The following is a 67,316-nucleotide window of genomic DNA, read 5'->3' on the forward strand; positions in this document are numbered from 1 at the left end:
TTAAAATGTACTTGCTTCTCAGTGGGCTGTGGGCTGGGCTGCCTGCACCTCCTTTCCTCCTGCCTGCCCTGGCACACACCCAGCACCCCCCAGTGTCACAGCAGCCTGTGGGAGCTGTGTCCTGCAGCACATCCTGCACTACCAAGGGGTTGCGTGGAGCAGTCTTGGCCTCTGCTCATCCCTTGATGCCTTGCTGGTGGCATTTGCCCTCCCAACACAGCCCCTGCAAGAACCCCTGGGCTCAGGACCTGCCTGTGAGACCCCTCTGCAGCCATGTTGGGGGTTTCAGCCCCCGCTGTGGCCAGCAGCTGCCTTGGGTGCTCAGGATGGCTGCATCCTGGGATGAAGATGTGGTGATGCTGGGGTTCTCCCCACCACCTGGGAAACTTGATGTGCCACAGCCACCTGAGGGCAGTGAATCCCTCTGTGGGCTCTCTGGTCCCAGTGATACCTGCACCCTTAAAAGTAAGCAGGGCTGGGGGGTATGTTTCCTGCCCTTAGTCCCTGGGCAGCTGTGCTTGCCCCCACGGGCAACCTCATGCTGGTGGCACAAGGCAACCTCCCAGTGCAGTGCCCAGGGACAAACCATGAAGGGAAGTGCCCCCCTCTTCTATTCCCCCTGACAGTGCTCCTAGCAAAGCCACAGAGTGGGAGGGACAGGCCAGAGCAAGGACTGGGGGTACTCTGCACTGTGGACCCACCACGCCAGGTGAGCATGGCCCCCACCACAGCCCACCCTGCCAGGGGAACTGCCAGGGCCCCTCGGTGCCAGAGGAAAGCTCAGCCACAGCCTGGCTAGAAATACAGATTTATTGCAACATCAGTTTGCAACCAGCACTCAACCCCCGCAGTGGCTGTTCCAGACCTGTGTGGACTCCCTGACCCCCCTGTGATGCCTTCGTGGCCAGCAGGCTGGTCCCTGGGGGCACAAATCCTTCCACCCTCCGCCCGGCAGACTTGCTAGGGCTGTGGGCTGGGGTTCCCACTGTGCCAGGATCTGCCTGCAGCACAGAGGAGGGAAGAGAAGCTGGATTTGGGATCCTTCACTGAGGTAAGCCACCAGCTGGGATCTCCAAGCAGTCACAAAGTTCTTGGGATCCCTGGGGAGAGAATGGGATCAAACCCCCCAAGTGTGTAAGCAAGAAGTTTGAGCACAGGAGATGCCACCATGTCCTCTCCTCTTACCGTGCTCCCTTGGTGCCAGTCCAGATGATCTGGGGAGCTGGGAGAGGTGCCAGCCTGGTTCCCACCACAGCTGCTAAACGTATCCTGTCAGGTTGTAGGAATTGAGCTCACTCTTGGTCTTCTGTGTCTGGCTGACAGAGGGCCGGGGGCTCTTGCCCGTCAGCAGCCTGGGCTGGTAGGTGCTTGTGTAGGTGGTCCTTGGGTCCTGGGCAGGGCAGGATGCGCAGAGGATGAAGCCACCGATGAGGGAGAGGATGGAGGAGATGATGCCCAGGTAAAGCGCCTCCCCGAGCTCAAACTTCATGCTGTCAGGGAGGACGGGGCTGTGGAAATCCCGCAGCACCACATGGATGTTCCACACCAGCGGGATGAAGCAGAGCAGCCCCCCAAGGATGAAGACCACACCACCCACCACTGCCACCCGGTCCTTGCCTGGCGAGCCCTGGCTGAAGACGGTGCACCTCATGCCCACGATGCTGAGGAGGCAGGCGAGGGAGGAGACAGCACAGGAGCTCACCATCAGGGCTTGGGCTGCCTGGATGTCGGCAGGCAGGTTGAGCAGGGAGCTGTAGATGTCACACTGGGTGATGCCTGTGCTGTACGTGGCACACTCCATCCACAGCCCCTTGGTGAAGCTCACGGCTGTCACAATGCTGGAGCCGATGTAGGAGCTGGTCTTCCAGCTGGGCAGCAGTGTGGCTGTCAGGGTGCCAATGTAGCCCAGGAAGGCCACGGTGTACCCCAGCAGCTGAAGCTCCATAGAAACCATGGTGGGGTCTGGCTGTCACCTCCTTGGAGCTGGTGGCTTCTCACCCAGCTCAGCGGTGGCTCACTCCGGCTTGCTTACGTTCCCATGGCTCTGCCAGCAGCTCCACTCCTTGTGCCACAGCTCCACCCCACTCCCGGGGGTGCTGGGTTTGTGTGGGCCCTGGCACGTGGGTGGGAGCCAGGGGAGGTTACCTGCAAGAGTGGAAAGCAATCCCTCCCCGATTAACGATTGACTCAAGCCTTGTGGAGGAGCCAAGAGCCCTTTCACCTCTGCTATCTCCCCAGCCAGACTTCAGAGGCAGAGCAGCGCTGCCCGGGAAGGATGCCAAAGCCCTCCCTTGTGCCGGGGCTGCGGGCAGGGATGGAGAGTTGGCTGCTGGTTGGGGGTGAGGGTCTGCTGCCCTCCTGGGGGGTTTTTGTCTTCTGTGCTGTCCCAAGCCAATGGAGCCCAAAAGATATGGCTGCGTCACGTTATTTTGGACCTGCTGGAGGTGATTTCAGGTGGTGTCCCTAAGGCTACCCCAGCCAAAGAAGGGGAACTGTGCTGTGTTCCCAACTGTGCAGGGCTCACCCAAGGCATATGCAACCACCCAGCCCAAGCTGCAGAGACTCCAGCAGGACATGCATCCACCTGAGACTGAACTATGGCTATTGGCCTTTTTGTGCTGCTGGGGACAATGATAAGAGAGGGATGCATGTGACAGCAACACCTGCATCCCCGGGAGAGCCCAGAGGTCTCTGGAGGGCAAAGCACACTGGCAGAGCCACAGAGATGCTTCCCCAGAGCGCCCCAGCCAAGTGGGGTGACCCATCCCTTGGTGGGGTGAGCACACTGGGATGCAGCTTGTGCTTGCTGCATCAGTGGGGCTTTTTTTTTTTTTCACCGGTGCCATCTCCAGCCCTGGGCGCGGGCCGGAGCGTTTGGCAGAGATGGTGGAGTAGGGTGGTTTGTTTTCCCTTCTGCCTTGTTTCAAAATTCCCCCTCCCACAGCATCTTGCGAAACCAGACTGAGCCCACAACACGCCAACACGGCGGCCGGCAGCCTCTCGCTCTGGGAACGCGCTGGCTGAGAGCCCTGCCACCGCCCAGGGCCTCTGCTTGTCTCCCTGTCTCCCTGCCAGCACCTCAAGTGCTTGGTACCAGAGCTTCCCAACTGCCTGTCTCCTTTCCAGTGCACTAACCAAGACCTCCGGCTCCATCTCGGAGCTGTTGCTGCAAAAGAAACACTCGGGGTGCTCAGGGTGCTGGCAAAAAGGGTCATGCCGGAGCTCTGCGGTACTTACGGTGGCAGCTGGAGGAGACGTGGTGTGGACCAAGAGTGGCTGTGGCCAGGGGTTACCCAGAACTGGAGGTGGCTGGTTGAGGGAGGACGAGTGGCCAGAGCCCTGGCCCAGGGGATCAGGAGCTGTGAATTGTTTAGCTACAGCTTTGCAAAATCCACCTGCAAATCTCAGCCTGCATCAGAGGCTTATTGCAGATCAGAATTAAACCCTTTCGGTGTCGGGAAGGATTGGGAACCTGGGTTGCCTTGTTTTGCTTATTGTCTATTAATTATCAGGGTAGGTTTGTCCAAGTGGCTCAGGTCTGTGGCTTGCTGTCACCTTTCTAGCCAGCTTTGAAGGGTGGCAGGTGACTGTGTCACCGTCCCTGTGCCCGCTTCAGGCTGCATCACCAGTGCTGGGGTCGGAGGGGCACTGAAACGCCAGCAGGTTGAACTCCTCCAGCCCACAGGGTGAGCTTGGGGTCTTGGTTTGCTCCTCCTGGCCCTGCTTGTCCTCTGCAGGGTTTGTTGTTTTAAGACTCTTGGCCCAAATGAGGAGCAAATGGAGACGGTAATGAGGGCTGCGCTGGCCCCGTGCCCCCTCCTGCTCGCCGGCTGCTGCAGATGGAGAGGGGCAGGGAGGGCCCCTAGTGACAAATTGTGCTTGGAGCTGAGCAGGCTCCAGCCGGTGTTAGGACAGGGCTGTCTGGATGCTTGTAGCAGAGCTACAGCAGGGACCATTTGCCATTTTCTTGTTCCAAATTGAAACCCTCCAGGGAGCAGGAGGTGACCTGTCTGCCAGCAGCACCTCACCTCAAGTGGGCAGAGATGGGACACATGGCAGTGCTGGAGGCAGGGGTGGACCTTGCACCCTTGTATCAAGAAGCTTTTCTGTACTTTCCGGTATGGTTCACATCTCAAAAAGCCAAAGGAGAGGGCAAGCACATGCTGTCCCTACTGTGCTGGCCGTGTGGAACGGTGCCTTGCAGCTCCCTGGGGTGATCCCAGCAGGCACCATGGATGCCTGAGCAGGACCATGGCCCTGCCTGCTCCTGGGGTACACCCCTGCTGTTCATGTTCCCTCCCTGTTCTCTCTTGGGCATCCCATCACCTGGCCCCTGGTCGCTCTGTGCTTGCCCCTGCTGCAGCCCATCACCCTCTTATCATGCCCATTGTGCTGTCCCCATCACAAGCCCACCACACTGTGCCCATGGCATGCCCATCAGGCTGTCCCATCACGTGGCCATTGCACTGTCCCCATCCCATGCCCATTGTGCCAGCAGTCCCCCTCCTTTCCCTGTGTCACCCCTCCTTTATGCAAATGGCTACCAAGAGCACTTAATCATCCTTGTTAATGGTTTCTGCCCTCCCCTGTCCTCCCCTGGGGATTTTCTCACAAATGGTGTCTAACTTTTCCCTTCTGTGTTTTGCTTTTCCACCAGAGATCACAGCCCCTCCACCCAAAGCCTCCCCCCAACCCTCTGTTTACACAACTGGGACAAATTTCACACCCCAGAGACTGCTGTCCCCGCACCCCTAGTCCCTCCATCCCCTGCCCTTGCCCTGCCCTGAAGAATTTGTGAGTCATCAGCCGAGGCAGGGCTATAAAGGTGTCCTCACCAAGGGTCTGCAGCATCGGAGGGGACACCGTTGCCTGCCACCATGGAAGCTGCTGCCTGTTGCCTGCCTCCCCACGGGCTCCGGGTGCCGGTGGCCAGTGCTTGCCCAGCCTCGGGGCTGGAGCAAGGGGGAAGGTACTCGGGGTGCTGTGCAGCCTGGAGGGACTGCGGAGGGTGGGAGGGCAGGGGGTGCACAGGAGGTGGGATGGGGATGGTTGCAGCTGGATTCAGGTGAAGGCTGTGCAGCTCCCTGCTCTCATGGGACTCCTCTGATCCTGGCGGCTGCAGGTGGAAGAGAGGGTGCAGAGTCTGGGGGGGCCCAGGGGTGCTGGAGCAAGGTGAGGAGCAGCAAGGCTGAGGTGGTATGACTGCTCCTGGATGCATCCAGCACCCCAGCAGGGGCTTGAGCCGGGTGGGTGGGACTGTAGGACTGGGGGTATGTGACTGTGGTGGGGAGGGGGGAGCAAGGCAAGGGGGGAGCAGGCCAGGGTGGGAGGCTGTAGTGCTGAACCTGTGCTTTGCATCTAGATCCCCAACTCTCTGGAGACCGTGGCTGCCCCAAGGAGAGGAGGGAACCGGGCAACGGAGGGAGCAGATGGACACTGTGAGTTTTACCCTCCCTGCTGGGTCGTTCCCTCGCCCCAGTTTCCTGCTGGCAGGGTTGGGGTCCCTGTTTGGCAGAACACCAGCCTGTCGCCCTAGGCTCCTTATGGCTCAGCGGCGTCTGGGGGCAGCGCTGTGCCCACCCCTCCCCGGCGCAGCACCCTCTGCCCCACCAGCCACGCAGGCTGGCCAGGGCAGGGCCAGGCAGACACCCCGGGCAGCCGCGGCCATCGCTGCCTCACGGCGGGGGCCTGAAAGGGCCGCCTGTTCCCAGGCATCACGGGCATTCCTCAGGGGGTTAGCGAGATGCCTGGGCATGAGATTTCGAGCACGGGGGGGAGATTACACTGGCAAAAAGCCCACCGGGGAAGGGGGGTAGATGCCAGCTTCCTTTGCGGGGGCATAAGGACCTAAACGCTGGGGCAGGGGAAGGGGGAGAAGTTGGCTGCAGGGCAGGCTGACCCTGCAGGGCTCTGCCAGGTCTGTGGGGCATCACCCCGGCCGTGGGAGGGAAGGGTCCCCTGCCCTTGCTGCCCGGCTGCCGCCGTGCCGGGAGGAGGGGGCAGCAGCCGCCGCAGGGCAGGGGCTCACCCCGACTGTGTCTCCGCAGGTTTGGACTCGGGAGGCGGGAGGGGTTGGCGGCCCCGACAAAACGCTGTCGTTGTTCCACCACCCGGTCAGGTAGGTGGCTGCGGCCGGGCGGCCGGGCAGCCCCGAGCAGCGGGCACGCAGGGCTCTCACCCGCGCTCTCCACGCAGGCTCCTCTGGCCCAAGTCCAAGTCCTTTGACTATCTGTACAGCGTGGGGGAGAAGCTGCTGGAGAACTTCCCGGTGCAGGCCACCCTCTGCCTCTACGATGATTCGGACAGCGAGATGGAGGAGGAGGAAGAGGACGAAGACGAAGAAGAGGAGGAGGAGGCAGGGGACACGGTGACGGGTCCCCCGCCGCAGGCAGGCGGCCCCGGCAGCCCCGTGTGAGAGCGCGGTGCAGCAGGCAAGGGGCAGCCCCGGCGGCACCGCGGAGGTGCAGGCAGCCGCCAGCCCCGCGGGCAGCGCCCGGGCAGGCAGCGGGGACACGCGTGGGGTGCCCGCGCCCCGGCCAGCCCGCCCCGCAGCGCCGCGTCGCTGCCACGGGCAGGGACTACAACTCCCAGCCGCCCTTGCGGCACCCCCGGTAGCTGTAGCCCTCTCTCATTGGCTATCTGTCCCGCCGGGGTTTGCGGGTGGAGCCTTAGCTCCGCCCACGCCCGCGTCCCGCGTTTCTATTGGAGCCGCCGAGGGAGGAAGGCGGTGCGTGCCGGCTGGGGGGCACCTGATTGGCCGAGGGGCGGTGCCGGGGAGGGAGGAGGCGGGGCCTTCCCTTCCCCGTGGGCGGGAGGGAGCGGCTGCGGCAGGGCGCGAGGAGCGGGGCGCCATGAGGTACGGGCGGGGGGTCCCGGGGGAGCGCGGCGAAGCGGTGTTGAGTCCCGGGGAGGGCCGGGGGGCGAGGGAGTCCGCGGGGCGGGGGGACGGGAGCGGTGGGGCTGGTTGTATGGGGTGCTGGGGCAGGAGGGAAAGGCTGGAGAGGTGGGGGTCGGGGGTCGTGGAGCTGGCGGGGGGCTCTGGGCGTTTAGGGAAGGGAAGCGCGGCCGAGGTGGGATGTGTCGGCGGGGCTGGGGCCGTGGGGCGGGAGGTGCGGTGGTGGGGTTCGTCTGGGACTAGTTGGGCAAGTTGGCAAGTTCACGTTCGGGCTGGTGGGGCAGGTGAGCTCCGGGGGGGCAGGTGAGCTCGGGGGGACCCTGCTCTGCTGTGACACTAGAAGCTGGAAATGATTCGGAGTCGAGTTTGGAGAGGGCAGGGCTAGACCCGGGGTGGAGGGGCCGAGGGCCGGGGCAGAGTCTCGCCGTGGGCAGCGTGAGGACCGACCGCGTGGGGCTGAACGGGATGCGAAGGCTGTTTTGGGAAGGTGGGGCATCCTGGCCTCCCGCGGGGACCCAAGCGGTCCCTGGCCGGGAGGAGCCGGCGCAGCCGCTTCTCCTCGCTGTGGGTCTTGGCACGGAAGCCCCCCAGATACTGCTCGGATCGCGCTGAGCGGCTGGCAGCCGCGGATACGTGATGCCGGGAGAGCCGGCCCCTTCCCTGCCCTCCGCGCGCGGCCCCGGCGGCTGCGGATCCCCCCGCCCCGTGCCCCCCCAGCCTGGCCGGGAGGGGCCGCCTCCCATCGTGCCCCCCAAGGCCCGCCCGAGGTCTGCTGGGGGGCGGGGGGGTGGGCCGGCACCCCGCGCACACCAGCTTTTAGCAGCACGATTTCCTCCTTTGGCATCGGTGACGGGAGCGGGGGCGGAGATGGGGGGAGCCCGGGGGGGAGACACGAGCGAGCGACTGCAGCATCCTGGCTCTCGCCGCTGCATCCCCCGCGCCTCCCCGTGGTTGCCGTAGCAACCTCCTGTCGATGGGGTATTTATAGAGGAGGCGAACGCGTGTTGGGAAGCCGGAGAAGGGGGGTGGGGGGACTGGGACTGGGTGGGCGTCTTGCTAGGTCAGCCTCCAGCTTCAGGCTCCTCTGGGCTGGCGTGGCTGTGCCGAGGCAGGAGGGAGGCTGCGTGCTGGGCTCTGGCTTTTCCTCCTCATCGGAGCCAGGGGAGGTGGTTGAGAATTTGTGTGTGGAAATAAAGAGAAGCGTCTGCGGTGTGTGCCCTTCTTGTGGGCATCATTTGTGCTTTGTAGGCTTGCATAGGCTTATTGTTGTACTGAAATAAAGCATCTCTGAGCTCTGACACTGGCTGCCTTGGCACAGATACTTGGAAAAAAAGTTAAGATAAAATCTTTCTGATGCATTAAGTGTTTTGCCCGATGTATGACGCAGGTTATGGAGCTGGGGATCTTGACAAGTCTGGTCTTGAATATCCTTATTTATGTGTCTCTGTTCTCCTCTCTGTCAAACAGGGAGAATGCCTGAAACAATGAGCAACACAGAGGTTTTGGTGTGGAAACTGTGGCAAGTTTTCCATGCTAAGCATTCTTTTATCCTGGGGGTTTGGGTCTCTGTAAAAACTGATGGCAGCAAAAGCAGGTCAGGTAGTACCTACCACGGAGCTGATGCAGCCTGTGGGGGAATGCATGGGTCCAGAGGTCTCTCAGCTGCTCTTGCATCCCCTAGAACAGCTCAGAGAAGCAGGGTTGGGTGCACAGTTTCTTGAGAAAAGGCCTCCTGGGGCTCAGGAGGCAGCAGACCCCTCCTGTGTGATTCCAGTTTTCTGCTGCTTTCTCTCATTCCTGCTTAAACTCCTGACTGTGGTTTGCAATCTGAGTTTCACAAACTGTTGGAAAGAAGCTGCTTTCTGCTTCTGGAGACAGCTCCAGGCTTACTTGGCCTCTTGACACTTTTGGTGCAGGAACCTCAGAAACCACACAAAACCTGAGGTTGGCAGGGAGAGGAGCTAGGTTTACTGGGAAGGTGGCTGTTGGTGAGGTGTGGTGGTGCCAGCTGTGGTGATGAGCATCAGTCCTCCTGTGTGTCTGGATGCCTTCCTTTTACTTAAAGTGAGAAGTGTGTTTCTAGCCTCACTGACCCTGTGAATGGCCCTGACCTTGCCCCAGCTGCTGTTTTTAATTGTTTGCTCCTTCATCCACAATAAGTTCCTGTGAGAGCTGGTTAGTCTTGTCCCCTCTGTCTCCTGACAGAGCTGTGGCTTTGCCACAGCAAGATGTCACACAAGGCAAGAGGAGATGAGTTTGCCCAGGGTAGTTGGATTAGAGGGGCACTGAACACAGGGGGAAGTGTGGAAAAGCAAGTGAGTGAAACTCCTCCTGTGAGCAGAGAGGGGTATACTCTGCTTCTGCAGGTCTTTTGGGGTTTCATTTAGTTTTGCTTTTGAAGCACAACAGGTGCTTTTCCAGCTGGAGAGCTGATGTCCTGAGTGTGTGGGGAGCTCTGTCACTCTTGCTGCAGCCCTAGCTTGGCCCAACAGCCTTCATGAGATGCATCTCTTTTTCTTCCCTGCTGTGTAGTCAGCTTTATGGCAGAGAAAACAGTATGGCCCTGTGTCAGCGTTTGACTCAGGTCTGACAACAATGCTCTCGATCCCCTCCCCCTCCCACCCAGGTAGGGAAGGAGAGAGAGAAAAAGAGAGAGACTTGGCTGGATTGAAAACTAAACTACACAGCTTTAATTATACACTAATGCTATGAGAAAATACATACAGTTATATACAGATATGTTCAGGTATGAGCAAAAGCCTTTCGCCTCCCCCCACCCCAGCAACTCCCACAGCACTCCCCTGAGCTGGGACAGTCCCGAGGAATCCCAGAGATGCTGCTGGAGAAAGCACAGAGTGATGAGGGTCAGGAGAGCTCCAGCCTAAGGGTCGATGGTGCTGGATGGACGGAGTCCTCCCCGGGCGCCGGACATGGGTGGAAGTGAAGGAAAGAAGAAGCAGGAAGGAAGTTGTCTTCTGTGATCTTCTGTGTTAGAAAAACATTCCAATGTCTTATCAGTCTAGCTAGAACAGAATGTTGCTAGTTAAAAGAAAGCTCACTGAAGAAAAAAAAATCAGTAAAAAGGAAAATTGGCTACATCCTGGCTCAGACCAGGACACCCTGTTTATTGCAGACTGTGGGTAGGAGTTGCAGAAGTGAGAACTGTCATGCTGTGGATCTAAAACAGGATGACTGCTCTACCTGTATCCATCAATCTCTTGTGGGAGCGAAGAGCACCAGGCTGCTCCCAGCAGCTTCTGACATGCAGGTCATCTCGTCTGTTGATGAGACACAGGGACTGTCGTTCCTCCACTTCTTCCCTTCCTGCTTTGCTTGTCTGCAGCCCTCTGGGCTTCCCGGGCAGAGCCCTGGCCCTCCCTGGGCTGGGGCAGCACAAGTACGGCCAAGAGCTGCCCCAGCTCTCAAGAGAGCTGAGGGTGCCCTGAGCCCCTTGGCTCCCTGAAGAGGCACAGCTTGGCTGGGAACTGTCCTGGGTCCACCAGACAGCTCCCTTCTCTCTGCATGAGTCTCTTCCTGGGTGATGGAGGTCTTGGGCTTCAGGGGGTGAAATTTAAGCTGTCAGTGACTCTCCTGTTTTCTTCCCTGCAGGTAGGCAGGAGCTCCCCGTAGCCGAGTGAGGCAGCATGGCAAGTAAGTGTTCCCCAGTCAAGATGGAGAGGTGACAGTGGTGCTGGAGGGGAAAAGGGGGATGTTTGGCAGCTACCTCTCAAGGACGGGGTGCCTGTGCTTCTTTTGGGGGGTGTTATTCTCTGTGGGGAGCAGATGCTGGCAGCTGTTAGCCCTGGAAGAGGGCTGAGGTGCAGTTTGACTTGTGCTTCTCTCTCCCCTGTGCAAGGTGGGAGTCAAGAGGAGGTGCTGAAGGGCTGACCTCTCTGGGACTCCCCGCAGGCTGCAGCATTTTGTGGCGTGATGCTTGCTGTGCAAGGCAGGCCCCCCTGAGGCTCTTGGGACTGACTGACCCCTCTGCAGGGGTTGCTGCTCTGCGCTGCCATCTCCCAGCAACAGTGCTCCTCGTGACTGGCATCCCATGAGCTGCCCATCCTGGGGAACACGCTGCCTTGTAGCCCGTGTGGCTGGTGGCACTGGGGCTCTGCTTTCCCAGTGGACAGGCAGCTGCTCAACCCAACCCCGCATCTCAGTGTCTGAAGGAGCACCTGGCAGATGGGGCTGCTTGGGGCCAGTGGCTAAAGCTGGGCTGAGGCTGGCGAGGGTGGAGGATGGTGTGTGGTCTCTAAAGAGCTGGACTCAACCCTCCCTCCTCGCTCTCCTGGGCAGCCTGCGCTGAGGCTGCGCGTAGCCGTGAGATGGGAGCTCCGGGAGGACGGCACTTGTCAATGGGAGATGTGGAGATCTGGCTGGGATCTCGGGATTTGCTCGGGGTGTTGCTGGAGCCAGCTAAGAAGGTGGAGGCAGTAGCCACACTGGGCAGCAAGAGGACGCCAGAGATGACAGGTATCACGCCTTCTTTCTTTATATGTGCTGTGCTAGGTGGGGGAGGGAGCCGGGCTTTTCAGACAGTGTTTTTAAAAGGCAGTTTTAATCTTCTTTTGATGAGGAGGGTACCTAGCTGGGTCCCTGCCTTCTTCCACTGCTGCCTTTTCTCCTTCCCAGAGCTTCACCAACACTTACTGGTGGAGGTGTGCCCTGTGGTGGCAGTGTCCTCTGCCAAGCAGTCCCCTTCATGGTGACCCTGATGGTGCAGGAGGGGGATGTGGTGGTCAGCATGTTCACCATCATGCGTTTCCTGGCAGCACGCAACCCTGCCTTGTCCCTCCATGGGCACAGCCACGTGTCGATCTGCAGAGCAGCAGCCCCGAGGGTGTCCCCACAAGCCGGGCAGCAGAGCTGTGGGGGGGCAGCGTGGCCAAGCTTGGCTGCCACCAGGGGCCAGCAGCACCTCAGGAAACCCAGCAGAGATGCAGTGAACCCAGCCCTCCCTCCTGCTCCCCCCTGCCTATAGCTCTGATCTTTCCTGAGCACCGGTTCTCCAGCTGGTGTGGGGAGACTTGGAGAGGCAGAAGGGGTCTGTACTGAGGCTGCAGGGCCTTGGGAAGTCCCTTCTGCCCTGCAGTTTGGGGACAGAACCTGCATAGCTTTTCATGTCAGTTGGGGATCCAGACTGGAGGTGCGGGTTGGCAAGGCTCTTGTTTCCTGAAGGCCGTTGTTTTTCCTGCTCTGGTCCCCAGGCATGTGGGAGCTTTTTGCACTTCCCAGGTAAAAGAGGGGAGGGAGCAGTGACTTAGTTTTTGCTCTTCTGCCATTTCTAGGTCCCTGAGGAAAATGGGATGTGGGGAGAGGCACGCAGCTCCAGCGTTTTCCCTTGGGACATTGCTTGTGATACCTGCCTGCCTGGGTGCCTGTTTCTATTTACCACCATAGTGACCAGCTCAGCATGGCAAAGCAGAGAAGGGCTCAAGTGACTGTAACCTGCAGGGATGGAAAACCCTGACAGTGAGATGTGCAGCCAAGCTTGTTGCTCCAAGGTGTGCTGAGGATGTTGGAAAAAGGCTCAGGTTTGAGTGCTGAGGAGGGAAGAGTTGATACCACAGCCTAGTCAAGGTGGGAGGAAAAGGAGGTGAGCCAGACTTCTTCACCAAAGGGTGGGACATTGATGGAACGGATGGTGTCTTTGTAAAATTTCATCTCATTCTGGAAGGGCTCAAGAGAAGCTCAGCCTGCTCCCTCTCCAGCCAGGACTGCCCTCCTCAACTGTGACAGCCAAGGCAAGCTGATCCCTGCCCTCCTGCAAGATGCCTTCTGTGCCTCTCAAACATGCTTTTTTCAGTTGTTCTTGTAAAAAAAAAAACAAACCAAAAATAACAACAGCAACAAAAGGTTTGCATAATAAAGTCAATTCTGAAGGAAGGTCTCTGACTCATATCATTCATGCTGTTCTTCATTCACACCTCAGTGCTTCAGCCCTCCAAACTCTCTCACTGAAGCAAGCCATTAATAAATTATGGGGGAGAAAATGCACCTACACAGCACGAAAAGAGCACAGTGCCTCCAAGCACAGGATGGTGTAGCACAGTAGTACTTGCCTACACCGTGATCTTGTTGCTGCTTTGACATTTACAAATACCCTCACAAATATTTTGCTGTATCATTTTAGGAGCAGGATGCATGGAAGGTAAAGCAGAAGGAAACCTGTCTGTCTCTGGTAAAAGGCTCTTAATGAAAGAAGTTGGTAGCTTTTCACTGACTCTTATATTTGATCTTCACCAGGATTCCTTACTGAGGGAGTATTTCTGTGTTACGGCCAAGCTGGTCTAATGGGAGACTCTGGCTGTCCCCTCCTTGCCCTTTATCTGTTGGTGTTGCTGCAATGGGAGTTGGTTCATCTGGTTGATCCAATAGAAGACTGAGTAGGAGGGTGGAGGAGGTAAACAGGTTTCTGTGGATCAGCCAGCTGAACTGATTCATCTTCCCTGAGGGAAGCAGCACGATTATGGGTGGGAAGAGTTGGTGCCAGCCTGCAGCTGAGTGTGTTGAGCTGCATTACGGAAATACTCTTATTAAATGTGTGCATGGGATGTTTGGGTCCTGGAAGGATGGTGATCTGTGTGGAGTTTCTGCTTTCTGAGCAACAACACGTTTGCCTCTCCTGTCCTGCTGCAGGTCCTGGTAGGTGATTGCTCCAAACACCCCATGGAGGTCTCCCCCCTCAGCAGAACAGGGAGGGGAGAGGCTTTGCAAGGGCTGTCTCTCTTGCAGGCAGGAATGTGCTGTTCCTGCTCAGTCTGGCTTCCTGACTGCATGCTCTGTGGGGAGACCTGATGTGGGCAACAATAGAGTCTCCCAGGCTTTGGGAGCAGAGAGGTTTGTAAGGCCTCTGCACCAAAGTGCAGTGGGAAAGAGAACGTGATGCTCAGACCCCTTTCAGTACCTGGTCCATGACTCTCTTTGCATCCCCTTGTGTTGAGGATGTTTGCCCTTCTTGGGCCTGGGCACAGACACAGAGGTTTCTCTGGGAACTGGACAGGGTCCCTGAAGCCATCTGAGCTTGCATGACCCCACAGAAGCTGGCAGCAGGGGCACCAGCTTGCAGGCTGTCTGCCCTCCTGAGAGGCTACGGGGGTGTGAAGCAAGAGGGGGCTCTGGAGCGATGCATGGCAGGACTGTGAAATGATGCTCAGTGCATTGTGTGTTGTGAGTCCATCTCAGTGCTGGCCCCATGTCTTGGCAGAGAGGACCAGCTCTGTGTCCCAGCCCTGCAGGGTCTTGCCACCTGGTGGGATCTCACTTGCCGTGCAGCCAAGGGTCAGTAAGGTGAAATCCCACCAAGGACAGGAGATTGAGAATAAGTCTTTTTGGAGCCTTCTGTCTTTTCTCCAGCTGCCCTGTGTGGTCGGCACCTGCCACTTCTGATGTCTCTAGCAGCTCTGTCCTGCTGGAAAGGTGCTCCTGGTGCTGTATGTCTCCAGGCAGATCCCCAGAGCCCTGCACCCCTCTGTGTGTGCCCTCTCTCAGTGGGCACTCTGCTGTGCTAACTGAATTGTAGCCCTGGTCTTTTTGGTGTTTGGCACGTCTGGATCACCAAAATCCTGTGGGAAGCCTGGTGGAAAAGCTTGGCTGGGCAGAGGCCCAGTATGGGGTTGTCCCTGCTCAGCATGTCTCTGCCTTGTGTGTTGCAGTGTTCTTGGGGGCCAGGGATGCCCACTCACTACTGAAGCGTTTTCCCCGGGCCAATGGCTTCCTGGAGGAGATCCGGCAGGGCACCATTGAGCGGGAGTGCATTGAGGAGGTCTGCAGCTATGAGGAGGTCAAGGAAGTGTTCGAGAACAAGGAGAAGACGGTGGGTTTCTCCTGCCCTGTTCCCCAGTGGATGTGTGAGAACTTATGCCTCAACAAGCTGGGGGCAGAGAAGAAAAGCACAGGGGGAACAGCCTCCCCTTGTCACCTTTGTCCTTTTCTGTCCTTTTCTATGGCCTCACTTTCCAGCATGACTTTCCCTTCCCAGGGAATGCTCTCACCTTGGCATTGCCAGGACACCCTGCCCACAGCTGCATGTCAAGCTGGCATTCCCATGGCATGTGTGGGAAATTTGTGCTGTTGTCCCTAACTCTCCAGGTCGGGGTTGGTGTTAGCCAGATTTATCCCTGCTTGGTGTGGGGGCTGTTGGCTGCTGTTGAAGGATGTCCCCACGATGTTTTGTGTTGGTTCCCACAGTGCCTCAGATGCTGGCGAGTGGTGGGGGGGGGGGGAGGGCAGCTGAAAAACTGCCTCTTTTGTGGGCCTGAGGGAGGGCAGTGATTATTGCTGGTGGTGGTCAGGGGGTGCTTGTCCCCACCTGCAGTACATGATGATTGGTTCTCTGTTCCTGCCACAGATGGAGTTTTGGAAGGGCTACACCAACTCTGTCTACTCTGTCAAGGACCCCGGGCACAGCACAGAGCGCTCAGATGCCATGTATGTGGTGGTGCCCCTCTTGGGAGTGGCTCTTCTAATAGTCATTGCCCTCTTCATCATCTGGAGGTGCCAGCTTCAGAAGGCCACCCGCCACCGCCCTTCCTATGCCCAGAACCGTTACCTGGCCAGCCGAACAGGACGCAGCCTCCCCAGGGTCATGGTGTACCGGGAGAGGTCCCAAAGCCAAGGGGAAACCCAGTATCAGCGAGAAGCCACCAACCGGGTGGCTGGAGACAGCAGAGCTGGGGGCACCCCCCAGCAAGATGGCACCCTCTACCCGCCAGAGCACTCAGTCTCCGTCCTCTCCAGACTGTCCAGTGCCACCCCTCCGCCTTCCTACGAGGAGGTGACGGGCCACCCGGAGAGCAGCAGTGGCGAAGAGACCAGTGTCTCCTACAATGACCCACCGCCCAAGTACGAGGAGATCGTGGCTGCTGCCCCTGCTGCTGGCAAATAGTGGGCCTGGCTCCCTCCTGCCTCTTCACACACTCACGCTCACCCACCCTCCCTCCACAGTGCCCGGGACCCTCTTCAGGTGCCAGTCGGCGTCCCGTCTCACCTGTACAAGCTGGTGCCATCACACAATAGCCTTACCCTCCTAACCAAAAATAGCTGTCCCCAGTGGGGTGAGGCTGGGCTGTGGGGTGGCTCTGGAGCCAGCCAGCCATCTCCTGCCCCTCACACCTTGCTCACGTAAGTGCTGTAGCAGCCAGAGCAGAGTGGCATCTTGTTCCTGGCTCAACACGGGGGTCTCCCCATGGTGCATTTGATTTCCTCATTTCCCCCTCAAACAGACATAACATTTCCCATGACTAACACAGCCTTGCTGCCTCCCTGGGGCACTGCTCAGCCTTACCCCATGTCCTCAACAAGCCCTGTTTTGCTGCTCAGGGCTCTGATTAGGAGTTGGGGATGCAGGAGGGGGGTGGTGAATTTCTGTCCATCTCCACAGTCAGTGGCCACGCTCTGTTTGGGGAGAAGGTGCTTCCTTTGTGTGGATTTGCTGCCAGGTGGAAGTGGAGAGACCGGTCCATTCTGTGATGCCTGTAGTGATATTAGCTGTCTGGAGATCAGGGAGGAGCAGTTAGGGAGGTACTCTGCTCTCCTAGATGTGTTTGGAAAAGGGGAAATGTTCATGGTGGTCTTGTATGTGAGGTAAGTGACTTTGGAGTAGTAGGTCTTTTACTTGATGCTCTCTGGTTTCCCTCTGGGATGCCAGTCTGGCTGCCGTGGAGCTGGCTGATGGGGTCATCTCTGACCTTGAGCCAAAGGTGGTCCCATGGCTTTAAGTGGAGGGGACGCTCCTCTTTCCTGGAGCGTGGCCTGTCTGGTGTCTGCCCCAGTGGTGGGATGCTGGCACAGGGAGACTGTGGATGGGCCAAACATCCCCTCTGCCAACACCAAATCTCTCTGTCCTGCCTACCCCCGCTCTTTGGGGCTTTGTCCTGCAGAACAGGTATAGGGGAATGCAAGAGCCCACTGTCCTCCAGGCGCCTCATGAGCAGAGTACTTGGTGGCATGGAGACCTGCTGACAGAGGCAGCTGCAGAGGTGAGAGCTGACTAATTGTACTATGACCTGGGCATGCTGGTGGATTGGCAGTAGGGCCAGATCCTGTTGTGCCTGACCACTGGGTGGCTATGGTGGCAGAGTAGGACAGAGCCAAGTGCTTTGCTGTGGGACCAGAGCGTCCCCTTTTCCTGGGCAGCTGCTTTTGGGATCCAAGCAACAGGGCTGTCCTTTCCCAGTCATGTCTGATGGGTGAAAAAGGGAGCTGTGCTCACCAACCCCCACCCGGAATAGCCCAGAAACTCCCAGCACTGCCACCCCTTGGTGTTCATCCCAGCACCAGTCTCTCCACCAGCACAGAAAGGCTATTGTACCTCCATCAGCTGCCTGCACCCTGCTTGGTCCCAGCCATGCTCTCACAGCAGGTGCCCTCAGCCCAGAGCTGAGCCTTGCCCAGCCTGGCTCTTCCTGGGGCAGGACATGTGGGGTTTGCAGCTGCTGGCACCTTGTCTGTCCCCTCCCAGGCCTTTACTTTGCCTTTTGACCTTAGCAAATCGGGATTATGGGAAGACCTGACAGCCAGCATCAAGGTCAGAGCCTGGAAAAGACCAGAGGGAGACAGAAGGGTGCTCTGCATCCTGTCTTTGATGCTCGATCATTATCCCTGCAGTTTGTATTCTGTAAAACTTGGTATATTTCTGTGCAAAAAAAAAAAAAAAAAGGTATTTATTAAAAAACTCTCACTGTCTGAGTGGCATAAGGTGGCTTTTTCCCACAGGGGGATGTCTCACTGGGCACAGCTGGATTTCCATCTCTTGGGGGTGCCTGGGGCTCAGCTCTGCAGGGTGATGGGGGCAGCTGTGGGATGAAGGCACCAGTACATTCCCCCAGGCACAGAAGCAGCACAGTCCCCAGTGAGGAGGGGACTTTCTTTGGAGATCAGGTGTGTGCTGCTGTGGGGCTGGGAACGAGCCTCACACATCTGACAGGAACCTTTGACTTCCTGGGCATGTGCTGCAATGTCCTGTGGGAACTGGAGGGTGTCCTGGAGCCCTGACCAGTCGGTAGGTGAAGTGCAAAGGGATTTCCTAAGGTCTTTGAGGGGATTTAGGTGCACAAGTTTTCTTGCTGTTCCTCTGTATGCTCCTAAACCTCTTAGATAATCCCCTTTTAAATAGCAAGACTAGGGCAGTGTGGGATTTATTTTAAGCCCTTTCAACACCAGATTTTACGGTCAGGTCTTGGACTCTGTCCCTATTCAGAAGTGTTTAAAACTGTCGTTCATCCCAAACGGATCATTTTATCACTGCGGACTCCACGGAGAGGCAGGAGAGATTAGCTCGGGCACAGCTCGGCCCTTCCATCGCCGCTGTCTCCGCTCCTGCCCGGGCTCCCACGGTGACACGGGGACACGCTGTGGCTGGGACAGCCACGGGCAGCGCCGTTGGGCTGCCAAGAGGAGCAGGACCGAGCTCTCGCCTTGAAGAGCGGGTTGGTTTGCCTGCAAGCATCCCTGGGCTGCGTATGCCTGGGGACAGGGACGGGGCTGAAGAAGCTCCCGGGTTTGCTTCTGTCCGCCCCCCCCCCCTGGGTTTTACCCCTGGCCACTGCAATCCTTTCGCCCCGGCAAACTTCTCACCTTCGTGATCAGCAGCGCTGGGAGGGGCTGACCTGGGGGCGCGGTGCCCGCTGTCCCCGGGCAGGTGTCACGCTAATGAGGCGCAGCTCATTAATCACCCGGGCTGTGGCTTTAAGCGAGGTGGGTGGGTTGTTTGGGCGGGGAGAAAAGAGCGGGGCTGGGCTGCTCGGGAGTTGTGCTGTTCCGGGGGCCGGGCTGTTCGGGCCGGGCTACCGCCCCCGGTACCGCCCCCGGTACCGCCCCCGGCCCAGCTGCCCGCGGGCGCGGCTGGTGACACGTCCGACTGTTGCCTTGGTCTGCCAAAAAAAGTAAGTTGCCCCTCCACACACACACACACACACACACACGCCCTTTCCCCCTTTGCAAGCTGCAGAGCCGGTGGGTGCTGGAGCCGGGGCGCTGCGGGCGGCCCCGCCGGGGGAGCGCGTTGGGCAGCGGGAGGTGCTGGGGCGTCCCTGGGGTGAGCGGCCGCTGCCTCCCGTGAGGGGGCACAGCAGCCCCTCCATGCCCTAGAACCGGCCCCCGGGGGCTGTTTCCCCTCACCCGTGTCCCGCAGCCGGGGTTTCTCAGCGCCCCTGGGGCGGTCGGGGCCGGGCGCGCTGTGCCCGGGATCCCCGGAGCCCTTTGCTGCTCAGCGCCTCTCGAAGCGGGGGGGACCAGGGGGACAGAGGGGTCACCCCAGCTCTGCGTGGCAGGACCTGAGCAGGGTGACAAAAGCCTTTCCTCTCCCTGTTGGACCCTCTCTGCGTGACAAACCCAAGCTGAAGCTCAGCTCCTCTAGCAGAGGGCTGCGCACCCCAACCGGAGAGGTGAAGGGGGGGACCAGGCTGGTACCCCCGCCTGCCTTGTATAGAGCATCCTGGGCTGGGGAGGGGCGGAGAGAGGGAGTTTGTGGGGTTTTTCTCCCCAGGGCAGGTTTTTCCGGCTTGCAACAGTTAAGCCACTCACGGGCTTAGTGCCAGAAATCACCTGTCGCTGCAGCTACACGGAGAAGGGCTGGAGCAGGGACTGAGCAGCAGTCTGCTTCCACCGGCGAGGGGGGGGGGAGTTGTTGGACAGTAGCTAGAAAGAAACCTGAAGAAAGTTCAAGGAGGAAATCCAGCCACTTAAGCATTTGTTTTTTTATGGGTTTCGACAGCTGTTTTTTTTCTTAGTAGCTTAGTCTTTCAGAGCCTGCTTCTTATTCCCCGCCCATCTCTCTGCTCTTTGGGGGCTGCAGGAGTTTCATAGGTGATTAGGAAACGAACCAATCTGCCCTCTCCTGATTTAATGTTATTAATGCATGCTAGTTTCTCGGAGAGCAGGCTGAGAAAGCAACACAGGGTGTTTGCTCCTCTAAAGCACCAAAAATGTCTGGCAGAGAATTCGGTGGTCTCCTTAGTTTTGGACCGTTGGGCTGAGTGATGCAGGTTTCTCCTCGTGGGACTGACACCATTCTGGGACTCTCCCAGGGCTTGTGGTACCATCCAAGGGCTTATTGCCCTCTTCGAGGTTTTGCAGAGCAGCAGGGTGTGTGTTGTGACACCAGGTGTCGCCCATGCCAATGTTGGGTCTGAGCAGGGTGGTGGAGAAGGTGTGGGGCAGCCAGGTGCTGCTGTGCCCCCACACACAGTGTCTCTGGCAGCACCTCTGGGGCAGGCCCAGTTGCAGAGATGGGATCTCATCTCTGTGCAGCTGCAAGCACGAAATCACTGCAGCTGACGCTGGGCAGATTTATGTCTCTTTAATTAGAAGGTTTTTAATGACAGAGGATGAGAGAGCAGATTGAGGCAGGTGATCACTGGAAGTGCTGGTTATTGCAGACGTGGAGCCAGTTCTGCTGCTCTCGTGTACCTGGAGTTACAGGGCCCTGCTGCAGGGAACAGGGCTGATGGCTCAGGAGCTTCACCTCACCTGCTCCTTTGGGCTTTGAGAGGTGGTGCTGCTCCCCAAGGATTACCCTCTCCTCCTCTTCCCTTGGGGATATTCCAGGGGGTGGCAGAGGGCTGGGGCAGGCAAGAGGCTCCAAAGCTCTCTGAGAAGCAGCAGTGAGGGTGGTGGTGAGCAGCCCTGGCTGCTGCTGGCTGGGAGCAGCCTGGTGGGCTGGCAGCACAGGGTCAGAGACCCAGCTGCTAAATATAGTTCCCTGATGTGATCAGAGAAGGCAGGGTCCCTGCACACTCCTGCTCACTTGCCTCCTCCCGTTTCACATTCTTGAGCTGTGAAGAGGAAAACTTCTTCCTAGGGCTGTGCTGGGGCAGGCCACTCCTCTTATGGTGGAGATTCTGACTTGGAAGTGAACGGGGACCTTCTGGGGCATGGGAAGCTCAAAGGGCAGGAGCTGTGCATGCAGGTGGCACATTTGGGATGCTGGGGTCTGCCAGTCTTGGCAGCTCTCACTTATTGGGGTTTTTCTCCTCTGCAGCAGTGTTTTTGGAAAGAGTAAAGGGTGCATATGCTGGGAGCCATGAAGGTGTTTTTGGGGGCTCCTGTCCCAAAAATGTACGTTGATTGCCCTCTGCTCACATCGCTCAGTGAAAGTGTTGGGACATTGTGGCCCCAAGTGCTTCTCAAAGCCCTGGGACTTGGCAAAGGGGAAACTGAGGCACAGGGCAGATGTGCGTCCTAAGCTGCAAAGGCCTTGATAGTGACTGTGTCCCATGTCCTGCTCCCATGACAACTGTTCCCAGGAGCAGTGAAAGCTGGGGACTGTCCTTCCTCAGTGCTGGTCCCTTCCTGGGACAGAGCTGAGCCAGCACTGGCCTGGGGGACCTGACATGTGCTTCTCTTTCCCCTCTGGGAGGATGATTCAGCATCTGGCAGCTTTGCTCAGGGTGCAGTCTGTTCAGCTTGGTGTGGATCACTTGAGATGGGTGCTGGATTGGGTGGGGAATGGGATATGGACCTGAGGGATACTGCAGCGAAACTGTGTATGGAGAAGGAGTTTAGTGCTCAATTTCCCCTGTGATAACCTGGAATCTAGTTAACAAAATGCACATTTTGGTTTTAGAAGACCTAATTTTTTCTTGAAGGTGTATAAACACAAAAATGTGCTCCCAGCTCTCAAAAAGCTTTACTTCTGAGTGCAAAACCATTTGATTTTCACTAGTATTTAGGGTATCCTGAACTGTTCTTCTCCCACAGGTGTGCTGAACAATTGCCCTTTACCTGCTGTCAGTTGAGACAATAGGTGCTAAGCTCATGCTTTGCTCCCAGGACACATAGCAGCCCTGTGCCCTTGTCCCTGCCAGCTGGGCTTCATGGGACACCCCATTCTCCAGGGCAACTCCAACAGTGACTGTCTTTGGGGTTACTTCTGCCTGTATTTTAGCTGTCTTATAGCCCATGTGTTGTCCCTGTGCAGCTGCCACTTTGGAAGAGCTGCTTGCTACCACTTTCACTCAGCTTTCTTTTCCTCTGTTTGAAAACTCAGGGTGCTCAAGCAGTCTGAGGAAATAGAAAATACAATGTGGCCACTTTGGGGACTGGATGTGAACCGAGTCCATTGTGACCTGCTCTTCACAGAAGCCATCAATCAAAGGATGCAGGTTCCCAACAGGCTGAAGGTAGCAGATAGCTTCAGGCCTGTGGATGAGGAGCCAGTGGCAGAGGATGTTCCTCCTTCCTCTCAGATGCACATCCCTGATAGGATTTCTCTTGCAGGTAATGTCCTGGGTTGTCTTTCGGGGTGGCTGAAGGTTGGTGGTGCTCTACAACATCCTGAGAAGTGGGACCCCTTTATGAAGTCAACAATGGTTTGCTCTGCAAGAGGAGAGGACGGGCAGATGTTGTAGTCACCTTTCCTTTGGAAGGTCTGATAGGATGGTGGAGAGATACTTGAGGAGAGGTGGGAAAAGGTGACCAAGAGAAGGCAGGAGGGCCTCCAAAAGGTGAGGAGCAAAATGTGGGGTCATTTCCCTCCACATCTCTTGCAGTTCCTTTTTGGCCTTTAGTAGGCCCTCAGCTTTGGGAAGCAGAGACATATGGCCCTGTCACTTTGAAAAGCAGCTCCCACATTTAACTTTCCTGGAGCAATGTGGTCTGTTGCTTTCCAGTCCATGCCTCTCCAGGCTGTCCTGCCACTCACACCTGTAGGACATGCTTTTTGATGTGCATCAGGTATAACGAGACACAGGGTGGGCTCTCCTGCATGGGTGGATCTCTCTTCTCAGCTGTCCTGAGGACATTCAGGTTGGTTTAATTCTTTCCTCTCTTCTCTCTGTAGAAATACCAGATACCGGTTTGAAACCCGTCGTGCTGAACCAGCAAAGGAAGGTCCCCTCTGTCATGGTGCACATCCCGGACTCCTCAGCACAGCACACCCACCTCAGGGAGCATGTTTTTCTGCGTGGAGCCAACAGATCAGGCTCCCAGAAACGCAAACGATTGGTACCGTATTGGGAGGAGAAGGGTTGTCTGTGGTGGGAAGGGGGAGCAATCCCAGTGCTGGTTTTCTCCAGAGGCCCAAACCAGAATTCATCTTCCAGAGTACTACCTCCTTCCTGGAGGTTCCAGGCATGCTAGGAGTGAGGGTGTAGGGGCGGTGGGATCTTTTTCTGTCCCATAATCAGTACACACCTGCATGCTGGGACATGGGTTCAGCCAGATTGCCGGCTGCAGGAGATTGCTGAGGAAGGTGCAGTCCTCCCACAACCTCTTTCTGCTACTTTTAAAGTCCTTTCACAACCACTGATTCTCCTGGCTGAAGTATGAGACAGAGCTGTTTCAGCTTTGCAGTGTGAAGGGTTCTGATGTCAGAGATGAAAGCAGATATTTATCTTGTGTGAAACTGATTGAAAGAGAGGCCCTTGCCATGGGTGGGCAAAGGCTTGTTTTGGCTGCTGGAGCTGCTGATCTGCCTTCTCAAATGCTTTCACTTCCCTGAGATTCAGGAGCCATTCCCAGATGCATTAGGTTCAGGCTTTTTGATCTGTATAGAGATCAGATCAGCAGGCTCCTTGCTGGTGACCCCTCACTCTGTCCCAGCACGTCTCCAGCATCAGCTCACCAGGTTTGGGGCTCATGGAATGCTCCTACCACTGAGTGCTTTCCCTGTGCTGACAAGCTCCTGCCACTCCAGACCATGTGGGGCACCAGCCTGGGCTGGCCCTGTGCAGGGTCTCTGTGCTAACATGGTTGTGATTGATGCCAACAGGGCCAGCACGGCAGCAGGGTGTGGCAGGAGAGGACCCCAAGTGACTGTGCCCAGCTGGTCTTGCACAGCCCGGGCCAGCACCGTGAACGGTGAGCACAAACCTGGGGCCCTCTGGGGTGGGTGGAAATCAACATCTCCTGTTGTCTATGCTTCTTTGATGCTCTCTGTTGACTGCTCCCCAAAGTGGGGGCGTATCCTACCCTTGCATGAGAGGAACATGGCTTCTGGTGTCAGAGGAGTCTGTGCCAGGCAGTGTTGAAGGCAGCTGTGTTGGTCTCCAGAATGATGAGCTCTCTGCTGAGATGCACATGGGAGACAACATCCCCTCTCCTAGCAGATTGGGAGTGCTCTTGGTCCTTGCCTGGACTTTGGGCCAAGAGGACCTCGCTGCCCTCTCTGGCTTGTCCCAGTTTCTTTGACTCTGCCCATCTTCCTCTCAGTGCTTTTAATGTGCTCTCCTGCTCCAGCACCAGGACGCACATTGCTGTGTGCTGTGGGCAGGTGACCACTGGTAAATGTGGCACCAGGGTTCCACAGGGACAGTTGAACCTTGAGGTACCTTGCAGACAGTTTGGGCTAAGAGCTTTGCAGTTCTTTGAGCACAGATTTGAACAGTAGCATGATCATAGTGATCCATGGCCTTGGGCTCCAGAGTCCCTCCACTGGAGAAATTGTCTCTTGACTTAATCCCAGACCAGAGCCACTTTTTCCCCTAGAAGCCCAGGATTATCCTGGGTGGCAGGGGAGCTGCCTTCTGCAACCTCTGTGAGAGCAGCTGGTGAAGGTCAGGTTATTGCAGACATGGTTGGCTTTGGAGGAGTAGGGTGACTGCCCCTGAGCTGGGGGGCTTCTGCAGGGGGTTCTCCCACCTGGTGACATGGGGCTCTGGGTGCCGATGGGGTTGCTCAGAGATGCTTGGAGCTGCAGAAGGGATGAAAGGCACTGCCAAATGCCAGGCTGTGCCAGTGCTGGATGAGGCCAGGAAGTCACAGGGTGACTGTGTGTGCACCCCAGGCTGGATGTGTCGCTCCCACCGGCGCAGCGGGCTCCGCTCCCCCTCCTTGCAGAGACGGGCAGGATCTACTCCGTGCAGAACATCTTCCAGACCATGTACCACTTGGGCCAAGTGCTCTTCCACCATGTTCAGGACTCTCTGCAAGACCCAGTGGTGTCCAGGTGACTTCAGCTTGTCTTGAGCCTCTTCCCTGTCACTCAGCAAGGACTTGTCTTTACCTGCTAAGACATGAGCTCTGGAAGCTGCAGGCTGCATGGCAGGGGAGCAGGATGGTTCTGCATGGCAACCCCAGACTCTCCTCGCCTGTCCTGCCCACCAGCTCTGGCTGCCCTGTCCCAGAGGCTCCCAGTGCAGCCAGTCTGAGTGTTCCCTGCTAACCCAGCTTCTGTCTCCTGCTCCGCTTAACGTGGCTCCGCCTGGCACCTCCAGGGATCCAGCGTCCCCGGGGATGCTGCTGGGCTCTCGGCTGCTCTTCACTGCTAAGCAAGTGCTAGGTTTTCTGCCTGCCTTGATAGTTTGAAGGAGAGAAATGTGTGAGGGGAATAAAAATCCAGAACAGATGGCCTGACCCTGGTCGTCTCCCTGAGACACCCTCTCCTGCAGGCTCCCAGCACCCTTGGCTGTGTCTTGGTTGCTCTTAATTAACCTTTTCCACAAAGTGCCTGCACTGTGTTACTTGAGCCAGAGCTGATGCCTCTGGCTGGGGTGCAGTGCTCCTGCCTGCTCACTGGAGCAGGTGTGCAGTGACCTCAATCTCTCTGAACGTGCTGGATCAACTATCACCACCACCACACTCTTTATCTGTGCAAGTGCATGTAGCATGTTCAAAGACATCATTGCAGCCTTAAGGTGTCACCACTGCTCTAAGGCTGCTGAGCACCCGGAGGAATGTCTAAATACTTCTAATTCTCCTTCAGCAAGACCTCCAGGCAGAGAGGGAGGAGAGTGAGCATCCATCACTGGTGCTGTCCGTGGCACATCCTGCCTTCCCTCTTCAGTTGCTGCTGAGGTGCAGGCAGCAGAGCTGGCTTCTGTCTGTGGACAATGCAAAATGATATCCTGCTTTTAACCACAGCAGGCTGACTGTCTTCAAATGTAGCTTTTAATTTCATTTATTAGTTTTTGTACAAGTCTGGGCAGATCTAGTTAGTGGCTGTGTAAGACATTTTCCCTCCTCCCGTGAGCAGTGGAGGAGGTTTAGACTGTGGTACCCTGAGAGGTGGTAGCTTGTGGAGCTGCTGTAATGCAGTGAGGTGAGTCCCAGGTCTTGATGTCCCTTTGAATCAAGACACCTTGAAACGTGTTTTCTTGGTACTTTGCATCACTTCAGATGCATATGGTATCTCTTGCATGACATCTTTGTACCCCTGTGCAACAATAAAAATGAAAAAGGGACTGAGCCGAGTTGTTTGTCCTGAAATTTTAATGAAGGAAAGTGTAGCCTGGGCTGGAGACTGGAATCTTTGCCTGGCAGTGGCTGCTTGAAGGCTGTGAGTCATGGAAGAGTAATTTCTAGTCTCTGAAGGGTGTTCACCTGAATCAACTGGGATTTTTCAGTCAAAAGCTGCAGGATGTGTCCCTTTTAAATGGCTCTGTGCTGGGGAAAATTGGATTCTCTTTCTGTTGTGACTTTCATTTTACACTGCAGCTGTGTTATGTGGAGGCATTATCTCACAAATGTATTTTCAATCAGAGATTCACTGAGTCTCTGCATGCTGTTCTGGCTTGTCTTCAGTGAGATCAACAACACGTTGCAAACAGGACGAAGCACCCTCCCTTCCCCAAGGTCTTCAGAGGAGCACTATTAGAAACTTGGTCTGTACAGTCTCAGTGAGTGCCCATGCAAGTCACTGGTGTGCACAGGGGAGATGTGATTATAGAAGAGCTGGTATAGGGCTGGCCCTTGAACAGGGAACCAAAATGGCAGTTTTCCTTTTTCTCACTCTGGCTCTACTTGATTTTGTGGCTTTATTTTGTGGCTTGTAGGTCCTGCAGCCAGGCTATGTCTCCAGGGGATGCCCTGGAGATCCATGGTCTTTGTTGCCTCTGCCAGTGCAGCAGCTAATCCCTTTGTTTCCAGGGATAGAAGAAAGTGGTGCATAATTTGGGTTGTTTATGTTTCAGGTTGCCGGTAAAATTTGCTGTATGAGCAAAAAGTGATAATTTTTAGTTGGGGAGGTGGAGAAATTGAGTTTGTTTTAGCTGGAGATACTGGAAAGAAACAAATGCTCGCCTCAGTAAACACTGTACCCTTTTCTGCTGGCTGATGCACTTGCTCAGATAATTGTCCCCAGCTGATGTCTGCTTCCCACCAGTGGGATCCTCACCTGCTGCTGTAAATGAGATCATCCCTCCATTTCAGCATTGGCCCTGTGATATGTATTTATCTGACTGGCTCTAACGATGATTTATCCAGCCCTCAGTGAATTCCTTTGACTGTAGAGAATGGATGCTTGGTAAATATAAAGCTTTCTCTCTGTTGGATCCCCAAAGAAAAACAAGCATGCTTTTTCCCTGTTGTCTGCCATGGCATGTGCTGTATGTTTTGTTGGGATCACTGTGGGGTACATGGTGGAGGGATGTACATATGCATGATGGGGGTTAAGAAGAGATGAGTAGATGCTGTGCAACTGCTGTTTCCTCCCTCTTGTTGCTGCATCCAGCCAGCACATCCTGGACATGTGCAGGATGCTTGCATGGTTTGATTCCTGGTGGCAAGTGCTGCATGTGCAGGAAGGCAGTTGCACCTCTCAAACAGTGTTGGCCTGTCTGCATCTCTGTTTTTCTTCCCCAGCTCCCAGGAGGCCGGCCCAGCCCCAGAGAGCACCTTGGAGGAGGCTGGGGTGGCTGAGATGGCAGCAATGAGAAAGCAGGTGAGATGAAGGTGAAGAGCTGCAAATGTTTCCTGGGAAAGCCATACAAGGGTGGGCGAGGAGGTCTGTGATAGTTGCACTACAGAAGACAGCCAGACCCCTCCATCTGCTGGCAGTAAAGAGCTCAGATGTTCTTCTGGTGCGAGGGACCTTTTCCTGAAGCATCTGCTCAGGAGCTGAGGTCGTGCTGCTAATTCTCCCACACAAAGATAGCTGCTGCTCTAGAAAAGGAGGACCTGAAGGAGACGGCAGTTCCCATCCCTCCATCCCTTGCAGTCCCATGCCTCCGGGGTGTACTGTGTCCTGTACTTTGCTGCAGGGCTGACAGCAGCCCCACTGCTTCTCTTGCAGTTGATGAAGATCTCGGGGAGGCTCCGTGTGCTGGAGGAGCAGCGCAGCTCCTGGCGGCAGAAGGAGGTCCTGTTCTACTCCGTGCTGATCTCCACCTGCCTCATCAACACGTGGCTCTGGCTGAGGAGATGACTTCCTGTGCCCCGGCCTCCCCTGCCCAGCCCTGGCAGGGTGGGTGAGGGCACCTTTGCTCACGTACCTTGCAGAGAGTAAAACTGTTTCTTCTGAACATGATCTGCTTTTTGCACTGTAGGTCCTTGAGGATCTGTGTCCCTTAGGCCCTGGTGATGATGAAGGTGCCATCCCACTCTGCTGCTCTAGCATCAGAGGTGGGTTAGTGAAACAATGAAGCTGGACCTCATGCCACGAGGGCTGGAGATGGGTGTTGAGGAGAGGTGGGGAATATGGAGTATGGCCCAATAGACATAGTCTCAGGGCTGGGCTCTGGCTGCAAATGCCCTGTATACACCAGCAACCATCTCCTATGTTTGATGGGGTCAGTGCTTGTGTGGGAAGCTGCTGTGAAGGGCCCAGACCTCATAAGAAATTAGTGGCTGCTACAGGTGTCTATCCTGTGTATTACAATGAGAGACCTTCTGCCCCTTGGGCTGTCTGCTAGAGGAGATGCAAAACCAAAGTGTTGTGTGTTTGTGGACGTCACTGCAGCTGTTCCTGTGCCACCATCTCCTTGGCTCCCATCCTGCTGGGGCCAGTAATTCTGTTGCTGAGGTCTAAGCTTATCCAGGAACTTGGCTCTTTCCCAGAGAGATTTCAATGGGAAACCTCTCAGTGGTGACTCTCTGGATTACAAGACTTGGTATCAACAGTGATAGCACCAGACAGGCCATGGAAAATTGCCCATTTGGGCAGCAGTAGATATTTGTTAGATTGCCAATGCCAGAGGGCAGGATCACTGCCACGTCTGCTACCAAGCTGTAATTTCAGTGATGGTGCAAGAACACAGGTGAGGGGGATTCTTGGCCCAGATGCTCTTTAGCTAAAAATACCCAAAACAAACCCACAAAACAAAACCCCAGTTGAACAGCTTTGCTGTTTCTTTCCTTTTGTGGAGTTTAGTATCACCTGGGTCTGAGATGACTTTGAGATGCTTCTGATGGTTCATTCAGCACATCTGCTGGCATTGTGCTTGCAGGCTCTGGGGGTGGGTTTTGGCATGGCCTAACAGGACCTTTCTGTTCCACCTCTAAGTAATTGTAGCTGGATCTGCATGTCATCCAGATGTTCCAGAAGCTTATTTACAAACAAGGATGCTTGGGTGTTTTCTGCCTGCAACTGTGACTGTAAATCTGGCAGCTGGACATTGACTAATAAATAACTGTCCCACAAGTAATTGCAGGTCTGAACGTGTGCCTGAGAGCTGAGCTGAGGAGAGCACTGAGATTTATTGCAGATGAGAGCCAGGTTGGTGTGGTGGGCTTGGTGTGTTGTGCCATGGCAGGGTGTGTGTAAGGGGTGGGAGCACTGGTGCAGGGGTGTTTCCTGGGGTGTGTGGTTTAGGGATGTGGTCAGGGTTGCCAGGGGACCTTACACAAGGGGTCTGTGTAGGGGGGCTGCTGCTGTGTGACTTGTGCCAGAAAAGCAGGGAAATCCTTTGGCTGGCTTCTCTGAGAGGCGCAAATGTGTTTTGGAGGAAGCTTGTGGTTGGTTTGTTTGTTTTTAAAGATGTATTTTAGGGTGAGAAGGGCTGGCCCTTTGGGAGACACATCACCTTCAAAGTATGGATTGAAGGTGTTTGGAGGAGAGGTGATCAAACTCTGTCTGCTCTTAAAGGCTAATTATTGGCAGGTTGTAGGGGATAGAATATGAATTTTACATAAGGTGTAAATCTGGAAATGCTGACCCATAAAATGTATATTGTAATAAAACCCATGTGTTCTGGATTTGTTTCTTCTGCCAACTGTGGAGTCTGATTCTGGTATCCCTGTGGATGGGAACAGGTAATGTTTATTCCCTTGGCAGCAGGTATCCCAGCTGTTGCTGGATGCCTTATCCATGCATACATCTTTCATCAGGTGCTGGATTTCTGACCTCTCCAGAGCTACAGGCTGTTTGGCCTGCTGGTGTAAAACACACATGTCATCTGGATGGAAATATAAAGTGTCTTGTGCAATGTGGTGCTTGAGGGAACTGTGAGGGAGCAGCTCCTGGAGTTTCCATGTTGCTTTTGATGACACCTGTAGGTATGGAGCAAAAGCAGAGGGGGGAAGGGGACACATGCCACTGCTGGTGCTCCTGGTCTGTGATCTGTCTCCCATGCTGGGGTTTATGGTGTGGAGACAAGAGCAGAGTGACACATCCCTCACTGCTGGGTGCTCACCCAATGCTGTCAGCAGCCCTGGCCAAGGCTGCAGAAATTCAGTTTCTTCCTTCAGGCTCTGTGCTCTCCAGGTTTTCAGTGAGATCAGAACAAGTGGAATGTAAGGCTTTGAAGGAGAAAAAAGGTAAACCTTTGAGAGTGAAGGGACTCCCAGTGCTGATGCTTTCAGATCAGTCCTGCTCATGGACTCCATATGCAGGGCAGGGACCAATCCAGCCTCAACCTCAAGGTGCCAGGTGCTGGAGGAAGAGAGTAAAAGTTAACCTCTTCCTTACTGCCTTGGGGACACACACTTCTTTGCTAATGGGTTATTAGAATGGCTTTGTGAATGAAATACCAGGGCAGAAATTGGTGAAAGAAGCATTTCATGATCATCTTCAAACTCTGCAGCTCTCTGACAGGACTCCAGAGCAGCACATTTGGTCTCCTGCTCCCTGAGCATAGGAAGAGGTAACTGGATGGGAGCGTGTTTAAAATGTGGCTACTTCTGCAAATTCCCCATCACAGCAGCAGCTGTGGCCCAGCCTGTGAAGCAGGGAAAGGGTCACCAGCTTGGCTTTTTCCTAGGAGGGGAGCAGAAGCAGGTAGCCCAAGAGGCAATCCCAGTGTGTCCCCTCATGTGGCAAGGCCTGAGCACAGCTGGGGATCTGCTGGTTGCCCTTGTCCCTAGATGAGCAATAACCCTTTCCCAAGGTTTGCTGGGGCCTCAGGAGCTGCTGGACCCAGAGCTGCTTGAGATAACAGCACTTTCCAGCCAGGCTGTGTCCTGAGAGGTGTTTGGGGTCCTTTCAGCCATGGATGAGATGGCAGGGAGAGAAGGGGAAGCGTGGGTAGTGAAACAGGGCATCCCAGAGCAGCCTGTTTCCCTCCTCCCCTTTCATCCTCCCAACACAAAGCGCTGCTATTAACTCCTCTGAAGAGCCTTGGTGCTCAGGGTGTCGAGGATGCTCAGGGGATGGGTGTGCCCTGGTGACGAGACACACACACACACACACACACGTGTGTGTGCATCCTCTCTGCGCACCACGGAGCCCCTCTGCCCCGGCCCGGGTGCTGCCCGGCCACCTCGCCAGCCTCTCGGGGAGAAGGGCAGGGGTTGCAGGCAGCTCCGCGTGTGTCCGCTCGGCTTTGCAGCTCAACACGCGTTTTAAAAGCCCGAGTGCTCCGGAGACAGCCCGGGAAGCTCCTGGGGCAGGGCTGCTCCCCAGCCCCCCTGCTAGCCTGCCCCGGCCAGCAGGCAGGTGTTGAAGGCTCCGCGGGACACCAAGCTTGTAAGTGGACAGTGGTGGCTTCTCAGCGGCTTCTCAGCTGCCGGGGGGAGGTGGGTCCCCTGGGCGGGTGTGACAGTCCCTGCGGGTGCAGTGGTGGATGTTGTCAGCGTGTGCTGGGAGAGGTGTGCGGGGCGCTGCCTTCCCCCGGCAGAGCCCCAGCCCGCGGGTTGTCTCCAGGATCCTGCCTCAGCCGTGCTTTGGGGGCTGTGCCCCGAGGGGAGCTGCTGGGGCAGCCAGAGGGGGAAAACCTGGTCTAGGTAGGGCCGGGCGTTGCCCGTGTGTCCATGCACGTGCAAGTCTGTGTTTCTGTGAGGTGCTTTAGCCCAGTGTGGTCTGTGCCGGGGTGCAGCAGAACAGGAGGGCTGCGTGTGATGCTGGGGCTCAACAAGCCCTGTGGGCATCTTCGACTTTTTAGGGTAACAAACCCCAGTGAAATCCCACGCTTAAGGGCCCCACAGCAGCCTCCATGTATTAATGCAGGTTCTCCTCTGCTACTCTCTGAAATCAGATGGCAGGTCCAGCAGCAGGAACCTCAGCAGGGCTCCTTTTAAATAGCAACCCTTAGAAACCTCCCCTGAGATGGAATTTGTGGTGGGGCTCGCTGGGCAGCCCACGAGCAGTTTGCAGTGCCCTGGGGAAGGAGGGCAGTGTCTTGGGAGCAAACACTTTGTACACGCAAAGTCTACCCTGTGCAACTGCATGACAGCACCTCCCTGCCAGGGCACGACCTCGTGCTCACCCCACTTGTGAGTCTATTTCTTGTCCTTGGGCAGGCAGTGGTGCTGAGAGCCCTGGGCTCCTTGTTATGGCACAAGTCACTGGGGATGCTGTTGCCTCGGCGATGACTGAGGAGCCTGAAGCATGAGAAGAATATCTTTCCTGGGCCACAGGCAGATGTGAGATCCCTCGGGGAGGGTGAAATGCTCTGCAGGACTCACTGCAGCATCAGCTGTGGCTGGTGGTGGAAAACACGGGGGGGCACATCTCATGGGGTTTGGTCCTCTTCCTGTGTTGTGCTGTATCTTGGTGTTCAAACCACATGATGTGTCCTGCATGGTTCTTCTTGTGTTGGTTTTCTTGTAGGTCTCTGGGACAAGGTGTGTGCCTGTGGTCTTCTCACATGGAAGATGATGGCCAAGAGGAACGGTCTGCACAGCTCACCCACCCAAGCCCAAGTGGATGGTGATGCAGCCGGGATGGGGCTCAGCACCAGGAGGTCAGGCTGGTTGCTGTTTTGGTTGAAGGAGGCAGTGGTGGGGCAGGGGAGAGAAGGGCCAGCACAATGGGTCTGCAGGGAGCTGGCATGGGTAGGGCTGTGATGCCAAACCTTAGCTGCCTGCTGCCTCCAGGTCGTCTGGCAGTGGGCAGGTGCCACGATGGCACGGTGTGGCTGTGACCCCCCCTTTTCCCCACTGCAGGACCTGCTCGACCCAGGATGACAGCTCCTCGGAGCTGCAGAGAGGAGCTTCCCAGGATGGAGGGGTGCAGCCAGCTGCCTCTGCTGTCCAAGGCAGGCAAGCCTTGGCCAGGTACCTGTGTGTGTCACCAGCCTGGGGTGAGCCTGAGCCTTTTGTGCCTGGCTTTGACACTAGGGCCTTACATGGGGTCAGGACCCCCTCCTGCTGTATGGCATTCAAGGGCTGCAGGGACCAGTGTCTGTGAATGCTGCTCTGCGTGCCCCAGTGCCCACGCAGGGGGCTGTGGGAGGGCTCCATCTCCTCTGGGGCCCCTTTCCCTTGCAGGCAGCCTCCATCTGCCACAGTTGCCCACACATTCCTTTTTTCCCTGTGGAAATGGCAGCAGGACTGGGGAAGAAGCTGCAGTACTCTGCCAGGATGGGGATCTATTGCTCATACATTCTTGGTCCCATACTGTCACCAGAAGAGAGGAAAAGGGAAATGTCTGGGCTTGAGAGGGAGCTGTGAGAGTTTTCTTTTTAGCTGTAGCCTGCCTGATTCCTCTTGAGATACTGCTTTCTCCTTGCTCCACATACACCTCCTGACTCTGCCTCTCTCCCTGGCCAGGATAGTCCGGCTGGTGCTGCTGCTGAGGGACTGGGCCAGCAAGAGCTTGCACGAGGAGCAGCAAAGGCCAGACCCCTTCCTTGAGCGTTTCCAGGGCCCCGAGCTCCATACGGTGACTGCAGGTGCTGGCAGCAACCTAGATGATGAGGAGACTGAGGAGGAAAACAAGAAGTAAGGTCCCTTCCCTGTGGCCGCAGCCATCCTTGGCTGGAGATCAGCCATGCAGAGTGCATGGGGTCTCCCAGCAGTGATGGTTAATGGAGGTCGATGGGGATGGGAAAGGGGGAGGTAGGATGCAGTGGTGGGAAGGGTCACCTGGCATCTCCAGCCTCTGTCCTGGCAGCTAGCCTGGCTTTGCTGGGTTATTGTGCAGGCAAGCAAGACCTTGTTGTTTGTCCTTGTGGAAAAGACCTGGCCTGTGCCTCATCCACAGGGTCTTCTCTCCCCTGGCCCACTCCCTGGTAGGAAACCCATACTGCCTGGTTTGTGACAGCCAGCAGACCTCCCCGGTTCCAGAGCAGTTCAACACTGGGGTTGGCATTTGGAGGCAGTCCTGGGTCTCCAAAGAGATGCACATTCAGCTTGTGCCTCTGAGGAGCTGGGGACAAGCCAAGGGATGCAGAGTCTCCAACCAGGGGACCGCAGCAAGCACAAACACATGGGATTTGCCAGTCTCATTCATCATCTGCAGGATGAAGGGAGATGAAGGGACTGCATTCACTGCTCATGTCCCCTCCCCGAGCAGACGCTGTGACAGCAGCTTTCTGAAAAGGCTCTTTCAAATCCAGCCCTTTCATCTCCTCAGCTTACACTCCTGGTGAAAAGCAATGACCTGGCTTTTCTTCTGCTGGCTAATTAAAGGGCAAAGCTCACAGACTACTCTGGTCCCTACCATTATACATGGTAATTAAAACACCAAAAAAAATTATTGTTTTCTGGAGGAGAAAAATATCTGAGCCTTGTATCTGGTTCTTTACTAGTCATGGAAAAAAAACATGCTACTCTGCAAGGTTAAGGGGAGCTTGTTAATTATCAGAGGGAGCTGAAGTGTGCCATGAAAGGGCTGCTCAGTGCCAGTGGGCTCCTGGGGAGATGGTGGTAACTTTTGCTGTTTTCTGGGTCCTCAACTCCACAAATAAGGAGAGGCCACATCTGGTACTCTGAATGTGAGCTGTTGTTCATGGCTGTGGGATCCTCCACAGCTGCAGGTTTCAGGAAGAAGCAGATGATTATTTCCTCTTCCTGGGTTAACCCAGAGCTGTGGTTTTCCAAGGCCTGGCCCTGCTGTCAGTGTGATGTCAGTGACTTTGCCCACCTGCTGTGTGCAGCACTGGTGATTTAAAGCTGAAATTATCAATGTAATTAACACTATTACTGGTTTTATTAGTGCTTGTGGGTGTTATAACGGTACTGGCTGGCTGTAGGTGAGTCAGGGCCATCCATGTGTTGGTGCTGTGTGTCCCAGGGAGCAAAAAGTCCTTTTCCCAAAAAAACCCAAACCCATTTATGTTGCACTTCTTGAGCAAAAGACAAGCACTTTTAATGGGGAGGTTGGACCATCTGCTCATCTGTGACTGTACCCAGACTGAATGTGAAGGACTGCTGCTGGCTTTGCTCCTGTCCCCACGGGGTAGGAGACTTCAAGGCAGAGGTTTTGCTTTTGAAGCTGTTAGAAGCAGTGAGGTGGGAATCTGTTGGCAAGTGGGTTGTTTTTTTCCTGTCACTGGAGTGAGTTTTGCATGTTCAAAGCTGGAAGGGAGGGGGAAAAGGGAGGGGGAGAGAGAGTTTTGCCCTACCAGGCTGCTAAGCCTATCAGCCCAGCTGCAGAATTTCTCTTCCCTGGCTTCTCCAGTGAGATGTGGTGGCTGGAGCACACGTCTTATCTCAGAGTCCCAAGATGAGCACTTGGGAGCAGTTCAAAGGCTGGACCCAGGACTGAGCAGACTGCATGTGGGCAGCTTCGAGCAGCCTGGTGATGGCAGCCTTGCAATGCCAGCCACCCCCTGGGCTGCTGCTCTGGGGCTTGGGCATTCCCTCCTGGTGCTCCCACTTATCTGCAGCATGCTCTCCTTCCTGCTCTAATTAACCTTCTCTTAAGATCTGTTTGGCATCAATTCATACCTCATCTGGGAGAGGCAAGGTCATGTAATGAGAAGTTTTCTGATGCATCTTCCATACATCTGTTTCTGGCTCTGTCACCAGGCTGCTGTGGGCCTCGAGGTCACCTGCTTTGCTTTCCATTCCTACAAGTTTCCTCTCCTGGCACATGGCTGAGCCCATTTTGGGGGTTAAAGCAGCTGAAACAGTGCTGGCCACTTTTGCTCAGCTCTGCTGGGAATGGTTTTAGCTTACAGGCTGGCACTGAAGCTGCAGCAATGTTTGAGCCAGTCTAGTGAAAGGGATGAAGGATGTGACCTGGATGGTTCCTTCCAACTCTGTTTGCTGTGTTTAGCTCTTTATTTGTGCATTGCCAGCTCTGGCTTCTCTCTGCTTCCAGGAAAAAGTGGCAGACCTTTGTGGTTGACCCTGCAGGGGACTGGTATTACCGCTGGCTGGCTGTCATCGCAGTTCCTGTCTTTTATAACTGGTGCTTGCTGGTAGCCAGGTGAGCTGGGAGGTTGTAGGGTCCCTGTCTCCTCTGATCTCCTTGTTCACTTGGCTGCTGTGGCTCATCCAGGATCAGACAACTGACACTGGTGGTGCTGGGGCTGGTGGGAACCCAAAGGACAGGGACATCTACTAGCACTGTGACTTCTGCAGTGCAGAGGCAGAGCATCCATCCTCTGGTCCCAGCTGGAAAGACCCGTGTTTTCAGGCTAAAGCTGGCAAGATGCTTTTGGGGGGTGGTTTCAAGATGTTGCTTCACCTAGGCCAAGAAAGGGCAGATTTTTCAGAGAAGTGGGTTTTAATTTCTAGAAGAAGACGGGAAGAGGGGCCAAGCTCTGTTGCCGAGTTGGAGATGATGCAGAGATTTGTTGGTCTCACCACCCTATTTTCTGACCCTTCTCCAGGGCTTGCTTCAGTGACCTGCAAAAGACCTATGTTGTCCTCTGGCTGGTGTTGGACTACATCTCAGACACCATCTACCTTGGGGACACAGTGATCCGCCTGCACACAGGTAAGAAGAGCCAGCACCCTGGCTTGAGACTGCTTTGCTTTAATCCCCTCGAAGGGGAGAGGAGCTGCAAGGGACAGGCCTAATCTCCAGCTCCATTAGAAGGAGGGTTTTATCAACCTTGGCACCCTCTGGTACGAAGCAGTATCCAGAGGAAGAATCTAATTAAAAGATCTGAGAAATGGAGTAAGTTTCCAAATGAAAGATTAATCATCTCAGCTTTCAGTTTCACCTTTGAATAATTGTACCAAATTACCTGCATTACTATTAGTATTCAGGCATAGTTGAAGGTCTGCATCTCTGATTTTGCATCAGTCAGCTAATGAATTATCTACACAGAAAAATGGGAGAATGTAATGTTCCTGGAACGTGGCAGGTGGCTGTATGTTTTCTGTTGGCACTGCAGTAATTCATGATCTGGAGGATGGAAACCTCTGTGTCCCCATTTCTTCATGGCAATGGAGTAAATCCCTAAGTGGTATCTTCGAGTGGCTTTTGCCAGGTGAAGGGCTTGAGTGATAACAAAAAACCTGTCCAAAAGATCGGGTGGATGCCCCTGTGTGTATATATATGTACATATATGCATGGCATTCCGTAAATTGTTTCTCAGAAGGGCTGACAAAGCCTGCAGAAGAGTTGAACGTAAGCCAAGATAATTCTATCATTGCTTCCCTGTTAGGTTTCTTGGAACAGGGTCTCCTGGTTAAGAACCCGAAGAAGCTGCGGGATAACTACATCCCTACCTTACAGTTCAAGCTGGATGTTCTCTCCATCCTGCCCACAGACCTGGTGTACTTTGCTGTGGGGCTGCACTGCCCTGAGCTGCGTTTCAACAGGCTGCTGCGTTTCTCCCGCATGTTTGAGTTCTTTGATAGGACTGAGACCAGAACCAGCCACCCCAACATCTTCCGCATCAGCAATTTGGTTCTTTACATCCTGGTCATCATCCACTGGAATGCGTGTATTTATTACGCCATTTCCAAGGCCATAGGCTTTGGAGAGGACACCTGGGTCTATCCCAATGTCACAGACCCTGAGTATGGCTATCTGACCCGGGAGTATGTCTACTGTCTCTACTGGTCTACATTGACTTTGACTACCATTGGAGAGACCCCTCCCCCTGTGCGTGATGAAGAGTACCTCTTCGTGATCTTTGATTTCCTCATCGGTGTCCTCATATTTGCCACCATTGTGGGGAACGTGGGGTCCATGATATCCAACATGAACGCCACCAGGGCAGAGTTCCAGGCAAAAATTGATGCCATCAAACACTACATGCAGTTCCGCAAGGTGAGCAAAGACATGGAAACCAAAGTCATCAAGTGGTTTGACTACCTGTGGACCAATAAGAAGGCAGTAGACGAACGGGAAGTCCTCAAGAATCTCCCCGATAAGTTAAAGGCAGAGATTGCCATCAACGTTCACCTGGAGACACTGAAGAAGGTGAGGATTTTCCAGGACTGTGAGGCAGGTCTACTGGTGGAGCTGGTGCTGAAGCTTCGCCCTCAGGTATTCAGCCCTGGGGATTACATTTGCCGGAAAGGAGACATTGGGAAGGAGATGTACATCATCAAGGAGGGGAAGCTGGCTGTGGTGGCAGATGATGGAACGACACAGTATGCTTTGCTCACTGCAGGATGCTGTTTTGGTGAGATCAGCATCCTCAACATTAAAGGGAGCAAAATGGGCAACAGACGCACAGCCAACATCCGCAGCTTGGGCTACTCTGACCTCTTCTGCCTGTCAAAGGAAGATCTTATGGAAGCAGTCACAGAGTATCCTGATGCCAAAAAGGTCTTGGAGGAGCGTGGCCGGGAGATCCTGATCAAGGAAGGGCTGCTGGATGAGTCAGCTGCAGAGGCAAGCGCAGAAGAGGTGAGTGTGGAGGAGAAGCTGGACAGGCTGGCCTTGAACCTGGACACACTGCACAGCCGCTTTGGCCGGCTCCTGACAGAGTACAATGAAGCCCAGATGAAGCTCAAGCAGCGCATCACTGCTCTGGAGTCCAAGTTGAGGCAAGAGGATCTGGAAGGCTTTTTCTCTGATAGCTCAGACAGTCTGTCTGAAGATGAGGAGAAAGCTTTGCCTGCTGGGATTCAATGAGGAAGTGCAGAGGTCAGCAAGGTGATGTCTGGCCTTGTGCTGAGACAGTGGTTGCTAGTTCACAAGGCAGGTCCTGTTGTTGCCTTGACAGGCACTTCTCTCAGATCCGTAGCATTGCTGCTGCCACTGCCTTGATGGCAGCTCCTGAGATGGCTCCAAACCAGGTGATTGTCCTAGCTCCTCCTCCAGCCTGTCCATTTTCTCATTGCCTTAATCTGGGGCCTTGAACTTGGATCACTAAAAAGAGGAGAATGGCTAATGCCACTGCTAGCATCTTCTTCCAGCTTCTGCAAAATATTTATGTCCATCACATCTTCTTCTACATTAATGGAATGTGGGACATGTACCTTGCATGGAGGGGTACCTGGACATACTGACCTCCCATGTATGTTGAGGAGATGCACAGTCACAGTGAGCTGAGCCTGGCATGTGCCACCTCCCCATCCCCACTGGAACCAAGGAGGGAGAAGGGCTTCAGAAGATGCTGCATTCCTTGCAGATAACAAAACCAGCCCCAGACAAGAGAGACTAAAACACAAACCACGTATTTACAAACATGTTTTGGGTTCAGCCTTTATAAGTCCCTTCAGGTAAATGGTCTCCACTCAGTGCCTGCAGACACCCAGACTGCACCAAGAGACTCCTTGCCTGCAAGATACCAAAACTCAACTAAGACAGCTCGACCTGTGCCTCACGTCTGCAAATGGGGAGGCTTGTCTGGGTCACTGTCACTACTTAGGTCATCTCCACCACCCACACAGGCTGCACATCTAGCTGGAAGGGCAGGCAGCTGGTGTCCTCTTGCCTACCTCTCTGTGGCCTTCTTTTGTATTTGGTGCTGTCAGATGGCACCTGGCACCCCAAGCACCACACCTTCCTGGAGGCTGCCTGATTTCCTTTTAGGCTATGGATGCCTTGGATGAGAAGTACAATACAGAGCTCACTGCTTTGACAACCCCAGTTCTGCTAGGTACTGAAGACAATAGCTGTCTTCTCCATCTAATGACAGCCAGATGTGCCAAGAGGGTTTGGCTGGAATTACAAGTTTTTAAGGAACAAAGCAGCGTGGGGCCCAACTGTGCCCATGTTGACTTTGCTATGGGTAGCTCAGGAAGAGCACAGAAACCATTTTTTTTTCTTAGATGGGAAGTTTTCTTGTACTCAGGGGAGTTTTGCAGCTTGGCAGGTCAGTTGCCTCCTGCAGGAGAAATGAGTGGCAGAGCCAGGGAGACCCAGGTGGAAGGGGGAGAACCTGGCACCACTGCATGCACCAGCAAAGCTCTGTCAGGCTGTGGTGGGCTTCCATGCTGGGATCAGCTTGTTGGTGAGGGCTGCAGTGCAGGACAGGCCACCAAAACCCTGCAAGCAACAACAACCTCAGCACAAGCAGTAGTAATAAGGATGCTTTGCAGATGCTGAGACTGGGGGATGCAGCTTTTGTCACACAACTTGCCCTGTCCCATGTGTCCCCACCCGGAACCTCCTATTCCTGCCCACTGGGTCTGTGGGTGGGCTGGTTTCCAAGGAGGAGAAGGTTCGATGAAGAAGGGAATTTTGAAGGAATTCATGTTCTGGGTCAAATTCAGCCAATTGTTTGGCTAAAATAATGGGATGACGCATCTCATTGGCATCTTGGGATGATGGATACATCAACCCAGAAAGGTTCATGGTGGAAAACTGAGGGTGTTTGCTTTGTCCTTTCTTTTCCCTCCAGTGAGACTCCCTCTCTTACTTTTGTAGCAGAATTTTCCATTAAAAAACAATGGCCTTGTTTTTTTGGGATTGGTGGGGGAGGGAAGGTTAAATTACCCAATTTAGAATTTGGGGATAAGATTAAAAAAGGTTTTATCATCTCTCAATGAAATTGTAGGGTTTGTTTGAGGGTTTTTTTGCTGTTGTTTTTCGTTGTTTGTTTGTTGTTGTTGTTTTTTTTAATACTAAAATAATTTTGGCAGAAGATGAGGCGATTTCTATTCCACTGCTTCTTACCCCACCTAGAGCCCTGGCTCCAGCTTTTCCTGTGAATTACAGCTCCCGAATTTGCCTCTTGCTCCTTTGCCTGCGGCGAGTGGGAAGGGAGCATCTCCACCCACCTCTGCCTCTGTGGTCCTGAGGGTGCCTGGGGGAGCCGGGAGAGGGTACAGGGAACCAGGAGAGGGTGCCTGAGGGAGCCGGGAGAGGGTGCAGGGAGCCGGGAGAAGGTGCTGGGAACCAGGAGAGGGTGCAGGGAGCCGGGAGAGGGTGCAGGGAGCCGGGAGAGGGTGCAGGGAGCCGGGAGAAGGTGCTGGGAACCAGGAGAGGGTGCAGGGAGCCGGGAGAGGGTGCAGGGAGCCGGGAGAAGGTGCTGGGAACCAGGAGAGGGTGCTTGGAGCCAGGAGAGGGTGCTGGGAGCCGGGAGAAGGTGCTGGGAACCAGGAGAGGGTGCTGGGAGCCGGGAGAGGGTGCTGGGAACCAGGAGAAGGTGCTGGGAGCCGGGAGAGGGTGCTGGGAACCAGGAGAGGGTGCAGGGAGCCGGGAGAGGGTGCTGGGAACCAGGAGAGGGTGCAGGGAGCCGGGAGAGGGTGCTGGGAACCAGGAGAGGGTGCTGTGAGCCGCGGTACCGCCCGGCCCCGGAACCAGCTCCTGTTCCCGGTTTTTGCTTCTCTGCTGCTACGGAGCAGGATGACCAGGGGGACAGTAGGTGCCTGTGCTCTTACCTGGCCCGGATGGGTTTCTGCCCCTGGTTATGGAGCTATTGGCAGTTTAAGGGGTATTCTGACTTCTTCCAGGCAAAGAAAAAAAAAAACAAAGATAAAAGAAGAAAAAAAAATATTCAATAGAAAGAGATAGAGGGGAAAAAAAAAAAAGGGGGGGGGGGGGGGGGGGGGAATTAAAAAAAAAAATAAAAAGGAAAAGAAAAAAACCAAAAGAAACAAGGAAAGGAAAAAATGGGAAAAAAAAGGAAAGGAAAAAAAAGAAAAAAGAGAGAGGGAGAAAATAAAAGGAAAAAGAAGGAAAAAAAGACAAAATGAAAAAAGGAAAAATGAGGGGAAAAAGAAAAAGGGGGGAAGAAAAAAAAAATTATAAAATGAAGCAGCTCCCCACTCCCTCCCCTAGTTTTATTCCAAGGTAATAATCCACTTGGGAATTTTTAAGCCTTCAGACAAATTACTCCACAGGATGGCTTTGTGCATTCAGAGCAGATCCCACTTGTTTCCTCACAGTGGCAAGCCAGGAAACCACAGATTAATGAACCACTTGATGGGCCTGCTAATGAAATCAGCAGCAGCTCCATGATGTTTTCAGTGAGCACAACAGGCAGGTCATAGAATCATAGAATGGTTTGGGTTGGAAGGGACCTTAAGGTCATCTAGATCAAACCCCCACCAGATGTTAGAAGCACACAGTGGCACAGCTGCACTTGCAGGCTTCCTAAATGCCCAGCAGCGTGGACACTGGGCACAGTAGATATAACTTTGGCTGCTGCCCCTTTTACAGATGGTTTCAGTACTTACCTTTGCCCTGTAAATCTCTCCTGGAGATGGGAAGCAGAGGGCCACCAAAAGCTGCTTCTGAGGGCTGCCATGCAGGAGAAAAAGCTGAGGGTGCTCACTGTAGGGCTCAGCACTCTGCAGAGACTTGCCCGTGCACCATTAAACCACTTTGTCTATTGTCAAGAATTTCCTTCTTTTAGATTTTGCCCATTGCAAAAACCCCTGTACAGCAGCAGCTTTCTCTGCTGGGTGGTGTGGGTGGCAGACATCAAATATGGAGCTAATATATTGACTTCCAGAGAGGTCAGACTGGGGGCAAACCTGTGCCTCACCAGGCAGCCACCCTTTTCTGTCCCACGGAACCAGGGAAGCTCCCTGACTTCTGCAGCATGTGTTTTCTGTCTATGAAAAGGTTCATCTTCAGATCTCTCCTGCCTCTACCAGAGCTGCAGGAAAGGACTGGGGTTCTCAGATGACTCATCCATAAATGCACTGCTTGGTACTGGGCACTGCTTCTAGGAATGAAATCGTGACTGGATGATACTCAGAAAAAGCTCTCATTGGCCTCTGGGAAATACAAGTACCCATTTCACAGCTGGGGGAAATGGAGAGAGCTTGCCAGGCTACGTGTTAACTCCTGTGTCCTGGCTCCCTGCTTTTTGTTTTTCTTAAGATGTTCATGAAGAGATAATTTTTTGATGATTGTGAGAAAGCCCCCAAATAAACTCCTTAGGCTGTGGGCAGCAGGGCTGGAGCCTGCAGCACAGGAGACCATTTGGCTTTGCTCCTTCTCCAGAGGTGAGTTAAGTCAGCAGACTGCAAGCAGGGTTTCATATGAGTTTGGACCACTGGATTTTTTTGGGATTGGAGAGTGGGCCTGGTTTTGAGCCCAGGGTCTGGCAGGAAGCCTGAAGCCTCCGAGTCTTGCAGGGCAGTGGATTCACCCTGGTGAGAAGATCTGCTGTGGAGCATGCTGTGCTGAGGGAAAGGTATGAAACACAGAGATTGTGTGGACACTTGGTTCACGGCTCACTGGGATCCCTGATGACTGATTCTGGTGTGTTATGGCAAGGGCAGCAGCACAGCTGCTCCTGGTGCTGCTGAACTTGGTGATGGTCTTCGTAGTGCTCTGCTACTGCAATAGTCTGCTCTGCACTTGCTGTCCAGCCAAGACCTCAGCAGTGTGAAACAGTGGACAAGTTCCAGTCTTGCTCTGTCTTTCTGGTTGCATTGTGTCTCTCCTGTGGCCTCAGACCAAAGTCTCTAGAAATCAGGAAAGTTTGGAGGCAGCTCTAAGCTTTCCAGCATGTGCCCCTCTGAGCACTGGCCTTTGCCTACTCCAGCTCCTGCCTCTTCTGCGCCCAGGGGAACCATGACTGGCTGTGTGCTGCTGGTGCTGCCTTCCCAGGAGGGAGGCATTGCATGCAGTGAGAAAGATTTCCAGTTGTTCTCAAGGGGCTGGGAGGTTGAGATGGTGTAGTAGGTCACCAGGCTGCTGTGCAGCTGTTCCCTGGAGGGGAGGTGGCTTGGAGCTGGTAATGTGGAGCAAGAGGGCAGCAGTTTCTCATTTCATGGGTGGTTGTGGGTGCTTCTGGGTCTGTTCATAGCTCAGTCACTGGCAGAGCTCTGTCTAGATGCTCTTCACTTGGCTTGTTTCTTGACCCAGCCAGACCCACACTGGCCAGGCATAGGCAGCCTCAGCTCCTGCCTTGTGAGAAGCACCTTCCTCATCTAAAGAACTGGGTGTTTCTACAGAGAGAAACCAAGCCACAGCAGAGACCCAAGTCCCTGATGATGGCTTCCATCTCCCCCACTCCTATTTCCATGTGAGCTATAGCTCCTGACTTCGCTGCTAAAAGCCATCTTCTTCTAGCAGGGAGGATTTAATGGTGTGCAAAGCAGATGAGCTGTGGACCATCTAGACGAAGTGGTTTGGATCTGCTGGCCTCAGACATCCTGCTAGGACCTGAGTCACAAAGACAACCTGTTCTGTGTATTCGTGTATGGTCAGAGGGGACTGCAAGCAGTGACCTTTGAGCAAGCTGTGCCATTGCTGTAGAAACACATCCCAGCTCTGCTTTTCCTCCATTTCAGGGTTTGTGTCTGCCTAACGTCAAGCTAGTCTTGAAAATACATGGGGCTTGTCAGGGTTCAGTGAGGGCACAGATGGAGCTGGTGCAATGGGAATCTTGGAGGCTTCTCTGGTAAAGAAAAGACTCCCATGTCTTGGGACAGTGAGTTGTAGGAGCAGGATTGTTAGAGCAGAAGAGTCCTCCCCATGGTAGGAAATCACAGGGAACAAGGATATACCTGTCTGGAACATTGCAGTCCTGCTGTCCCCTCTTCTTTTTCCAGGCTCCTCATCCCTCTTTCCAGCTTGTCTTGCTCTGGATAGTTTTGAATGCCACACGAATCAATACTTTTAATTAGCTGCCTTTCCTCAATTCTGCTTTCTTGCTTGGGTAAACAAATTAAAAGTGAGCATGTTGTGGTGAGCTGTTACCCTGGGTGGGCTGTAAGCACAGGCTGTTCTTGCCCCCAGGAGGACTGTGAGGTTGCCAGGCACTGGGAGAGAGGCTGAGAGAAGGAAGTGTGTGTGTGTGTGGGGGGGCATGCAAACAAGCTGGAGAAATACCTGGCTTGTTTGGGGTGCTGGGGCTAGCTGGGAAACCCCTCCTTGAGATGAGGGACCTGGGGCCACCCAGCGCTTACTATCAGGTGGCCAATCTCCTCTGTATCCCTTCACCTGGATTCAGGGTGGGAAAACCTCTAGATTGAGAAGGTGCAGCAGGCACGGCACTTAGAGAGGTTTTGCCAGGGTTAAGCAGCCCCACACAATGCCAAGTTGCACAGTGGGGCAGAATCTGGGGACCTGTCAGGCTCATGCTGATCTTCAGGATGGTACCTGTCACATCTGCCCCCAGGAGCATCCTCCGTGTCCTGGTAGCTGGATAGTGTCTGCTTTGAGATTTCCTGCTGTGGTTTTCTTCTGCAGCACCTCCCTGACAGTAAATTGAACTGTGAGACTTCTGTGCAAAGTTCTGCCTTGTGCTGGTGCTCTCTGGTTTCTGAAAGTGCACTGGCCTTTAAGGGAAACTCCATTAGAAAAAGAAAAAGAACTGAATGCAAAACCTTGAATGTAGCTGAGAGGCAAAATGTGGTCTGACAGTTCCTTTGGCTTGTCAGAGCCTCTGAGTGATGGGCACCAGTGAGCTGCTGGCTTTAAAAATGACCTTTTGTGAGAGACAAATTGAGGGAAAATGTCTCATGAAAAAACAACAAACCCCAGCACTTTATGGAAATCTTACTCCTGCAAAGCAATGGCAAAGGTTCCCTGTAAATTGGTCTTGGCTTGATTGCTTTCTGTCAGACATGAAGGGCATAGCTTGTGCTTTCTGAGAGAACTCAGACTTATGGATCTGTTTCCGTGGGGTAGCTGGCTGTTCCTTCTTTTCCCTTCTCCAGCTTTGGTCTCAGCCTGGGAGGATGGTGAGGATCTGCTGCTGTTAGACCTCGAGCTGAGACATTTCCTGGCTGCTCAGCAGCACAGGTCATGTTATCTCTGGAGCCAAACAACAGCCCAGAGAATTTCTCAGCTGCCACCTCGAAACCCAGTTCTGGCCAGGACCGGTATTGATGTTGTTAATGTTCTCCATAAATTCAGAGAAATTACCAGATGAATATTTGATGAGACTAATTAAGGCTGAATTACTACTACTCTCCTCCTTCCCTCTGTTCTCTCTGCAGTGTGGATGAGCTTTTTGTTCCCTAACATGTCCTGTTTCCCCTGGTCTTCTGGTGGTCATGAAGTGCGGTGGCTTGTGTTGCTGTGTAGGCTGCTGAAGCCTGGATGGAGCATTGCCCTGGGACAACAATGGGTTCCAGTCACTGTTGCTCATCCAGGCCTCAGTTTTTCTGTCTGGGAGCATGTCAGAGAGCACCAAGCAGGACTGTGGTGAAACTCTTGCATAAGAAGTACAACTGTGCACCTTCAAAGCCCGCCAGCTTGCAAAGAGCATGGGAGTCATCTGAACCATTGATTTTGAAGCCCTGGACTGCAGGCTTACACTAGACTATCCAAAGTCAGAACACAAACCATTTTTTGCATCCTATCCGTTTTTCCTAACCTTCCCAAGAACCCAACAGGCTTCTGAAAGAAGGACGTGCCTTTGCCTCCTCACTGTTATTGACCTTTTTCTCTGAAAGCCATTTCCAGCTGAAGTGCTGGGACTACACCGTGGAGGAGGCATGAATCTTCTTCAGTCTTCGTCTGCCCCTGGTGGTTGTTTTCCTCATCTCTCTCATTCATGGCTGTGGCAGAAGGGCAAAAAACGGTCCTTGCATCAGTGCCTTGGTTGTTTCCCCTCCCTCCTCTCAGTCTTTCTCCTTTCATGTGCCTTTCCCTGCACTCTGATCCAGCCAGCACAGGCAGCTGATGCTGCTGTCAGATGTGCCCTTATCTCCAAGGGCATGGCTGGTGTTTGGATTCAGAGATGGCACCAGCATCGAGGTTCTGACTAATCTGCTCCAGTGGGGTGTGTCACAGGCGGAGTAGCAGGGCAGAGGGTCTGACATTGCTGATTTATATTTGTCCCCTTCCCAGGTGCAGCCAAGGGGATGCTTCAGCCCTGCCAAGGGGGGTGGTTCTCCAGGACAGAGAGCAGCTCTGTCTGCCAGGCTCCTCACCTCCCAGCTCCTGCCCAGGATCCATGCGAGCACCAAAGGCTGCCACGCTGCTCCCTCCTTGGTGTCCCTCCTCACCAGGGAAGGAGGAATGTCAAAAAGGAGACCAACATGAGCTACACATTGTAAAACAGGACAGGTGTACTGTGGTAAATGAAGTGACAGGCAGAAATAAGCACAAAAGAATGAGATGGGTAGATAGGAATGAGGAATCAATAAATGGAGACTAAAGATAGCAGGAGAGATGCATTGAGGGCTGTTGACAAACAGGTGTTACAGCCAGAAAGATTCTTGAGCAAGAGAAACATCAAGTGAAAGAGATGAAACTTAGAGAAGGGTCATTTTAAATGCACTTTACTGCTGGGCCAGGATTAGCCCAGGCAACACATGTTTAATGCTGCCTTTTTTCTCTCCTTGTTTGAAACCCCCCTGGGTGGTGGGATGGGAACAGCTCCATTAGCCCCACTCTCAGCTACTGGATTCAGACCTCCATGGTAGAATCAGCCCATGGCATGTTGTGAAATAATCCTTTCTCAGGCACCAGCTTAGCCAGTGAAAGGCTGCTTGGAGCAGTCTCCTGGAGCTGGACCGTGTAACTGCTGCTCTTACAGCCTCTTGATCCAACCTGTGTAATGTGTAGCCACCTTCCAGGTGTAAATTAAACTTAGCCACAGCTGAAACCTGCCTTTCCCTTAAGCCTGCCACTGCAAACTGGAAGAAGTTTTGGAAAATAGAAAACAAAAGAAGCATAATTGGGGTGCTCAGGCACAGGGTGTGCTGGAGGACACAGCCTGACAAAGGGATATTGATGGGAGGGGATTTTGGAGGGGTAGGGAGTAAAGGCTTTCAAGGTGTTGATCCTTGGCAGGCAGATTTTTTGCACTGAACCTGGATTTGGCTGGGTTAGTTTGTTTTTCACCAATCTAATGACCAGTGAGGGGTCCTTGAGGCATCCTATATCTGTCCTTATGGGATCCTGTTCCTCAGGTATTCCCAGCACAGCTTTCTGCCTAAAAGACAATTGATTTTGAGGAAACCTCATACTCTGGCATCACTTTACTTCTTAAAGACTGGTCTGAGAAAAGAGCAAAAGAGTTCAGCAGCTTCAGAGCAGATGTTAATTTCCTCTTGTTTTTATTAATTAGGTGAGCTACTCTTAATCTCCCTTCTCCTCTCTGGGCATTTGCTTAAACCCCATGAAAGTACTGAAGGCAACTGAAGCCTCCTTCTCTTCATGCATCCTAGGAGGCCTGGCCAGAGCAGGCATCCCCCTCTGGGGGAACAAATGGAAGCATCTTCTCTGGCTCTGCAGGCTTCTTTCTCAATCATCTCCACAGCAGAAGACCCAGAGCTCTGCTGACCAGCAGCCTGCCTCCTAGATGGAAGAGGATGGCCGTGGATGGGGACAAATGACAGTGTGCCATGCTCTGCAGAGGTGAGCTTCTCTCCACCACCCTGCAGATGGCTGAGAAGGCAAGAAGCAGTGGAGCAACTGGCACTGGTGCTGTTCTGGGAGTGCCTGAGTACTGTGATGAGGGATGGGGGAATGAGGGACCCAAGTCCTCTGTTATGCCAAAGAATTGTTTGCAGAGGTGCTTAGGAGAGATGATAAAGGGAGGTGGCTCTAAGTCTTTCTCTGCCAAGGCTTAGGAAATCTGGGGAAGCCTCCAGCTCCTCCCATCTGTTGGAGGCTTGGGCACCCTCCCAGAGCATGGCAGCATCTCATGGTCACTTGGAGCCCTCACCCCAGCTGGCATCTCTGCAAACCTGGCAGGGCTGAAAAGCAAGAAGGACTTGGAGGGATCGATCTGCTCCAAACCTGACCTGAAAAGAGAGAGGGCAGACATAAAGTGAGAGCCTGAGGGGACTGATTTATCTCAGGATGGCTCAGATACCATCTCTGGGAATAACATCTTGGATACCACCTCTCTGGTTTGTGATACAAGCAGAGGTGGGATGAGCTGCTGTCCTGCCTGGGAGACGTCTCCCCCCCAGCAGCCTCTGGCTCAGCCCAGCACAGCCCCTCCCCAGGGAGGTGTTCACCCTCCCAATACCATGTTCAGCAGGCTCGTGGTGATCAGCCTGCTGGGGCCATTTATCAGCCCTGATGCATATTTAATGCTGCCCTGGTGAGCAGGAGTGGAGCTGTGTTTGCAGATGGGCAAGCTGGGGAGCTTTGCTGTGGCCGATAATGGTTCTGCATTAATTACGATAGGATAAATAATTCACAGGGCTAATAACAAAGGTTTGGTTTTAATGATTATGGAAATCCCTGCTTGCTCCTGGAAGAGGGTGTTGAGAAAGCAATGTCTGGCACTGCTTCGGAACGAAGCAGTAGAGCACACAAGATCTGCTGCAGATGCTGCTCTGGTTGGTGACATTTTGGGGGATCTGTACCTCTTGCTGTGACATGCACAACCCAGGGGCATTGTGGCTCTCTTCAGCACCTGTCAGTACATATGGAAAGCCTGGGCAGATGAGGGCAGGAGGCATCAGCTTCTTCTGTGGGCCCAGGCACTTGTTTTCCTATTCTTCATGCTGGGGAGCAGAGCAGCAGCCAGTTTGTTCCCCAGTGCTCCCTGCACATTCTGCTAGGGTCCTGCACTGAGCATCTCCACTCTGATGCCTCCATAATCCCCCCTCCTGCCCTTTGCCCCCCCTCCCCAGTGCCAAAGATGGTCTAATTTTGCCTCTCCATTTACCCTTGTCAAGTGGGAAGCGTGTGGACCTCAAGCTCTGCAGGGGCATTGATCCCATGGGAATCCTTTCCAAGGGGAAGCAGCTGCCACTTGGCCCCTGCCTGGCTGCTCTGTGGTTTGTCCTGCCTCTTATGTCCTCTGTCCCTCCTTCCAGCCATTCATTCCTTCTTTGCTTTGCTTCTCCCTATAACCTGCTCTTTTACTTCTTTGACCATTAATATGGACGTTTTCTTGTGCCACTATTGTCCTTCAGCTTAAATAGCTTTTTTCCCTTCCCTGGTCTTTACCCTCCAGATGTATTTATAGCAAAAAATATTAAATAAATCACATCACTGCCAGTTTGCTTTACCAAGGTTGAGCAAGCTATGTTCTTCTATACTGCTTTTATACCATGTGCCCTCCATTCTCCAGCTCCCTCCAGTGCCCTTCTCTATGCCTTTTTAACCTCCTTTACTGTGGATAACCTTCAGGTTTAACCACCATGTGGTGAGTGGCCCTCAGTAAATAATGTCACTTTCCCTGCCTCAGCTTGCCCCCCTCCTGTGGCACGAGGTGGGATAGGTGCTATAAGGGGTATAGGAGCTTTCTCCTTCCCAGCTGTGAGCCTCCTTTCATTACTCTGTGAATTTATATCCTGACAGAAAAATAAACTGAAGTGGGGCAGGAGTCCTATTCCAGGACTCACTTTTGGCTGTTTGGGGTTCTCCCACTTCCTGCATGTTCCTGCTTTGGTCACCATCTCCCATGGAGCACCAGCACCGAGACCAGAGAGGTGAGACTGCTCTGTTCCTTTTGCCTTCCTCTTTCAAGACAATTATCCCATTAGCCTGGGAGGATAAACCCACTATGTGTTTTAGCCCTTTTGTGTCTGTGCTGTTCATCATTCTTCTCTTCCTCCTCCTGCTTTGCAGCCCTACCTGCTGAGATGGCACAAGGAACAGAGTGCACCTGAAAACAGGGGATTAATTTGCATGGATAAATAGTGACCCTTGGACTGTTCCCACCCAAAACAGGAGACGTTTCAGAGGAGACTGGGACAGCCCCAAGCACTGACTCTGTTGACACAGGAGGATGCAGCAGATTTCACCTAGAAAGTGGCTGAACAGAGGAGTGCAGCACAGCTCAGAAGTGCTTGTGGCTGGAGAGTGGATGTTTACCCAGGGGAACAGCACATTCACCTGGCTGTTAGAGCCCAAGCCAAATGTTTGCCCAGGTAAGTGCAGAGCCCAAGCTCAGGTTTCACACTGGCTGTGTGGCTTTGGAGTGTAGCTGCAGGGAGGGACTGGCTGAGTGAATGTTGCAGGTTAAGTGTCCAGCTCTGGATGTTTAAAGGCAAAGCAGCAACTAGAAGAGCTGCCCCAGTTTCTCCCTGTGCAGATGAAGTGTGGGGAAGGGCTGGGCCTGGTCAGCTGCACTCACAGCTAAAGCAGGGCTGGGGGAGGCAGGACCCAACCTTGTTTCTCAAGAATTAAAAGACATGAAGTGTATGTTGGTGAAAATTTCCTTTTAATATTATTTTTATTAGACAAATTCTCTCTCTCTCTCTCTCCTTTTCTTGTTCCAAGAGGACTCGGTGAAGAAAGCCCCTGACAGATCTCCTCTCCTCTTCTTTTTAATCAAAATAACATGTTTTCACACCACACAATTCCTATCACACTTGCCTGAGTCTTTAGAGAGAGCTTTGGGGTTGTCCCCTGGGATTAATTGTGGTGCTCCTTTTGTGTGCCTGTGGGAGGTGTCAGCTCATGCCTTTGCTGTCAGCAGAGGTACAATATGACCATGGATGCTCTCACAGTTAAAGAAGATTTATCCCTGTCTTCCCCACGCTGTTGGCACATCGTGGTGTGGATGCTGCACCTGCCAGGGCAGAGGGTGGTTCTGGTGGCCATGCACTTCTCCCGGGGCACGAGGAGGAGGAAATGAGGAAGAGACTGGGAAGTAGGGTGTCTTGTGGCTTGGGGATGGGCTGGCCAATGTGTTGTGAGGGGCAGAGGCAGGACCTGCAGCAGTGGGGATGCATTCCTGAGAGATCTTGTGCTGCTGATGGGAAGGGCTCATGTTGGGAGTGCTGGTGGGGTGGACAGATTCCCCACTGCATTGCAGGCATTGTTTTAAATTCTAGCACTAGTTTTTATACCGTTTACAGGAAAGGGAGTGGACTCAGCTCTTTTTTTGTCATGGGGATAATAGGAACAAAAGTACCCAACAGCTCCGTGAGAGTTGGATGGTGTTGCAGGGCAGCCTGCCATCTCCTTGGCCCTAGGTGTGGTAATCACTGTGGTCCTTAGGGAGAGACACACCTTCCAGGAGCTGAAAGCCCCTCTCCAGTCTGCCAGAAGCCCCTTTACCTTCATGGCAGTGCCTGGGAGACATGTGGGGCTTCACAGGTGTGGCTGGGGTCATGCACAGGGTTTGGGGTTTTAGCCCCAGCCAGGTGAGTTTGTGCAGACTTTTGTTGTAGCAACCATCTTGGTGTGGGGATCGGAGGGAGCTGATTGCCAATGGCTGTGATGAGAGCTGCTGTTGTGGTTTCAGTGCTGGAGCTTGTGGGCTGGGGAGGAGGAGGAGGAGAACCAAAATATTTATACCATCAAATGTGCACTTTTTTTTGAGCTGAAGCTTGGGCAGCATCCCAGCCCCTCCATATGGGCTTGGAGATGTTGCTTACCTGATTCCTTTCTGTCGTAGGGAAGCAGAGTGAGGCTGCAGAGGGGCAGGCAGCAGCTCCCATGGCTGGACTCTGGGAATGTGGGGGCTGCAGTGGCTGTGGCTGCCTTTCCCCTGTCCCCTTGTGCCCTGGTGTCCCTGGCTGGAGCCTGGGCCTTCCCTCCTTGCTGTTGGTGCTGGCAGTGATCCATCCCAAGTGGACCCCAGGCTCAAGGACAGGCTCCTGGCTTTGTCTCGTTGCTACTGAGTTCATGCTCCTCAAGTCCTTGCCATGAAGCTCTGCACACTGGGCAGGTCTGCCCAGCCCATGATCTTGCCGAGCTGTGCAAGGACCAGAGGGCTGGGGTGGAGGGGAGGACACGAGCAGGGTGCAGGCAGAGCAGTGGGCTCTGCTCAGCAGCACCCCTGCGATGCAGAGACAGATGAGTGGTTGGGAGAGGGGACAGAGGTTTTGCACGCTTTGTACTGGTGAGGAAAGGACCTTCTTGGGTTATGTTCCTCTCCAGCTCTGGGAAGCTGCTGCGGGGCTGTGTCCTCTTTCCCATGGCTGGGATGAGGCTGCAGTGGCTGGGCTGGAGATGCAGAGTGGCTATTGCAGGCTGTGGGAGCAAGGCTGTGTGGTGCTGCTGGAGGGTGCTAGTCCTTTCAGCCTTTGAGCTGAGCCTTTTGGTGCATCCTGCATTTGGGCTGCAAAAGCCGGGCAGCGTCCTGACCCTCCTTGGTCTTTGGGGGAGCTGCTGAGCCTCTCCACGGTGACTCTTGTGTTATTTAACTTCCCTCCCTTTGCAGCTGGCTGGGAGCTGGTTCTCTCTGCCTGTGGCAGCCAGTGCTCAGCCCTAAACAGCTCTGAAAGAGCAGGCAGGAGTGTGAGCCCCTTCCCACAGAGCGGCAGCCAATGTGGGGGGGCTCATCTTGTGATTGTGCTGTGGAAAAGCAGCGTCTCCTCCTCCCTCTGACAAGATTTAAGATGGTCACGGATAACTGGCTTTAATTATTGCTGTGCTCGTAAATCCTTCTGGGCCAGCTCCTGCCATCACCCACACAGCGGCTGCTCTCTGTCTCCAGCAGTGGGTAATCTCCCCCTGCTCCCCTTGTCCCATTGTCCTTGCCCATCCCTGTGCCCTCCCCTTCCATGTGCTGTTGTGCACTTGGTATCCTGTCCCTCCCACCCATTTCTCCTGCAGGTGCAAGAGCACTAGCTGGGCAGTTTTCCCTGTTGTTGCTCATACAGTTTTCCATTGCTCCTCCAACCTTGCATCTAACATTCAATGCCAAGGATTTCCCCTCTCCCAGGCACCTGCCTTACAGCTCCCATCCTGCCAGGGCTGCTCAGCCAGGCAGGGCATGATTCAGCCCTTCATCACACCTGGAGGTTTTGAATGTCATCTGTTACTTTCTTCCAATTCCCAACTCATTTTGTACATGTTTTTGGCTCTGGCTGCCCAGTGGTATTGACCAGACTTTTTATGGAGAGTGTGCTCTTCCTGTGTTTGTTTATCATGCAAGACACACTTCAGTGCTCCAAGAGCTATCAAAATTCTTCCAAGCTTTTTATTTCATATTTAAGAGTGTTGCTTTTTGCAGACGTCTGGCCCTAAACACAGGCTAATAAAGGTTTCTTTTGGGTATATAAAGAAGATCATAATGGTCTCCTCATCCCTTGAGAACGTGGTAACCTCATTCTTTTCTTTTCTCTAGGAAGGGGAGCAGTATGGACTAGTGATGGGAGTGTTACTGCCATGGGGACTGGCTGTGTGCAAAGCGTAGAGCAGGTTTGTGGAGGGGAAAACCACCATTTCAGTTTCCAGACATTGGGATTTAAAGGTGGCATGAAACCCTGGCAGCCCCTCCAAGACCCAGCTTTGGAAAAGCATCACTGAGCACGGGGTTGATCTCTCAGCTGCTACTTGAGCTTGTAGCAGGATGGGAGAGTGCATGGGGGGGTTTCCGTCTCGGAACACAGAGGAGAGCACTTGTGGTGGTGGGACTCCACCCCTGACACACACAAGCAAGTCTTGTCCCCTGGGAGAGCTCCTGGGTCAGTAGTTTTCAGCCAGTTTTAATGGTTAGCTCTGGTGATGGGATGCATGGAGCTGCCTGGCCATGGGGTTGCAGCACATCCTGTAGGTGCTTCTCCATCGAAGGAGTTGCCAGATTTAAAAGAGCAGGTGAAGGAGGCACTGACGGAGTCAAAAAGAAAGACAGCATGGCAGAGAAAGCCAGAAAACACCACTGCTTTATGATGGCAGTCAGAAATTGATTAGCACTGACTGCTGGCTGTGGACCATAGCAAGACCCAGGGGACTGTGAGGTCCATCCATAGCTCAGGGGTTGCTGATGGAGGAGATGAGGTGAAACAGCCATGAGTCAAGGAAAATGGTTTCAAAGAGGGGCTGGTGAGGGAAATGCAGAGAGCCATGGCAAATGCTTTGGGATGCTGCCCAGGGAGCAGGGCCAGCCCTGACAGAAAGAGTGGGGCCAGTGATGCTCAAAATGCAACTGGGGATGGGAGCCAGTGGAGGGAAAAGCTGCTGAGCATCAGTTTTGGTGCGTCTAGGTGAGGAGATTCCAGGAACTGTTGTGGTGCAGACCACCCTCTCTGGCCTTGCTAGGGAACACAGAGCCACATCCACTTGGCTCACAGCTGCTCCTGCCAAAACGTTTGCATTTGGGGTACGGACACCTGCCAGCCAAATCTGGGTTGGCCTGAACAGATCTCTGTAGTGGCCAAACAGCCACAGGAGATGGAGCCAAGCTTGCTCACCATCTGTCTGAGCTAGTGGCAGGGCTGTGACACCAGCTCCAAAGGGAGCGGAGCCTTGTGCCTGCACCAGGGCAGAACCTGTGGGTGTCCCCCCCTGGCCAGCTGTGTCAGACCACAGGGCAGCAGGGAGGACCCATCCCACCACCAGTGGCACAAGTAGAGGCAACCGTGTCTGGTACTGCTGCTCTCCTTGGCCGTCACCAGCTGAGCTGGGGGCTGGTTGGGATGCCAGGCTGAAAATAGAGAGGAGTCCTGTGTTCTGTGGGTGCCAGTTTGGAAGGAAGGCACTGATCCTGGGCCAGTTTTCCAGTCCATTTGTTTTTTCTGTGGCTTGATTGGGACAATAAATGGCAGGAATTATGTGCCAAGCTTGGGCATCACAACCCCGTGTGGAGAGGCCGATGATGAGCAGTTCTCAGGAGATGTGTGGGAACAGCACTGAGACAGAAATTGTGAGGTGTTGGGGCTGTTTTGTGGCACAGTCAGAAGGACCTTCTCCTGTTCCCACACTGCAAATTGTTCCTAGGCATTTATATGCCTCTGGGGACTTTCCCCCTCTTCTAGTCCTTGGCCTTTCAGAGAATCAGGATTGCTGGGAGCCCATCATGAGTTGAAGAGCCATCTGACTCCTTCTTGCTGCATATCTCTGGGGCACTGAGCAGTTCTGACTTTTGTTTGACCAATGGGCTCCTGCTGACAAGGAACATACGGCCAGGGAGGGTGCAGAAGGAGAAGAGAGAGATTATTCTTAATTGACTAGAGCAGATGAAGTTGACCTTCAAAGAACAAAGCCATGTATCTTCAGATAGTAGGGTGAGTGCCATGTGGATTTACTGTCCTTTGGCTTTAAAGGCCTGACCTCCGCCATCCCTCTCCTGCTCTTGCAAGAGAAAAAGGACTAGGATGATCTGCTGGGCAAAGGCCTGATTTACAGGTGTCTCCCAGCTGCAAGTCATGAGTGCACATCAGCTTTTAAGCATGTTTTCTCTGCAAGCTGCTCACAGCTGATTGACAAGAGGGAGAGCAGACAGACTGACATGGAAAGAGCACAACAACAGATGGAGGGACATGGTCTTCACCAAGGTTTTCACTGGAGAAAGAAAATTGGCTCTCCAAGACCAGGAACCTCAATAGAGAGATCTAGAGGAAGCTGTTATTTTTCTGTCAGTGATGGTGCCTGGGGAAAGGCAGAACATTTCAAAAAGGAGTGAGAAGTGAAGGAAGATTTGTTAAGCCCTGGTTTGTTGAGGGGAAACTACCCTACCAGCCTTGGAGTGCTCCATGAGTGAGGCAGCAGGGACCAGTTGAGCTGCAGGTAAGTGCTACCTCCAGAGTGACCTGAAGGATCCCAGATCTCTTGCTGTCTTTGCAACAGGGTACTGTGCTGGGACAGAGGGAGATGGCAGAGCATCTGCCTTTCCCTCTGCTTGATCAAACCTCACCTTCAACATGGCTTGGAGTAGAGGGCAGAGCTGCCTGTTGCTGCAGCTCCAGGACTCACGTGTGAAGAGTGCTGAAAAGTCAGATGTGATGGTAGGGTCTTGCTGTGTGGTTTCCACTTCTGCAGTGCCAGTAGTCACCAAGCCTGTGTTGTCTATGTGGGAGGATTCCTATCAGATGCTTGGTCAGTCTGAATAAGCAAGAGTGTGTTGATGTGTACCAGCTGCAGCCTGGCCTCTCCTGCAGAGTTTGGGTTGTTCTCAGTACTGGCTGAGAACCAAAAGAAGATGACAGAGGTAGACAAAGTGGGGGAAAAGGCTTTGCTGCCAGAGAGCAGCTCTGTGAAAATCAACCAGTTTCTTTGTGGGCAAAGCCAGAAGCATGGCCAGGGTTTGTTTGACTAGCTCAGCTTTTCCGGGGAGGAGCCATGGTGTTTGTATCTCTGAGGGCCTGGGCTCCGAGCATCTTGCAGGGGCTGTCAGGGCCAGGAAAGCAAGGGGCAAGAGGGGACACTGTGTCAACAAGGGACAAACCAGGATCTTAGTGCAATCTGAGCATGATAGTCTCTCCAGGACCTCTCTGTGTGTGGTTTCCTCAGTCCTGTACTGCTGTGTCTTGGTGCTCATTTCTCCTCTCAGCTCTTCCTTGGGGCAGGAATGGTTCCCATGGAATAAGGGAGAGACTGTGCTGTGCTGCTTGTTGTCAGTGCACTGACAAAGCACATCTCCTGCAGAAGGAAGGCGAGGCTTCCAGAGGGCGGCACTGCTGGCTTGGCCAGTAGGCAAGACAAGCTTCTGTCTGGCAGCTCCATAGTTTGTCATCTGCAGAATGCTAGGGAGGGAGAACAGATGGGGAGTGACAGGTCAGCCCTCTGGGTCGTGAGTATTTCTGCACAGAGAAGGCAACAGGAGAGAGCTGAGGAAGCCTGGGGTTGATCTGCAGTGCTGGAGGGCCTTCTTCTGGCAGGAGGTCCCCTTCCAACTCTCTCTTGCCTTGGGTTGCTCCATGAGATACCTCAAGACACACATAGAAGGGTTAGTAGGTGATTTTAATAGCCATTGAAGCTGTGCTTTGACTGAAGTGCCCAGATGTCCCCTGTGGACAGCCCGCTCACTCCCACGTTCCCAGTGAGCCTGCAATTCAGCAGATCCTCCTCTCTCTGTTGGCCCTTCCCATCCTGGGCTGGTGATGATGTGATTCTGCTCATGTGGATCTGTGGCTCCTTCTGCTGATTCTTAGCCTGGAGGAGCAGCACCTCTCTCTCATGGAGCAAAGGAGTTTACCCCAGTGATGGGTGTCTCTGGAGCACTTGATAGTGTGAATGCAGGGATGTCTCTGAGTGTCATTTCCTTCAGTGGGGTGAGGTGGGTTTGATCTATAACTGATTTGACTACACAATCATACCATCCTGTGTACAGGCTTGGGCTGTGCATCACAGCCACTAACCCCTTAGTTGTGGGGTGGTGGGACAGAGTGTGACTCCCACTGGCACTGAGGAGCAGCAGGCTCTGAGGGGCTGCTCCCTGCAAGGCTGCCTGCAGTCCTGGCTAGGTTGGAATTGTGCCTGAGGGGTGCTTAGGAAAAGCAACCTTGTCAAGGGCTGGCCAGGAAGAGCAAAGTGGCTCAGTACCTCGAGGTAGAACATAATCTGAGTCCCTGAGAGTTTTTGCTCTGGGGTTTCCTTGGCCTAGTCAGTGATTGGCATATTTCTCCCTTATTTGTGTCCCATTCTTCCATTCCTTACCACACTTGAGGTTTAATCTCATTGTTAGCACTCTTATGCTTATGGATATACCTGTTCCTACAATGATGGTGTTTGTTTTTTCCCTTCCAGATCTTGCTAAGGAGCAGATGTGTCCTCACACGAGTGAAATCTTGCAAGCAAATAAGGTATTTTTATTCTCATTCCTGTTATGCTCTTTGCCTCTTATCTTGGTCCTGCACAATCTTGTAAGTCGGGCTTCCCTGAAGAGCTTCCCTACCAAACAAGCATGGCAAAGGAAGGCTGGGATGGAGGATGCCTGAGTGAGGGTTTTATGTTTTGGTGGGGGTAGAAGTTCACCGAAGGTGAAGAATGATTGGGAGTAATGTTGCATTTTCAATTATCTGCCATCTTTTTCAAAGCATACATATAAATGAACAAGCTCACAGCAGCCTTGGCTGAAACGATTGGTCTTAGAAGGAGTTATTAATTCTTAATCACTTGCATGGTGTAATAAGCCTCACGCCTGCTTGCATTATTTGAGGTACATGAGATGGCAGGCAGTGAGACAGCATGAGAAGCATGCCCCCAGCAACAGATACTGATTGCTGCTGTACCCTGCTGAATGTGGGAGGACAAAGCTTCACAGCAGAGTTAAAAGGGAAATACTGATAGGGAAACATTGATAAATCAAGAAATTCTGGAAGCTGCAGAATGTGTGCAGCCTGGTGACTCCAGGGCTCCTCATACCACAGGGCTGCTCCAGGGTCTGCAAAGGGGTATTATGCCCAGGCTCTGAGATTGTTCTGGGGTGGGAAAGTGCAGTGGGGTCACTCCTGCCTCTGTCCAGCTACTCTCTGCTCATCACACACGTGGGATAGCTCTCTGCTGCTGCCTCTCCTAGGGGTTCACCCACACACAGCTTGGCACGTACTCCCTGAAACACAGGAGAGGATGGAGGAGCAGAAGGATGTAAGAGGAGGGGAGCTGGAGAAGTTTTGCAGTTTAGAAAGTTGTTTTAAAGCTAAAAAATGGAAAACTAAAATCCTCCACTGGGAAACCCCTTGGAGGATATCAGAAAATTAAGCTGAGGAGTGTCTTTGAATCCTGTGAAATCTAACACAGGTTTGTCATCTAGCTGTCAAATCCACTAGAAATGTCTCGGGCTCTATTAATAGTTCCATAGATTTTAGAGATTTTCCAGCTCAAAAGACCATTCTGTTTATCTCTTCTTGCATAAAATGGGCTATTCCTGTATCAAGCCCATCCACTCTGGCCAAACTGAAGCTTAACTTTCTAAAGGGTCTCCACTGAGATTTAAACACTTCCAGGTACGGAGAATCCATCGTGTAATTGGTGAATTCTTGCAGAGGGTAATTGCTCTCACAATTAACTATGTCTTTCTGAACATATCAAGCCTTCAAGCTGCCTCCTTTGATCCTGCAGGCAGGGATTCAGCTGGGTTAAAGAGCTCTTAACTGTGAGGTTCCTCGTCGAGGGACTTGTTCACTTGAGCAGCTTTTAGTCTGTGGTCTGCTGACCTGTGGGACCTTTCTCAAAGGGTTGTAACAAGGAGCCTGGGAACAGCTGGTATGTCAGAAAGCTTCAATGAATTGTACACAGGTCACCACCAGAAAAATATCAGAGGTCTGCTGAAGGGAAAGAGCTGAAACTGTTATTTGTGGATCTTTGGGGAAACAGAAGTAGGATGCAGTGGTTTCAGTGTCTGCACTTATGTGTGGGAAGATGTGGGAGCAGTGGGGAGCTGCTGCTGGAGCTGGTGGAGGTGACACAGAGCTGGAGTGCTCCTCCTTGCTGCTTTCTGGAGAATCAGTTGCAGAGAGTTGTGCCAAACCTCATACTTAAGAGCCAGTAAATCCTTCCCCTTGCTGCCATGGGTTCTCTGTGTGGCTTGTTACTGTGGCTGCATCCTGAGAAGCTGATTTAGAAGTGTTATTGGGACTGGGACATTTTTATGAGGTGCTGCTTTCACACCCCACTGCTTGGAAAGCCCAAGCTGCCTTTAATCAGAGACTGGAGGGATAAAGCTACATTAGCCAGGAATGCCTCCACCACATCCCTGACCTGGCTCCCAAAGTGGGATGAATGCTGGTCCAGGACACCCTGAGTGCCCAGCTCTGCCCTGAGAGATCCAAGGACAGGGCTGGTGTCTGCAGAGATTGACACATTTATAGTGCAGGATTATTTTTCAGGGCTTGTTTTCTCAAAGACCTTCGGGAAAGTCCATCATGAGACAAGTCCCTCTTCTGCACTGGGCTGTCTTGTAGAGTAGTTTGGATGTAGGACTCCAGCAAAAGTGAGACCCAACTGAAAAAGAATGCAGCTATGGGCTGGAGTGGGACTGTGCAGCTTTTTGGTTTGATGTAGCAGCTGTATTTTCTCCAAATTTAAACATATTCCACTACCTGCCATATCTCTCTCTGTTCTGCAGGCTGAATGCTCTGATTCCTAAAAATCTGCACGTGACCTGTACTTAATACATGATGATAAAATAATGTGTTAATTTAGTTAAAATTCTGGAAACAAGCAGCTCAGATAGACATGCTCAATGCACAGATGATGACAGAAATTTGTATTTTTGGAAAAGAGCAGCAAATCAAATCTGTCCTTTCTGATGGAGATCTTAATGAGTTACACAATCTCTAAATGCAATTTAGTCCTTAACCCTAATTATTGGTGCTAGTTTCATAGAAATTTACATTCGCAACTGTGAGGGCAGAAAATGTAGATATTTACATAAGTATGTAGATCTGTTGATTTTATTAACCCTTCTTCTCCTGCAGAGAGCAGTGTGATCTGAAAGGAGGGAAGTCCCAGAGGTCTCCAAGGGTGATGTGCCCTGGTTTCTAACTGCCAAGCAGAAAAGCTTGGTTTCCGTAAGGAACCACCTTCTTTCAGTTTAATAAGAGTAGGTTAGAGGGGGTGTGATAATGGTCTGGAAGTACCTTCATCCCCAGGGAGCTTCTGGGGGCCTCTTCAATCTCTCAGACAAGAACATTGTGAGACTGAAGCGTCAGCCACAAAAAAGGGTAAAGGTATGGTGTGCAATGGGAGACTGATTCTCCAGAGGAACCGCTCCCCAAGGGTGATGAGTGCTGCTTTCAACCAGACTTATTTTGGAAAAATGATGCAGAACAGCCAGTGGGGTCCTGTGAGGAGCCCCAGGAAGCAGCTCCCACCACCTGCCCCCAGTGAGCCATCCTGGCAGAGCGAGCGCCTTTATCTGGGAGCTCATTTCAATTCCCAGGCTTTCAGGTGGTACTGACATGTTGTATATTTGTCCCAGGGTTTTGGACAATTGCTTTTTTTTCAGCTTACTGGTTGATGCGTCGCTCACAACATTTCCTGTGAATTTATGATAGCCTGGGAAGAGCTGGTGAGTCAGGAGGCAGGCAGTCATTAATTCCCAGTAATGCCTTGGACTGAGTTCATCACTGTTATCAGAAGATGAAATGATGTGAAAAGTAGATTTATTTATTTTTCTGAGGCTGATGCAGTTTGCTTTGGGAAGACACTGTGCTCCGGGGAAAAGCAGTGCCAGTGTAGTGGTGAGTGAGAAGCCTGAATCCTCTTGCAGCAGTTTGTTCAACACAGAACTGTTTGCTGAGTGTTTGAAGGAAGAGGTTTTATCAAGGTCACTCCACCGAGATTCAGCTTTACAGTCTCTGTGAAGGGAGAGCTCTCACTGTCCTTGTAGATTTTTTTTTTTACTCCCCTCGACACGTAAAAGGCAGGTCTCTCAAGCTCTTGCAGAAAGAATAAAAGGTTTGCAGAATGGGACTTTTACAAAGTGTTCTGCTAGAAAGGACTGCTCTGAATCAGAAACTTCATGTGTTCCAGAAACTGCCTCTGTCTTTCTCACACGCTTCCCTCTGGGTTCAATCTTTGCCTCTGCTTCATTGCCAGGAGGGCAGAGGGATGGTTGCAGAGATGATTCAGGACTCTTCTCCCCATACCAGAGCTGCAGGGTGCTGAGGAGGAAATGGAGAGATGGCCATTTGAAAAATCTTTAGCAGATTACAATAAAAACTCGTCTGGCAGTTGCCATAAAACCTTAAGGAGCCATCCTCACAGAGTGTTTCCCTTTTGTTTCACTGTCACATGGAGGGTGCATGGACAGTGGGAGCAGCAGGGTTGAATTCCTCTGCTCTGTGTGCTGTCCCACTGGGCTTGGGAAGTCAGTCTTTGGTTTGAGTTTGACTCCTTTCCAGCAACCTAATGCAGGTGGAGTGTGTCATGGTCAACTCCTCATTGCCAGTTAACTCCCTGTTGATGCCACAGGGAGAGAAGCAGCCCAGGACAGACTGAGCCCTGGAAGCACAGCACCTGCACACACCAGGGAGGGGGGCAGTAGGTTGTTCTTCCACTCATGGAGGGGGTGTGGATTAATTCAGACACTGTCAGCACTGAAGGGAGACAAAAGCACCCATCCAGGCTGGAGGCTGAGCAAACAGAGACACCGATTGCTGGAAAGTTTTATGAGGATGATAAAAAACATAATCATAAATGGCCATGAATATTTCATGGTGGGTGTAGAGCTGATGTGATGTATCGGAGCGGGGTGATGTTTTTCAGCGTTTGGATGCAAATGGGGAATGTGTTCTATATTTTGCAGGTTTCTCCCCAGACACACTATGCTTTCTAAAAATCAGATTGACTGGGAGATTTTGATATGAGCAACAACATCAGGGGTCTGGTTAGGTAAAAAAAACCCACAACAAAACATAGCCAAAAAAACAACACATGAAATATCAGAGGATTGTTGGTGCTAAAGGTGAAAAAATCCCACACAGGTCAGGTATCCCATCTCCCTAAACATGAGCATATTTCAGAGCACAAGCTTGCTTGGTAGCCAGACAGCTACATGAAAGGACTGATAACCCCTTGTTTCTTTCCACAGCTCTAGCAGTTGGGCCCATCAAACTGCAAGTACCTTTCAGAAAAGAAGAAGAAAAAAAAAAAAAAGGGAAAAAAATGCACTGTTTTTTAAAATGGGTGTTGTCAGTTGATAAAAAACTCTTCCACAAAGGTGTTAAGCTCACTTGCTGGATCAGAATGTGTCTTCTTGGAGAGTGCTGATGAGATGGTGCCTTGATCAGCCAAAATGGGGCTGATTTGGGTGTGCTTTACTAAAAAGCAGTCATTACATTTCTCTTTAGGATTCAAACTAACATTTCCTCTGTATTTCAGCTGTGCTGAACTGCCTTTGCAGAGACCCCTCCAGGCATTTGCTGAGGAGCTGGTGAAAATACCCAGCCTAATGGCCTCCAGATGTTAAGTTGCCCAAGCAGAAATTGTGCCACAAAGGTCCCAGGAGCTGTGTGAAGCAAACAACATGTTGGTTTCCATGCCAGTCTCAAGGTAGCAGCTGAAGCAGAAACTGGGGATGGAAAAGAACTTAACACGCTCACACTCCTTGTTGTTTGGTTGTGGCCTTTTTTTTTTTTTTTTTTTTTTTTTTCCCCAGTAATTTGTCTCTGGTCCTCCTGGAAAATGTGTGGATGGGAGATGCTGCATTTGTCCGTTTGCTCCATCTGCTCTTCTAACACCTCGGGTCAGGAGGGCTGGGGCTGCCATCAGCAAGTCCCATGCTGAGTGACCAAGGGCAGTGGCTGGGGACTGGCTTAGCTGTGTAAGTGTTGGGAGACCCTCCTGCCACCTCTCTGACTGCAGAAGAGCCTCCCTGTAGCAGAAGAGCCTCACTCAGTCTTCTTGCTCGCTACAGACAGGAGTGATTTGGCACTGCAGCCAGGAAGGATGAATCCCAGTTAGCTGTTCTATGTGGTGTTTCCTTCATGTGGAAACTCGTGGGATTAAATCCACAGATATTGACCATAGAAATGCCTGTCAGCTGGACTGGCAGTTTTGGGGCTGTGGGTCTCCTCCTCCCAGCCCACTGCAGGAGGAAGAGCTCTCTCTGAGGTGTGTTCTCAGGCTTCCTTTGTCAGGGTTGAGTGTAGCTGCAGTAAAATGTAATGATAAAGACAGCCTGTATCAGCTTCAAAATACCTAGCAGAGCTCCAGATAGTATTTTTCTACAATATTTGAATCAAATCAGACAAAAGATTTCTCAAATCATTCCTGCAAGTACAGAGTTATAGTTAGGAGCTCATGGGATTACTGACATTTTCGGGTTTGTCACTTGGAAAGACATGAGGGAAGAGAAAGAGAAATTGCTGGTAACCAACATTTTGTAACCAGCTGCAAAGCAGCTATAGAGAAATCACCACTGGAAATATTTGGGGTCCAGTGTCAGTGTCACCCCCTTCACCTTCATGGGGCCTCTCTCATTTCTTCCAAAGAAGGAGCCCAGCTCTGCACCCAAACTAGGGCTTTTGGCTCTGCAGAGGCTTTCTGGACCTGTTGAGAGCTCCAGGAGGTTACCTGTGGATTGAGGGTGTTATGAATATCTGTAGCTTCACACCCAAGGGCTTCTTGCTGTAAGGTGTCAACACTGTCCCAAGCTGTTTAACTCAGTGCTCCTGTTGGGGCTCAGAGGAGTCTTTGGGAGCTCACAGTGATTTACTCCCTCTTTGTGGTGACATAGCTGTGGGCTCAGATGGTGACATCTCTCCCATGCAGGTTGGGGAAGAGGTACAGAGAAGCAGGTTATGGATGGAGGAAGAGGAGCACTTTGCAGGGAGTGTTTTGCCTCTCCCCAGTGGGATGTGAGTGCTACAACTTTCCTTGGCTCGGGGCTCCTCAGCTGGCAGGGGGAGGCTGATGATGGGCAATGTCAATGCTCCTGGGAAGAAGGAGTGTAATCTCACTGCTGAGGACTCTTTTTTATTTTTCGAACTGTCAGGTTCCTTGGTAGATTTGGCAAGTGCTATCACACATGAGAAAGGAGGCAGCATGATAAAGCATCGTTAGAACAAGGTCTGGCTGATTGGGAACTTTGTCACCAAACGTGTGTACCTTGTCCCTGCACTGGTTTAAGCAAATAACTCTTGACTTATTGCAGACAAGTGAGATTTACTCTCCTTATGTTTACAGGAACTAGCTGTGAAAGGAGACTTTTTCACTTGCCCTGTGTTAAGCACAAATGAAGTGCTTCCCTTCTAAAAGCATTTTAAGATGAAATAATTAACAAGCAGGAAAACAACCAGCAGTTTGGAGCCATGTGAAGCTGTTTATGCTTCCCTCAGGACCTTTTCTCTCTCCCATCCCTTTCCTCTTGCTTCCCTTGCAGTTTATGGCCTTGAGTGGGTAAATCACATTCAGGCCTGTGTAGTGGTGTGATCCTGTGGAATAAATGTGTGTGATGAGAGTGCCTTTAGTGAAGCATTTTCCTGCTCCCTCCCCTCCTGCTGCATTGCCCCCAGGCTTGAGAGCACTTGGCTGGTAGGTTTATTATTTATCTTGGGGAGCTGTGTTCAGACTTGAGAGCCTGACTTCATGCCCCTGAATTACTGCACCAGATCTGTATGTAAGGACCTGAGTTTCAGCAGTGGCTGATATTAATAAAGCCTGCCTGCAGCCAAAAATAGAAAGCACAGGGAAGGCTTCCTGGCAGAGCTCTTGTAACTTCTAATACAAGGTGGCTCAGCTGCAGTTCCCATGGCGAAGCTTCCCCCAGCATGGTGGGGAAGGCTGTACTCTGTGCTCAAGCTGATATTAGCCAACAGAGATTCCTGTGGGAAGCAGCTTGTGAGGTGCAAAGGCCAATGCTGAATGTTGAGGTTTCCTTCTCCCTAGTATGGGGGTGCCTGGAGAAATGACTCCTTGGCTTTGTATTCCTTTATGCCTCAGTTTCACCTCTACAGGAGGTCTGGATGTTGCAGGGGATGCATTTTAGCTGCCCAGTTTTTTTGCTCTCTCTGCAGCAGGGGAGGCTGCAGCACCTGGGCAGACCTGCAGACCCCAGCCCACTCTCCAGAGAGCTTCTCTTTCCTCCTCCTCTGCCTCTTTACTTCCTCCCCCACTCCCAAGCACGGCAGGAAGATGCATTTTCTCAGTCCCCTGGCTATTCTGCCCCAGGTTTGGCTCTTGCTTGCCCATGGAACGTTTCCTTCCTTGCAAGGCCAGACGTGTCTTGGTGTAACTCTGGAAAGCTCGCCCATCAAGTGATTTCTCTGTTCATTAGGGCTTATCTGCTGTGAAAATCTGCTTTCCCTCGTGCCATCAGTCATGACAATAGTTCATCACAGCGATGCTAATCGCAGTGAGTGGCTCATTGTCCCCCGTGCTGGAGCATATGTTCTCCTGCCTTAACGCTGCCCCATGCAAAGGCTTCTGCCTGAGGAGCAGCTGTGAAAAAGCTTAGTGGGTCTCCCTAGGGTTAGCCAAGTGTAATATCCATAAGGAAGAGCACTAGACAACTGCGTGGCAAGATGGGGCAGCAGGAGAGTAGGGACAGCTCTGGGGAGCGTGGCTGTGGCTCCAGCTCTGCTCTCCTCCTTGCCCAGGAGCAAAGGGGCTGAAATGCAGCTGCCTCTGGGCAGCAGGAGGACAGGGCTGAGGGAGGTCTGGCTCACTGCTGCTGGGCTCAGCTGCCTGTCTGTACCAAATGAAAGTGCTGTGATCTTTTAATCCTCCTGCATCGACCTGAGCAAGCCCTTGGTGTAGGACTTGGCTCCTCTGGAGCTGAAGGGAGCTGTCAGGTGGAAGATTTCTTGGGGCTACTGCACAGACCACAGATTAACCCACAGGGCTGGGACCTTTACCTGCAAGGGTGCTGAACCCCTGTATCAGGATAAGAATAAGTGTAAATGAGTGCTGTGGGTGGAGAAAGGTGTAGACCCTCCTCCCAGGGTGTGTGACTTTGGAGGGGAGGGAAGGCAGGTGTCCCCATCCAGTTCATCCCAGCTTTTTTACCCAGCTGTGGGGTGGGCTGCTGGAGCAGCACGCACACTGAGGTCTCCCTGGGCACCCTCTTTGCATGCTGCTGGGGTCCCCTTGGCTCACTGGTGCTGCAAGAGGGTAGCACAAGTCTGAAGCTGCCCTGGTCTCTCTGAACCTCATCCTGCCACCTCCCTGGGGAAAAGACAGGAGAACACGGGGGTGATCTTTATTTCAAGACAGAAAACAGCAGGTACAAACAATCTAGCTTTTGGGCAAATGGGTTGCATAGGACAGGCCATCATCAGTTTCTTGTTCTGCCCTGTTCCTCCTAAAGTGAATTTTTGCTGGCTGTAACAAGGAAGTTATCCCTGAGGCTTCTTAAATGGT

The 67,316-nt window shown here is 53.2% G+C and overlaps 5 protein-coding genes across 8 annotated transcripts; 4 read left to right on the forward strand and 1 right to left on the reverse strand.

The window, feature by feature from the left end:
* Nucleotides 1-796: 796 nt before the first annotated feature.
* CLDN2 (claudin 2) lies at nucleotides 797-2,080 on the reverse strand. Its single transcript, XM_051630096.1, has one exon. It carries the CDS (start codon nucleotides 1,952-1,954, stop codon nucleotides 1,259-1,261), a length of 696 nt encoding a protein of 231 aa, XP_051486056.1. The 5' UTR covers nucleotides 1,955-2,080; the 3' UTR covers nucleotides 797-1,258.
* Nucleotides 2,081-2,138: 58 nt separating this feature from the next.
* Nucleotides 2,139-6,478, forward strand: RIPPLY1 (ripply transcriptional repressor 1). The gene is made up of 4 exons (XM_051630104.1): nucleotides 2,139-4,969; nucleotides 5,363-5,438; nucleotides 6,048-6,118; nucleotides 6,196-6,478. The coding sequence occupies exons 1-4, from the start codon at nucleotides 4,878-4,880 to the stop codon at nucleotides 6,413-6,415; spliced, it is 459 nt and encodes a 152-aa protein (XP_051486064.1). The 5' UTR covers nucleotides 2,139-4,877; the 3' UTR covers nucleotides 6,416-6,478.
* A 330-nt stretch (nucleotides 6,479-6,808) lies between these two features.
* Nucleotides 6,809-15,962, forward strand: PRRG3 (proline rich and Gla domain 3). Of its 4 annotated transcripts, none has more exons than XR_007890660.1 (4): nucleotides 6,809-6,856; nucleotides 10,505-10,546; nucleotides 11,192-11,368; nucleotides 12,184-12,781. XR_007890660.1 is itself a non-coding variant. In XM_051630095.1 (4 exons), exons 2-4 carry the CDS (start codon nucleotides 10,540-10,542, stop codon nucleotides 15,780-15,782), a joined length of 705 nt encoding a protein of 234 aa, XP_051486055.1. In that variant the 5' UTR covers nucleotides 6,809-6,856; nucleotides 10,505-10,539; the 3' UTR covers nucleotides 15,783-15,962. The 4 variants fall into 4 exon arrangements, 2 of the variants coding, with proteins under 2 accessions (XP_051486055.1, XP_051486054.1); XM_051630095.1 differs by lacking the exons at nucleotides 11,192-11,368; nucleotides 12,184-12,781 and adding exons at nucleotides 14,551-14,711; nucleotides 15,246-15,962; XM_051630094.1 differs by lacking the exons at nucleotides 6,809-6,856; nucleotides 11,192-11,368; nucleotides 12,184-12,781 and adding exons at nucleotides 14,551-14,711; nucleotides 15,246-15,962 and having other exon boundaries at nucleotides 7,895-10,546.
* Nucleotides 15,963-18,703: 2,741 nt separating this feature from the next.
* On the forward strand, nucleotides 18,704-29,746 carry FATE1 (fetal and adult testis expressed 1). The gene is made up of 7 exons (XM_051630093.1): nucleotides 18,704-18,780; nucleotides 21,885-22,114; nucleotides 22,677-22,840; nucleotides 23,607-23,695; nucleotides 24,621-24,782; nucleotides 27,416-27,494; nucleotides 27,846-29,746. The coding sequence occupies exons 2-7, from the start codon at nucleotides 21,919-21,921 to the stop codon at nucleotides 27,975-27,977; spliced, it is 822 nt and encodes a 273-aa protein (XP_051486053.1). The 5' UTR covers nucleotides 18,704-18,780; nucleotides 21,885-21,918; the 3' UTR covers nucleotides 27,978-29,746.
* Nucleotides 29,747-32,581: 2,835 nt separating this feature from the next.
* On the forward strand, nucleotides 32,582-38,696 carry CNGA2 (cyclic nucleotide gated channel subunit alpha 2). Its single transcript, XM_051630582.1, has 6 exons — nucleotides 32,582-32,670; nucleotides 32,873-32,983; nucleotides 33,479-33,649; nucleotides 35,976-36,083; nucleotides 36,490-36,596; nucleotides 37,273-38,696. Exons 1-6 carry the CDS (start codon nucleotides 32,582-32,584, stop codon nucleotides 38,694-38,696), a joined length of 2,010 nt encoding a protein of 669 aa, XP_051486542.1.
* Nucleotides 38,697-67,316: the final 28,620 nt, after the last annotated feature.

Source organism: Apus apus, chromosome 12, assembly GCF_020740795.1.
Source record: "Apus apus isolate bApuApu2 chromosome 12, bApuApu2.pri.cur, whole genome shotgun sequence".
Taxonomy (NCBI): Eukaryota; Metazoa; Chordata; class Aves; order Apodiformes; family Apodidae; genus Apus; species Apus apus.

Bases quoted from the DNA above. Each gene is read 5' to 3' on its own strand.
- CLDN2 (XM_051630096.1), bottom strand. From the start codon at position 1,954: ATGGTTTCTATGGAGCTTCAGCTGCTGGGGTACACCGTGGCCTTCCTG.
- RIPPLY1 (XM_051630104.1), top strand. From the start codon at position 4,878: ATGGAAGCTGCTGCCTGTTGCCTGCCTCCCCACGGGCTCCGGGTGCCG. The intron at 5,439-6,047 runs GTGAGTTTTACC...GTGTCTCCGCAG, and splicing joins GGAGGGAGCAGATGGACACT to GTTTGGACTCGGGAGGCGGG. The intron at 6,119-6,195 runs GTAGGTGGCTGC...CTCTCCACGCAG, and splicing joins TTGTTCCACCACCCGGTCAG to GCTCCTCTGGCCCAAGTCCA.
- PRRG3 (XM_051630095.1), top strand. The intron at 14,712-15,245 runs GTGGGTTTCTCC...TTCCTGCCACAG, and splicing joins TCGAGAACAAGGAGAAGACG to ATGGAGTTTTGGAAGGGCTA.
- FATE1 (XM_051630093.1), top strand. From the start codon at position 21,919: ATGTGGCCACTTTGGGGACTGGATGTGAACCGAGTCCATTGTGACCTG. The intron at 22,115-22,676 runs GTAATGTCCTGG...TTCTCTCTGTAG, and splicing joins TGATAGGATTTCTCTTGCAG to AAATACCAGATACCGGTTTG. The intron at 22,841-23,606 runs GTACCGTATTGG...TGATGCCAACAG, and splicing joins CCCAGAAACGCAAACGATTG to GGCCAGCACGGCAGCAGGGT.
- CNGA2 (XM_051630582.1), top strand. From the start codon at position 32,582: ATGATGGCCAAGAGGAACGGTCTGCACAGCTCACCCACCCAAGCCCAA. The intron at 32,671-32,872 runs GTCAGGCTGGTT...TCCCCACTGCAG, and splicing joins ATGGGGCTCAGCACCAGGAG to GACCTGCTCGACCCAGGATG. The intron at 32,984-33,478 runs GTACCTGTGTGT...CTCCCTGGCCAG, and splicing joins GGCAGGCAAGCCTTGGCCAG to GATAGTCCGGCTGGTGCTGC.